The sequence below is a fragment of the Chenopodium quinoa genome, unplaced genomic scaffold (genome assembly GCF_001683475.1).
Source record: "Chenopodium quinoa cultivar QQ74 unplaced genomic scaffold, ASM168347v1, whole genome shotgun sequence".
Lineage (NCBI taxonomy): Eukaryota > Viridiplantae > Streptophyta > Magnoliopsida > Caryophyllales > Amaranthaceae > Chenopodium > Chenopodium quinoa.
In genome coordinates, this window is record NW_018744616.1 from 1,201,689 (window position 1) to 1,273,777 (window position 72,089).

A 72,089-nucleotide genomic window follows, 5' to 3' on the forward strand; every position below is an offset into this window, starting at 1 on the left:
GCAAGACTCCCTTAGACATGGTCAAAGTGTGTGTATTGGTGTGTGCGTTGAGTGTAAGTGACATGTTTGGACTCTTGTTTAAGACCATGGGACTTAGTGCCTAAACTCAATTAATGACTCAACCAAGTACTATTGACAACGAAAATTAACCGAATTAATTAGCAAACTGGTTAATTAGACACTAGGTGATGACTCGACCAATAATCCGAACTGTCGGCAAAACCACAGGACTGGCGTCGCACTGGTAGCGTAGTGCCAGACGACAGAGCTGTCGCCAGGCGCCACACTCCACAGAGTGGCGCTACAGTCCAGCTTTGGCGCCAAAGCTGGAGCTTCAATCTGGGACTGTTTTCGGTGTTATTAAAATATTAGACTTTATTGATCAAATTAATTAATTAATTAATTAGGAAAAGTTTTTCAAGTCATTAATTTATTTAATCTCAACACAAGTCAAACAAACAGTTAAGAAAACATAGAGTATATGCACAACAAATAGTGCACAATTAGTCAAGTAGGCACAATATGATGCAATGAGTTTGCAACCTAACCATGGATCTAGTTATCTAAAGTTCGAGATATGGTTTAGTCAAAGAGGGCCCATGGTTAATTTTCCGGATGCACCGTGCGGAAGCCTAACCGTGAAGGGTTGGCGCGAGTGGATGGGACACCGCGAGTTTTAGAAAAAACTCGCTTCCATGGTTTGGTGAATTCAACAATCTCGGATGTACCCTTTGTTGCTCAGAGCGTTCAATAAGGTAGATGGAGCATGAATTCCCAGAGGGTTATGTCCATATGTAGAACACATATGGGTTTCAGAAAAGTGAGAAAAAATTCAGTCAGGAAGTAGGATCGAGCAAACAATACGAAAAACTAGCCGAAATTAGAACGCATATTTCTGGCTCGGTATTGGAAGAATTTGGCGCCAGCAAATAGAAAATGGCGCCAGGTTTTAGCTATAGCGCCTGGCGCCAATGTTGGCGTCTGGCGCTACGGTTAGAATTCTGGCGCCAATGCTCTGGCCCCTGGCGCTAATTCCTACATGCCTCAACAGCTTTTTGTGCTCGATAAAATTTTCTAGTTTCGCGCGGTGTTATTTCGGTCCTAGTTGTGAAAGATATTTCTCAAATTTCCTACGTGTAAAATCCTATGTTTTTAACACATTACGGATGGCCTTTCCAATGAGATCTTTTTTATGCATATGACAATAATGATAATCAAAATTACGCGTATGAAATACTTAGAACGTTTCGAGTCTCATCCACTCATTCTAAATCATTTCGGAGGGTACTTCTCAATGTTGTCCGGAGGGCTAATTGATTCTAGCCTTTCCATTAGCCACATCTGTTAAAAAATTGCAATGCAAATAAATTATTATTACTATACAAAAATATATTTTTTGATTTATGTAATTAAAAATATTATTTTTCTAACTGTAATAAAATTGGAGAGCCGCGAAAAGGTGCTTTTGGGTTCCTTTTCAATTCATCAAGACTAATCATAGTCTCTCCAACTATTAATGGCATTGGATTTCTCCGTGATTCAATTTGTTCTACTACGGTGGTTATAATTGATTGACCCTCATTATTTTTACCACTACTAAGAAAAAATTGATTAAGAATGCAAAATAAGAAATCCCTTCTTCTATAAATATGAAAAGATTCTGAAAGAGGTTTATCAAAATAATGGCGTGCGAATTCTTTCAAATTAACTATGTTGCCATCTACTATTTTTGATAAATCCCTTTCTTTTAAATTGAAGAAGCGTTCAAAATCCTTTTAATAATATGCATCTATTCTAGGGATTACTATGAGGTCTATTGCAGGGAAACCTAAAATAGCACCAAATTCTTCCGGCAAAGGGCTAATTTCATCATACCCTATTCTAAAGTAATGAGTATCAACATTCCAATATTCTAGAGCGGTATGAATGAAATCTAATTCAAGATCTACCCCTTTAACACCATAAATTCCCCCCAAGTGAAACAAATCTAATTCTTCTTTCTCTGGCATTAAGAGACCGACACCATTCATGGGTGTATTGGGTAAAAGTTTTGGTGACTAGAGACATGATATTATTTTTCTAAGGCCAAGAATTATTTTATTTACTGAAATTATGAAAAGAATCGGCTGGGGCAGGGGGCTATTTATGCACGACTTAGGAGCAGTTTTAATCGGGGTAAAATACGGAGTCAGCGCTACTTGGCGCTAGACGCCGCGATTGGCGCCAGACGCCAAAGCTTGGCGCCACACGCTAAGTTTAGCGCCTGGTGCTACGCCCAATTGCGTGGCGCCAGCTGGCGCCAATTTGAGCGCCCATGAGCGCTTTCTAAAATTGCGTTTTTACCTTAATTCGAGTCTACTAATGACTTTACGGCTCCCTTATTTTTTCTAAACATCTTTTTATTCTTTTTAAAATTAATATAGCTATTATATTTATTATATTATTCTTTTTTGGATTTTATTTAGGTTTATTTCCAAGTTTTTTTATAAACCCAAGCTTTTATTTGACTTTTCCTTTTTTCATTTTTCTTTTTGGGGGAGAAAGTCGGATACCCTCCATCAATAATAAAAATGTTGGAATTTTTGCGTAAAATTACTTGTCACACTTTTCTTGCACACACAAACATGCACATAATAATAACAATAATAAAAAATGAAAAAGTAAAACATGATAAATAAAATAAACTCATAATAGTATGTATATACAAAATATGTCTAAAAAAATGAGTCTAAGGCAAAGTTATATACAAATTCAAAACAAAAAAAAATCACAGGAACAAACTACGGCGCCGGGGGGCGTACACCCATCATCTCGTAAAACAGCACCGTACGAGGAGTAACCTCTCCACCAGCTCCGGCTCCATCTCCAGTCTCCGCAGGAAGAGGAAAACTCAACGTGGGTCCACTCCACCTGAGATCAACCTGAGGCTGAGGCTGCAGAGGCTGCTGCAATGACGAGCCAACCTCGTACATCCCACCTCTAAAAGCCGAGGTAGCCTCTCCTTGGCCTACCGGTGCAGCATGAGCACCCTCATAAGAAGATCCCGAGCCCTCCGCCACATCAGCACAGGCAGCCTCAGAGCGACCGCCTCTACCCCCTAACGTAGTGCGCCGACGTCTCGAGCTAGACCTCGTTGGATCCCTCCGCACCTCAGGTCTCGTGCGGGTATGAGAAGCAATAGGCTGACCCTGCAAAAAGAATTAAATCAGAAACAAGACAAAATCGAAGCGGTAATGCAAAACATATAAAAGAAAGACTACCTCCTGGACGGCGTCGTCCCGACGGCAGGTAGCCGCATTCCTCATCCGGACGAGCTGGCTCCGGAAGGCATCTATACATCGTGTCATCGCCGAAACCACCTCGCGCGAAAATTGTCAAAGAAATAAGTCAGTAAACATGCATAATATATATGGACAAAAATTGTAAATAACTAAGCTTACCCGAGTTTGGTGGCGAGGAATCGACCGCTCTACGAAGCGCTCGTCCTTGGGAGCCGGAGGAATCATCTCCTCGATCAGCTCGTATGTCCCCTGGTAATGGATAGACATACGGGGTGGCACGAACTCAGCATCATCGTCCTGATAAAGCAAAACAAAGTCAGTAAAGCATTAATTGGGGGCTACTTAACGAAAGTAAAAGCTGAAAAATCTTACCCCCATACAGGGACTGGAGCTAACAACGACAGTAGCTCCTCCGCGTAGCATCGCCCGGGGATCGTGCAAAATCGCCAAAAGGTGCCAGCTCCCTCTGACATGCTCAACAACCTCGCGGCGTCGAACATGTGACGTGGTGGAGGAGTAGGAACGATGAAAACATCAGAGGAATGCTGTCTAGCAACCCTCTCTCCCAGGTATGCGATCGCTCCATAAGTCCCAGGAAATAACGACGCTCAGCAGAGTACTGTGCGGCTAACCCAGGGACTGCCAAGCCGACCTAAGGCCGGTACACCACCTTAGGCCCCTGCAAAGAGCATCAATCAGGCGAGAGTCTACCTAAAGTATCACAAAAAGGCAAATAAGAAAAAATCGTACCGCGATGATCCAGTCTCGAACATTGTAGTGGACATCCCCACACGGCGGCTGCCCCAAGAAGCACTCACTGGAAATCCGCGCGGCTGCCGCAGAGGGGAAGTACTCGTATAACCAGATCTACAAGGAGTTAAAATTATAAGCAAGTGCTAGCTAAAATGTAGAGCTAAACTTTATAGGGAATAATGTTTACCTCTACGTTTTCCAAAAGGCGGACAAAGCAACATTCGTCCCAAAGGACCGGTGTCGACACGAGTCCCTCAGCGCACGAATGAAGTCAGCGTAGGCCAAGCTAGCCCAGTCATAAGTTCTGATCCGGTGTAGATCGCGGACAGCAGGAAGGTAGTTAAGCAACGCCTACTACCCTTGTCAGGGGAGAACGTCCCTGACAACAAAATGAGCGCAAAGATGCGCACCCGCTGCTCTCGGGTGGTCACATCATCATCGAAAGCCGCTGCCAGAGTCGAGCGACGAATCCCCCTAGCACTGAACTGAGACGTCTCGACCTCAACTCGGGCCCGAATGGTAATCGGCCCCTACAGCTCCTCGACCTCGGGAGAAAAGACGTCAATTCCACTGTCAAACGAAAGTGGCACAGAGCTGAACTCCAATCATGTGATGAGACTGAAGTTAGTAGGAGTGTCCATCATCTCACCCCAGGGAAAGTGGAAAGTGTTGGTGCTGTCCCAGAAGAACTCCACCAGAGCACGCACTACGTGGTGACCCCCGCTCGAGGCAACCATCGCCTCGGAGGTCTCAAACAACGCAGCAAGTCCGCAAGACTCCCATAAGAGTCTCGTCTCAACGTCCCTGGCGATGTACATCTTGTACAGGTCGCTTATGCCATCACAGCCAAAACCGTGACAGCGCGTCCTCCCAATAGTGATGCCCCGTCGCACCCTCTAAGAAATGTGGTGGACGGGGGCAAAGAACAAGGCGGGGAGTCGGCCAAGCGAAGTGGACGGCGCGACGTCGTCCTCTACGGGCTCATGCTCCCGTCGAGTGTCTCGGGACCGTGAACCAGAGCCTCGTTGTCTAGCCATGCTATATTGTGCAGAATTATCATAAATTAAGGTTCTATAGTATCTGAGGTTTGCCTAGCCGCGTGATACTATGTTCGCAAAAAAAACAGAGTACGTAGTACTAAAACAGAGCACAAATTCAAATTGAGCATATACGGCATTTTTCAAGCAATAAAACAATTTCTTGCATTACTATAGTAATTATTGTGACAAATTGGACAAGAATTTCTAGCAAAAACATCAAGAATAAGTCACATTAATTTCACGACCTTAAGAGGTCTAACAATGGCAAATTGCTCATTTCTTCACCAAATTGAGTCAAACAAGTCTCAAATTACTCCCAAGGCAATATATAAACATAATCAAGCAATTTCATGGAATAAAATTTGATAAACAAAGTGAATTAAGCATTATAAATTTCAAATTTTCAAGAAATTCGTGAATAAACATGTCTAAAATTCATAAAAACTGATGTGAGTTTGAAGAAAACTTACATAGATCGGGAAAGTAGATGAAAAGACTTTAATTTGTAACAAATTTGACTGAATTCGGTTGAGAAACGAGCAAGAACGAAGCAAATGAAGTTTTCCGGTTTTTCGAGCAACTTACGCGACGAGCAAAAAGCAAAATGAAGAAGAAAGGGGTATTTAAGGAAAACCCCGTGCTGGCGCCAAGCGCTAGGCTTTGGCGTCAAAAATCAGGCTTGGCGCCTGGCGCTAAAGGCAATTGTGTGGCGCTGATGGTTTTTCAGCGGCGCCAGAACACTCAGCTTCTCAGTGAGGTTGTTCTAACTCCTTGCAACATATTTTGGGTTCCTTGGTACGCCAGTTAGCCCCTCTAAGCAATTTGACACGATTTTTAGTTATCGGCTTGATTGCACAAAGTGATCGACCTGATGAAAGATCGTCTCACTTAGCTTAAAGTGCCTAAGCATTGGCTCATTAACAAAAGGCACTGACATAGTGGTTCATTCACAAAAGGCACCGACATACAGGTTCAAAAGCAACAAAAGCGCCGACGTACAGGCATAGCGGAAGCAAAGTTCGAGCGAGCTTTTAAAGATCGACAAGCGGAGATCTTTGGTAATTTCCCTTGGAAAATTATCGCAACAAATGAGGATAGCTTCAAGAGAGAATATCTTCGACGGCATTCCTTAGATTGTGGAGAGTTGTCATAAACGACTGAAGGTAATTTCAAGCGAAGTTGTCTTCGACCATGTTCCCTTAGACGTGGAGGATGGTAATAATGTGGATGAAGATTGTTTCAAGCGAAGCAATCTTTGATAATATTCCCTTGGACGTGGAATATTATCAATGCTGAAGAAGATTGTTTCAAGCGAAATAATCTTCGATGGTATTCCCTTGGACGTGGAATATTATCAATGCGGAAGAAGATTGTTTCAAGCGAAACAATCTTCGATAGTACTCCCTTGGACTTGGAATATTATCATAGTCGGAGAGGATCGTTTCAAGCGAAGCAGTCTTCTATATTGGAAGCAGTTACAAGCGAAGCGGTTTTCAAGCGGGATGGCATTCTCTTGGCAGGAGGTCGTCAAGACAACAGTAAAGCAGCAGCAAATCGGTTACTTTCAGAGACGTGTGCTCGACGGTGCAAGATACGCGTTTCTTAACTCTTTTATCTGTTTGACTAACGCTAGTTTTCAGGTATTGGCATTACAAGAATGATTTAGGATCGCAGAAAATTCTGAATCATTCTCCGTCCCTATCGATACTTTGACTTTCGTTTTTGAAACTTGCGTTTCTCCAAACTCATTCAAAGTGGGGGCTTCTGTAGACACCCATTTGTGTCTCACCAAAAACCAAACCCAGTGATGAGTACCTTTCGCGTCAAATCTTAATCGAATGAATTGAAAGTGTGGAAAGTCTAGTGTTGCGGATAGTTTTAATTTCTTTTCTCTTCTCTTTGTTTTTGAAAACCTATTTTAAGAAAATAGTAAATCCAGTTTGGTTGGTCTATGATATGGGTACAATAATAGTGTAGTTGGATGGGGCTTGACAAGAGCTTTCCAGCGATATATTATAAGCCCAATTCCGATGAATATTGAGGAAGTTATGGCTAATTTACTAAACTGGGCCCGGATTGAGCCTTATATGCGGCCCAATGATCTAGGGGAGGGCCTAATATAGATTTATCATTCCTAATGCAATTAGGAATGGTTTTAATTTTCTAGATTTTTCTAGAAGGTTCTTTTCATTCTTAATTCAATTAGCATTGATAAATTGACTTTTGTTGACTTTTCAGAGTTTTAATTAAAATCAAAGAGCATTTTTGAGGGAGATACGATTTTATCCTCCTGTACGGAAATTTTTATCTGATTTTAGGAAAACGCGTGAATTTCCAGGTCAGCGCCAAACGCTAGCTGTAGTGCCTGGCGCTAGCCTTAGCGCCTGGCGCCAGGGTTAGCTTCTGGCGCCAATAGCCAGCGTTGGCGCCAACCTTGTTTAATGTGCGCCAGACTCTGTTTTGATATTTTTATCTTTTTGGCTGATTTTCTTTATAAATAACGTCGCAAAAACTCCGTTTTCATTCACCTACAATTAGTTTTAACGCATTCACAATTATCAATTCTCTCTCATTCTCTTTAATCATTCACCAACTCTCATCAAGATTTTCTTAACTAGCTTTTTATATACAAAAATTCCGCATTCGCAAGATCTAGAAACACCTAGCCATATTCGAAGTTGCCTTCGCCCTAGACGTGAAAGGTTTAATTTCTGAGGGTTTGGTCCCAAATCTCTTTTTCCATTATTTAATTTAATTATTTTGTTTATTATTTTCCTTGAAGTTACTAACGTGTGTATTTTGTTATTAGAAAGAGGTACGAGGCATCAAAGTAAGTGATTTAATGGTTTAGTTGATGTTATGATGTGAAATCATGCTTAGATTGTTATTATGATTCCTAGTATCATTTTTAGGGTAAATTTAATATCAAATATGATTAAAAGTATGATGCTTCCTATGTTCTTCCTAATGTTTATGATTATTAGTATCATGTTAGGGTTAAAGCTTTGATTTTTATTGCTTAGTGACATGCTAGGGTTTGTTATTAATCTTGTTAGTATCATGCCTAGGATCTTGCTATGCTTTAACATGATTATTATTATTAATATGATTGTTATTATGATGATTATTATTATGATTATTCTTTATGATTTATGATTATAATTGTTGTAATTATTGTGATGATGATTATTTTTAATTATGATTGTTATGATTATAATTTTATTATTTTGATTATTATTATGTTGCTTGATTATTCATTGTTATTGCTTGATCAAGCCTTTTATGCATGTTTAAAGGGAATTGGTACTTGTAATCACGCTTAATAAGATAATTAATAATCTTGTTTAGGGTTAATTTGATTATAATTCAAGTGATCGCCAATAATAGTTTTATTTGTGCATTAAATTCAACCAACATAGATAAACAGGTTTAGGATTAAACCTATTGATTGCATGTTAGTCAGAAAGCGCATTTGAATACGATCAGAATAAAGTAGAGGCCTATTATTAGGGCAGGTTCAATCTCTTTTAGGTTGGATTTGTACCTTCATCCCCGAACCCTTATTTGGTTCAAGACCTTATGGAGTTGATGATCTCTTGGATCGTTTAGGGGTGTAACCTTCACCCTGTGAACGGTTTACAAGTTCCTAAAACTTGTTGGCGACTCTTTTGCTCTATCTTCTTCCCTTTTGAACGCCACCATACTTTAGTGTATGATCACAGTGGGATTCAAGCTAGGGGGTTAACGCTTGAAATATTCCCTACAGTAGCCTCCTAAGAATACAGGATATCCCGAGCTAGCAACTCAGTTTTGTTAACATCATACTGCGCTCGGTCAAGATTGGAAGCGGCCCTAAGGTTGGCAGCTCTTACCTCCTTGGTCTTCTCATTGAAGGGTTTTTTGAGCCCATTCACTCGCAACATAGCCTGCATCCGGTCAGGGAAGTTGAGGTCTTTAGTAAAGCAGACAATCAAATCTAAACTCACAAGTTAGATTCAAAGTACTCACCTCAGCGAGAATAGCAAGTATGGCGTCTATGTTCATGCTATCAACCCCACAGATGGAGTCTCGTTGCTCAACGGTGATGTTCCAGATCATATCCTTGTCAATTTGCCGAAGATCCGGAACTTGGGGGGCTTATGCATAACAATAAATAATTGTGGGTGTTAGTATATACACATCCGGCACGAAAGATAATAAATAAGTTTGGGTGTTTGTATATACACATCCGGCACGAATGATAGTAAATAAATTCAGGTGTTAAGTATATACACATCCAGCATGAGCAAGTTAAAGCTTCAATAATTTTGATAAACCGCATGATAAGCTACACTTAACCAAAATATCAAAATCAAGATTCAAGTACCTGAGATGACAACCAGGTCCTGAACCTGTTTGCCGCGGCGCTTGTTAGGAGAGTCCGCCCCAACATCCGGTGAATCCTTCGACGCCTTGGATTCAGCCGCTTAATTAAGAGCGGAGAGAGCAGCCGATGACTTCCCGCCTGTGGAGGGATGAGATTCAGAGTTGCTAGCCGAAGGCTTGTGAGAAACAGTCTTCCGGGACCTCTTGGAGGGAGTCGGCCCTCATCATCAGCAATCCGCTTGGGGGGCTTCAGATTCACCCCAGGGAGGATTGGAGGCTTGAGCCCTCCTGTACAAAAATTCACTACTTAGTAAATGTGGTGTTTATTCCAAAAAAGATTGTCGGATGTATGAGACTTACATGCTCAAGTTGCTCTTTCTTGAAGATCTGGCTCTTCTTGTTAATCATCTGGCGGTATGCAGAGGCGGCGCCGCTTGGTTTCTTGTTGGGAGTAAGCTGAGACATTTCTTCTTCTGCAAAAGGCTGGATGGGTGGTTAGAAAGAAATATAGAAAAAAAAAAAAGATAAGTGAACAAATGCATCACATAACACTCATCCGGCCACCCACCTCTTCCCTTCTCTAAGCTAAGGCCACAGGCGGCCAAGTAGGTTGGGTCCATGAGCCATTCATAGTGGGGGGATGTAACTGTTAAAGGTGATCTCTTTCTCAGATCTCCCCTTCACAGTCTTGAGCTTCACCTTAAATAAATCGGGCTCTAGGATCTGGTCCCAGCCTTCTTTGGGAACAGGCGGGATGAGGGCCTTTTGGCCTAGAATATAAGGGTTTTGGTTCCAAGAGTTGAATTTTGCATTCCGGTTGGTATTTGGAGATGTGATTATGTAAAACCTATTTCTCCAGTCTTTCCACTTGGATTCCTTTCCAAGGGTCATCATATACCCTTTATTGCTTAGATAGTTCATGGAGGCAAACGCCTCAAAGCTTGGTTCAACGTTTTGCATCCTGCAAGCATCCACATACCCCATAATGTTCATCCAGGAATTGGGGGTGAGTTGCCATACCCCCAGGCGGTAGCCATCCAGGATCGCCTCAACGGCCGGATCCAATGGGAATCGCAGGCCCGCCTGTATCACTGCAGCATAGCAGCCAAAGGCGGAGTTTTTATAGCTCTAGTTAAGGGTCCAAACGACAGCATTCATCAAAGTTGGGACCTTGACCTCATAGCCGGCCCCCATCACATAAGAATCCCTAAATTCATCCAGACCCTTCTGCATAATTTTCTGGGTGGAGAGCGAGATGTGTGTGAAATATGGGGTGCATTCATCTTGAAGGGAGGAAGACGCCTCACCTTGACCTTTTTCAAGGGAGGCGAACCCCTTATCAGATTCATCAGACGGATCCTGCCTAGTTTCAGAGCCGCCTAAAGTAGAGCTAGTGTGGGAAGACCCCTAAACAGACTCAAACTCCCCATTAGCCTGATCATCCGGCATGCTCAGAATGTAGTCATCCGGAGTACTTGGGGTACCAGGCGAATCATAATACACTTCGCTCCTGGGCACCCTAATGGAGCCCTCACCATCTCCATCACTAGGACCTTGAGCTATCCTCTTAGTCCTGGCCATAGTGTCCTACACATACACAGAGACGATTGAATTGGGGAACGAATGCAGAATGGGGAAAATGACACCCACAGTCATAGATTCAATCGTCCTAGGTGACCGATTGGAAACTATCTAAGGTCGTGCCGTGTGTGTTTGTGAAACCATTTTATGAAAGTAATGAAAAAATAAACACAGACAGAAACTTAAAACTTTAAGGAGAAGAGGGTCAGGCGGTTACCTTGCGAAAGGTACTGTTGAATTGAGATGAGCTGATTGAAGCAGACGGACTGTAGTAAACAACAGAAAGCACTCTCTTCTTTGTAAAATTCTCTCAAAATTCTCTCAAATTCTTTGGGAACATTCAAAAAATGAGGGGTAAGTTTGTATTTATAGAGGGGTAATTTCGGGGGCTCCTCGGTAATTCCCTAGAGGGTGAACGGTAAAAGTTGTTTCTCCAATGAACGAGTGACAAGTGTCACAAACGCCACGTGGCACGCCACGTCACATCTGTGAGGGGAAAATGTTTTGGGTAAAATTACCCCGCCACGTGGCCCAATGAGAATTGGACACATGTCCAACCAGAATTGGTCCATATCAGACCACTAGCATGATGACACGTGGGCCCCCACTGTCAAGAGAAGGAATTGCGGCCTTCGGGCCCAAATCCCCAGAAAAGCCGTCATAAGGACATCCCACCAAATCTAGGTCACCTGACCTACGTAAGAGCACAATTCCCAATGACCCTATAAATTTCGAGAGATTCCCTCATTAAGGGAACACATTCAATCATTTATTACCTCACACCAACCTTTCTCTCACATCAGAGAAATTACCTAACCTCGGGATCTATAAAGATCTCACCTTTATCTTTTTCCGCACTTTTAACTCACTCCAACGCATTCTAACTTGATCGTCGGAGGCGGAACTCCAACCAACCGGAGTTTCCGTTGTTTTGCAGGTACAGATCGCGTCAGACCACTCTTCGAGTTGTAACTCTCCCGAGGGACTAAAAACACCCAAAACAAGTCTCGAATTTATTTCCTTGGATACTTTGATCTTCGCCTATTCTAAAATTTATTAAAGTGGGGGCTAACTGTAGAGGTTTACTTTTGGCCTCCTGTCCCAACCGGAAGTGATATAACGATAAATAAAACCATCTTTGTGTTGGATCAATGTGAAGAATGCTTATGGATAACTGATTAATACACAAGAATGCAAAACGACTAGCCTGACCTAAAACAAAATGAATTAAAGTCCAAATTAACTAGGCCTGATAATAATCAGGCTAAAACCCGAAGTTAAATCCCAATTTTGACAGACTTAAAGGCGCCTAGGTTAAAAATTAAAGTTGCGGCAGAAAAATCCGCGCGCATCTCAATGAGTCGTGCTGGTCTGGCGCGCGCAACGCAGAAGGTTGCGCGTGACACCCTACGCAGCCTCTAGTTATGCGCTCGCAGATTTTTTCGAATTTCATAAAAAACTAAATCGAATCTTACCATAATACCACGCGCAAGACATTCAGTTGTCCTGCCCATAGCAGTGCATCCAAATCACTTGCGCTGATTAGGCGCGCACAACTCATTTAGATGCGCGCAACACCTGCTCTGGAAGAACGCTAAAGACCCTAAATGCATCCGTTCCCTATAAAAATAGGGGCTTGATACGAGGCTCCAACATATAGAAATTAACCCTAAACACTGGCAAAAACTTTGTGAAATGTGTACTACAAACCCTCTTGTTCTAAACACTCGCCCCTCTCATTACTTGTTACTACGGTGGAGGTTTCGGGACAAAAAGGAGTCCATAAGTGTTTTAAACGAAGATCTAGCAAAGAGAAGTTGTAAATTCCGAGCACTTGAAGAATCACCTTTTCTTTTCTTGTTTAAATAACCTTTAATCAATTAATTAGAGTTGTTTGATCGCTTAAAATAAACTTTCAATTAATTAATTTTACCTAGTGTTCTTTTGTTAATTAATGATGAGGAATTGAATAATTAATTGTTGTTGGATCACCTAAGTGAAGGCGAATCTTGTTTATTTATTGTTCTTTTTACAATTCTTGATTAAATAAAGAATAACGACTTTTGCAATGTAATTCCTACGTGATTAATGCTTGTAAATAAAATTAACTAACTTAGTTTTAGGTATCACGTTGCATATATTGTTTGGTGATGAAATTGTGAAAAAGGAAGAGCTAGTAGAGGCTGCATTAGGGCTAGAATAGCAACTCCCCCTAAAGGGAACGCTATTTTAGTATCCTCGCTCCCGAACTCATTTTTGGTATACGTAGACTAATTTGGGCATGGGTAAACTTACGATTCGTGCTAAATATCACTTGAAATCTACTTGGGAGAAAGGCATGAACGAGGTTTATGGATTTTCCTAAAACTCATTGGCGACCCCTTACTAGTTTCTTACAAAAAAGCATAATGATAGGATCAACTCTAATTCAAGGTCCCCCAAACAGTCAGGAATTCAAATCCCAATACATCCTAACAAGTGTAAAGTCCTAAAATTTAAAGGGCCATGGGGATAGAGGAGAAGAATCCCCTACGATAGGCACACCCTCCTTACATCTTCAATATGATTGAATATAAGAAAGTGATTGAAAGTCTCCATAATCAAAATTTGATCAAATGACATTATTCTTCATCCATTTTATATGGAGTTAAATAGTTTGATATGTCTAATTTATATAGTATTTTACCCCCGTCCCTCGGTCATAATTAGTAGTGTTTTTGGCTCTTTAGAGCCACTTTTATTACTAATATGTTTCTTCTAGTGTTTTAGTAGTTTTAATTGACTTTGGTAGGGAATTTCACTTTTAGTGCATTTTCCCGGGATTTTATGGAGCAACTACGAGCATTGGAGATGCACGACCATTCTTTGTAGCCCAATGTCGGTTAGAGTCATCGAACCGATGATTAAAGGCTCGATATTTGAGATTCCGAGGCAATTGGACCGAGTATTCAAGACCCAAGGAGGATATTTGATTTGGGCCGGAGTCACGAGCCCAAACGAGGAGTCCATTGTGCCCAAGTGGCCTTGACCGGCCAAGAGAGCTCCCGCCCGAAGGCGCGCCCGACCGGGCGGGGCGGAGTAATGTTGCATGTGCTGACGCGTGATCTCGCGCCCGGCCGAGCGCGAGAAATGTAGACCTGAAGGAAAAAGGCGGGTCTGATCGGGTGGTGCCTCGCCCGATTGGGCGCGTGTCTTCTTTAGGAGTTTTAATCGTCCTTTAACTTTGTTTTAGTTTAGGATTCTCGCTTAGTATTTATATTTTTCCGTTAAGCGAGTTTAGGATCTCTTTTTACTCTTTCTTACTCTTCTCTAAGATTTTCTCTCTCTACTTAGCTTTATTTTCTCTCTCTACACTTTGTACCTTGTTCTTACTCAACTCTTAATTCCGATTACTTTGGTAACGATTTCTTTTCTCTTAATCTCAGTTATTTATTTTATTTCTTCAATCATGTCTTATTTTATTGCTTTGATTAGTTTAGATTTAATTATGCGTGAGTAGTTTTCTTTCTAGGGTTTATGGGGACCCATAAATAATATGAAGGGTAATTTATTGTATGTTAATTATCAATGCTAGATTAATTTCCTATTGATTGAATTAACGCTCTGTGACTAGATTAGGCCTGATCTTTTATGCATGAGTTGGACAATATTGATTCGAGATTCGAGAGATGAGAATTGATGTTTAGGTCTGGTTTCAATAGGCAGATTAATTTATAAATGGTTAAGTCGAGATTTGAGATATGAGATTAATACCGGTAGATTAATTCTGTGATTGCAATACGTAGTGAAAGCCCTTTATGATCTGGTTAATTAATGCATTGATGATTGACTATTATTGACTATTGATGTTGCATGATAATTTCTTGTTGAATTGTTTTAACGCTTTACAATTATGGCTTGTAAAAGTATAGCAATATTGAATTGATGAATCGAGCAGATGTTAATTTGATATTAAAGGCTATTTTCAATAAGAGCTTAGATCTAGTAAATTGCGAGAGCCTGTTAGATCTATGTTGATTAATAAATTGCGAGAGCCTGTTAATCATGTTATTTATGCAATGTTAATTGTTGATTGTTATGTTTTACCCTGAAATATTATTTATTGGTGAACATGTGCCATAGGTCTTTAATTCATTGATTTTTCTATATCCTTTCTTTTTCCCTACTTTTACTCTTCGTAGTTTAGTTTCCCTTTTTATAACAATAATTGGTTACTTTAATAATTTAGATTATAATAAAAAATTAGGAATAGAAAAACCAGTTTTCCTGTGGATTCGACCCTACTTCCCTATCTACTTTAGTTAAAGGACTTAGGTAATTACTTTTGATTAGGTGATACGACTTTACCCTGTCATAGTTGATTAAACTTTAATATGAATATTATTGAATAGACTTAGCCCAATCATGAAGCTTAAAGTAGTTAACCAAAGCACGATTTTGAACCTAAGATAAATGTTCTAAGTGGCTCAAAAGGGAAATGTTTAAGAATATATGATGATTGCATTAAGAAGTTATAGTCCAAGAAATGCAAGCAATTCAAGTTGCTAGTTTTAAAACCTAAACTACTTATATGCTAAAAGTTGTTATGAGTAACAAATATTTTCAATTTAATTGACTAATTCTAATCGATTAGAAACTACCTCATACAGTTGGAAGGTAAAAGACAGGAAATGTTCCAATTTAAGAAGTATATTATAAAAAACAAAAACAAAAACAAAAAAAATTAGCATATTACTGCTTCTTGGACATGCGATGTCATGTTTAGATCTCTCTCATTAAAAATGTGGTTGAACTAAATGAAGAAGTATGGCTAAGAGAAAAATAAATCTAAAAGTTTAAAAGCAAATGTTGCTACTTCACAAGTAGAATCTACAAGTTTAGAACCAAAAGTTGCAACCTTACAAGTAGAAGCTTACTTTCTCACCATACCTAGTTATTGGCTAGAATTAAATGAATGTTATTTATTCTTGCCATTATCAAAACATCAATCAAGGTTAGTAATGACTAAGCATTGAAGATTCAATAAACATGGAGTAAATGGTATTCTATGCATTATTGAGTCACGATATGTTATGAATAGCTAAATAGGTATAAATGTTATATATATATATATATATATATATATATATATATATATATATATATATATATATATATATACATATATATATATATATATACATATATATATATATATATATATATATGTGTGTGTGTGTGTGTGTATATATATATATGTGTATGTATATATATGTGTATGTATATATATATATGTGTATATATATATGTGTATATATATATATATATATGTATGTGTGTATATATATGTATGTGTGTATATATATGTGTGTGTGTATATAATGAGAACATATTCTAGAATAGGAACTAGGGACAAATCTGGACCGTCAGATGTAAGAAAAGAGGCACACGATTTGATGGCCCATATTTGTCCAGACAAATTAAGTGAGAATTGAATTCAACTACGATTTTCTTTCTCTTCGAAATTCGAAAACCGCCATTATCAACTGCCAAAACCTTCGAAAAATTGCCATAACCGTCAATTCAACTCCTCAATTTTGCTATATAATCAAAAATTAAGTTCTATAGTCTTAATTTTTCAATTTTCGAAACTTGGCGAAAATTGACGAATATTAGGTATTATATCATAACTTTGAATTCATACTATTTTGTTTATTTTTGTTGCAATTTTTTACTTATATTTGTGTTTTTTTCTTGATTATGTTAGAATTGAAGTAGCAGAACTTGAATCGAAGTAATTCGAAGTTCAATTTTAGTGTTTTTAGTTACGATTTCTTCATAATCAGGTGTTTTCGCATATTAGTTGATTTTTGTTCAAATTATGTTTAATTTAATTATCGTTTCTTTGCTAATTCGTTGTAATTTAGGCTAAAATCGACATGCATGAGAAAATTATTCGAAGTTTTACTAAAATTAATATTAGGTTTTTCATAAATTTTGGTATAAAACTTTAGATCTGTTTATATATACGAACTTAAGTAATTTCACTTCAGTTAATACTAATTTAGAATAATTTTGGTAATTTAGGAGTAATTTTTTAATGCATTATTGTTGCTATTGTACTTTTGCTCTGCTATTTGCTGTTGAAAATGTTGCTACGGAGTTTTAGAAATTTGCTAAAAGTAGATAGAAATTAACAAAAAGTAACTTAAATAGTTTATTTTGACTTTCTATAGTTTTGAGTACATAATTTTTTAAAAGTAGATAAAAATTTGCTAAAACTAAATAAAAATTGCCTAAAAGTATATGGATGTGCCTAAAAGTAGATAATATTTTTACAAGTAGATAGAAATTAACTAAAAGTAACTTTAAATTGATTAAATGTTACTGAATTACTATAAGATCTATACAAATTGTGGCTTATGTATAAATCAATAAACTGATGTGACTTTTGTATTATGGCTTGTGTATAACATATCAAATAAGATGATAATCCTTGCTCATTACATTACTTTAGACATTATCCTTGCTCATTTCATTTTTGTTTTGAATTGCAGACAGATTAAAATGACCAAAACTACAAAGAAAAAACCTCCAACACAACCAGATCAAGCAAAGGAAATTCCTGTGGCAAAAAAGGTTGCTGCAAGTAAAAAAGTTACTGCAACCAAGAAATATCCTGCAGCCAAAATGACTTCTGCAACTAAGAAAGTTCCTGCAAATACAAAGCAATCTCCAATTAAAGGTATATAATATTGAAATACAATAATTATTTGATAAAGTAAATAGAAAAACTTATAAAGTAAATCATTTATATGTATAAGTCTGTGTTACAAATTTAAAGATGCATACTATTACATAATGGAATATAAAAGTTAATGGTTAGTTTAGTAAAGTAAATAAAAAAGCTTATAAATTAAATATTTATGTTTTAAAATCTCTTTAACATGTCTATAGTATTGACAGGGTAGAGTCGTATCCCCTAATCAAAAGTAATTCCTAAATCCTCTAACTAATGTTGATAGGGGAGTAGGGTCGAATCCACAGAGAAACGAGTCTTTCTATTCCTAATTAATTAATATAATCTAGATTATGAAGTAACCAATATTTATATTTGAATAATAAACTAAACTACGGAGATCAAGAATAAGGAGAAAATAATATATAAAAGGATCTAGGGCATAGGTTCACCAATAAATAATATTCCAGGGTTGAATATAATAATCATTCATCACTGCATAATTAATCAGATTATAAAGGGTTTTCGCTACGTATTATAATCACACAATTAATAAACCGGTATTAAATCTCATCTTTCGAATCTCGACCTAACCATTTATAAATTAACCTGCCTATTGAAACTAGATCTAAACATTAATTCTCATCTGTCGAAACTCGAATCAATATTGTCAAACTCATGCATAAAAGTTCTGCGCAAATCTAGTCACAGAGCATTAAATCAATCAATAGGAAATTAATCTAGCATTAATAATCAACAACAATAAATTACCCCTTCATATTATTTATGGATCCCCATAAACCCTAGAAATAAAACTACTCACACATATTAAAAACTAAACTAATCAAAGCAATTAAATAATAGTTAAGAGCTAATAATAAATTATTAACAAACTAATACGAGAGTAATCAAATTAAACTGTGGGCAAACAAATCTCCAAAGTTGCGTAAATACTGGAAACCAAAAAAAACTAAAGTCAACTCCTAACAAAAACTATCCAAACCCACTTAAACTAAAACTAAAGAAAAAGCCTACGTGCCCCCCTAACAACCCACTTATTGGGTATTTATAATTCCCCACCAAACATCAACCGACATCAATCTGGTGGGCCTAAACAACGAAGCCCAGCCACTCAAAACATTAAACTTCAGGGTTTTAAACAGCGTGAACAAGCTCGCCCTATCGGGCCTTACACCGCCCGATCGGGCCCGGCCTGTTGGGCACCGAATTGGACTTCTCTTGTGGGAATTGGGCTTTGGAGTTGGAACTTGTTAACTTGAGCCCAAAGTACTTGTTAACTTGGTCCGTCATACTTATTTGAACTCATGGTAGTAACTTGGACCTTCGTATTTAATCGAGCCCTTAATCACCGAGCCAAATTCCTTTAACTCGGCCTTGAGCTTAAAATATTTGGTCATAAAATATGGTCCGACTCCAATGTCTTTGTAGTGGCTCAATAAGCTCGGGAATTATCATAATTCTGCAAATTTCTACAAAATAATATCAACTCTACAAAAACACTAGAAAACGTATATTAGTAATAAAAATAGCTCCGTAGAGCTCAAATTAGCACAAATATGACCGTGGGACGGGGAATAAAATATATATAAAATAGACTTATCAAGTATTAACTGATTGTGCAAACTAAATGTATTAGGTGCTAAGCTTCAAAGGATTTCAAAAAAGCAAATATTGATAAAGAGAAGGATTAAGGAATTGGAAGAACCAAAAGGTTCATAATAGTTTATTAAATTAAATTCATATGTTATGTATTAAATTTATATAGTAAATAATCTATTACACCAAGGTATTAATCTGTTATAAAGCAAATGGAGATTGTTATAAAGTAAATAGGAATTGTTATAAAGTAAATAGAAACTCTTATAAGGTAAATAGAAACTGTTATAAAGTAAACTATTATAAAGTATATGAAGACTGTTATAAAGTAAATAGAAATTCTTATAAAGTAAATAGAAATTCTTATAAAGTAAATAGAAACTGGTATAAAGTAAACTATTTACTATTATATGTCTATGATGTCTATTGGCAAGTTTAATAAAGTTAATAAAAATGCTTATAAAGTAAATAAAATGTTTTCAAAGTTATTTAACATGTTTTAACAAATTATAGGAACAAAAAAAAAGGATAAAATCTGAAGTGAAAGATAGCAATTATGAACCAGAAGAAGACCAAAATGAGGATTCTGATGGATCATCAAAAGAAGACAGAAAAAAGGAAAAAGGTCATTTAAAGAAAAAAATGAAGGTTGGCAATTCTGACCGATGTACATGAAATTATTGATGTTAATGATGATGATGATGGTAATCTGGAAATCAAGAAAACACACTGCAGACCCAATGCAGTTGTTGATTTGATCAAGGATTTTAGTGAGCAACAAAAAAGAGATGTCATAAGTATTGGTTTTGGAGAGCTGCTTGAACTAAAGTTAATAAGAATTTGAACAAAGATGCTTCCATGGCTTTGTCACCATTTCATTGAAAGCATCTGCATGTTCAAGATTGACATGCTGAAGGAATTTTCAGTTAGTTCCTATGATATTGAATATATATTCTTGCTTCCACATGTAACTGAGAACAACGTCAGTTTTCAGTTAAGGAAGCAACCTTTATCTAACTTGTTGGTTCAAAAAGAATGGAAGAAGAAGCTAGGAATTCCAGAAGATGATGAGATAATTGTGAATAATTTGGAGAACAAATTTAAGACTCTGAAGGAAGGAGGGGAGGATTTTAAAAGTTTCTTTGTGATGTATGTTTGCATCACATTCTTGGCTCCTGTTGCAAACAAATTAAGTGATAGATTACAAGTAACCTAGATTGGTGTGGTTATGTGATGAATAACCTGTGCAAAGCAGTGGGAAGCTTTAAGAACTACAAAAACAAGGAATCAAGATCAGGAATTAGTGGATGTGTCCTGATTCTTCAACTTGTTTACTTTCATCATCTAGCATTCAGAGGGCATCCTGAACCTACAACACTGCCATTGATCCAACATTGGTCAGATGAGAAAGTCAAAAAAAGAATTGCAAATGAGGCAAAGGCATCTTTTGGTCAAGGAGAACTCTAAAAAGATGACTATCTAATTTGTAGAAGAAAAAAAAACCAATCATTCTTGGGAGATGTAATTGAGAATGCTTATAGAAACTTTGCTGATAGAAAGAGAAGATTGGTGTCATTCAACCTACCAGAAAGGTGTCATGACAGATAATGATATACATGAAGCTGTAAAAGATGTGAGTAATTTTTTTATAATTTACAATGATTTCTTGTATTTACTTTATAATGAAATGTGTTTACTTGTATCTCATATTTGTTTACTTTTATTATATTGAATTGCTCTACTTCTAGTAGTAATAATAAATAGTAAATGTTAAAAATAAAGTAAAATGTAGACTTAAAAGTAAACAAATTAACTTAAAAAGTAAAAAGTATTTATGTTAAAAAAAAATGTAGTAATAAATTGTTGTTATTTATTTTGAAGGAAATTGAAGAAGAACTGTATTTTTTGACTAGAGATTCTTAACTCTTTGCAATGATACATGCTGAACGTATAGCTACTGTTTCGGGTTTTTCTGATGTCCTGCGGGAGAGTTACAATTCCGAGACTGGAACCGGACGCCTGTACCTGCAAAATAACGGAGACTCCTGGGAGCTCCGCCTCCAACGGTCAAGTTAGTACTTGATTAAGGAGTAATTAATGCGGAAATTAAAGTGATTGGGTCTCTCTAGGTGAGAGTGATTAATGTAGGTAATCTGCTTTGTTAGCGAGATCAGCCGGTTATTACTGTGTGTAATTAATGTGTTTTTTCTGTCCTCCTCCTTAATGAGGATTAAGGGAGGTATTTATAACCTTGGGAAACGTGCCCATCCTAGGTTTAGGTTAACCTAGGGCTGATTGGGCTTCCCTCGGAGTTGGGCCTGGGTGGCCGGTTTCTCCATTAGGCATGGAGTATGCCACATGTCATGACATAACAGGTCCAAGGTGGACGAATAAGCGCGTGCCACGTGGCAAGCCCTGACAGTTCCAACTGGGGGACACTTGGCAGGACCTGATTGGCCCACGTGGTGCATTCTGATTGGTGGGAGCAAAATCCCCTAATCATTTGCCCCTCACAGGTGGCACGTGACTGGTCACGTGTTATCTGTGACAGGTGTCGCACTGTAACAAGCGACGAATGGCCGAGAGATTTTCCCGCCCAAATTTTGAATTTTGAAAGTGACCCTTCGCCTTCTCACTTCGCCTATATAAGGGAGAGTTGTCTTGAGTCATTTTTACACTTTGAGAACTTTTTGAGAACATTCGGACCCCTGAACTTGCTCTGACATTTCGGACTTTTTCTGCCTACCGCCTGTTCTGACAAGCCGACTGCACAGGATTTTCAGAACTTCATCAACCGTCACTCGTTCAGGTAACTGTCAGTTCTCTTACTCTTAATTTTCTTTTTATTTTTTGAAATGGCACCACGGAAGCACACGACACGACCTAGGTTAGTGATCAGCCGGTCACCGGGGACGGCTGAATCTAGGACTAGGAGTGCCGCCTGCCCTTTTCCGGACCCATCTTTGCCCTTTATACAAAGTCCGACTGTATCTGTGTCTATGCAGAGCAGGATGGCCAGAACGAAAAAGACTGCTAGGATCTCCAATTCAGACGGCTCCTCCCACAGGGTGCCGCTTAGTGAAACATCTGACCAGGCGCCAGATGTGGAAGTGAAACAAGGCGGCCTGAATGCCGGCAATTCTGTGGGGGGAGTCATAGTGACCCCTTCCCATTTAACAGTTAACAAATCTGCTCCTTTTCAAAGAGAGGAGGCGGGCCCCTCCGGGAGAGGGGAGGAGTCGTCCTCCTCGGACTCGTCAGAGGACGATTCCGAGTCAAGCTCTTCTGGTCATGCTTCTTTGGGCACAGAAGAGAAAAACAGCCGCCTGCAAGAGGCGAGACTTTCTCACGCAGTTGAGAAGGGGACAATTGGGCGGAGCCTTCCGCCTCTTACCGAGAGCTAAATACCCCCTACTACTGCACGGTACCTCGGGGCCGGATCACAGCCATGCAAGAGAAAGTGGAGAGCTTTATTGCAAACCACACCATGGGCCCTGACTATCTAGTGTTTGTGCCGGATCCAGAAGACACAGTCGTCTGGCCGGCTGGTTCCAGTTATGATAACGGCTGCTTTGGCTGCTACGAGGCGGCCATCAAGGCAGGGCTGCTCTTCCCATTACATCCGGCTGTTCAGTGGATTTTGGATGGGTATGAGTTGGGGTTATGGCAGTTAGCCCCAAACTCCTGGGTCAACGTACTCGGCTATGTGGCCGGGTGCGAACTGCACGGGGTGGAGCCGAGCTTCGAGGCTTTCGCCCATATGAACTATCTCAGCCGAACCCCTAAGACAGGCGGTACCGGCTGGTATCAATTGACAAGCCACAGGGGCTACCTCATGACAAGAGGTAAAGCAAACAAGTGGAAGGACTGGCGGAGCACCTTCCTCATCATTGAGAGTTCAGACATTGAGCTGAACAAGCGCTTCAATAGGTGGAACAGGAATCCGCCTCTTCTTGCAGGCGGCCGTAGCATGCCGCCTGTTCCCCCCAAGGCTAAGAAAGAGATCCTTGATAAAGGACTCTTTAAAGTAGAGTCGAGGGTCGACTCTACTTCAGGGGTACGAGAGCAAGTACCCCTGCACTGCGTCCCGAGCTTCAAGTGGCTCTATGACGAGTACTTTTTGGCCGCCTGTGGCCTCAGCAGTCGGTGCTCAAGAGGTAGTCGGCCTGTTGAATACTCTGTTGTTCCATACATTTCTTGTTATGACTTTTATTAACTTTGTTGTTTGTTTTTGCAGCTGACGCCATGAGAAAAATCACAGCCTCCAAGACTGCGGCGGCCATGTTGCGGGCCTCTATCATGCAACAAGCTTCAACCGACTCCCCCAAGAAGGGGGAACCCTTGGTGAGCTCCGAACCTTTCACCCTCTTTTTGGAGTGTTCATGCATATACTGATTTTTTTCTTCTTTTTTAGACGGGTGCTCCAAGAGCTTCATCTTCCCAATAGCCGGACCCCAAGGCCCGGAAGACGACTGTTGGGAGCTCTCCTGGTTCTGCCAGGAAACAGGTGGCGGCTGAGAAACAGCCGGCCACTTCTTCTAAAACTCCAACTGGGCCGCCTAGAGGTATGAAGTTGTCCTTATAAATTTTAGACTTGCTCCCTTTTTTTACTAAGTCTAATCCGTTTGTTTATGCATGATGCAGCCGGCCCTCAGGAGCCTGACTTGATAGAGATGGCCAAGTCTATGATCAGGGCAGTTCCTCCAGCTGAAAGGGAGGCGGTCAGGGGTGTCGGCACCCTTGACCTTGACGGGATTGCAGGGGTCCTTGCTGAGGTATACTTGGCATATTTTTGAGTATTTGAATTTCTGGACGCCTGTTTTCTTTTTGTTTGGAAACTGACGCCTGTTTCTTTGTACTTAGGCCCTGCTCCGAGTGAACGGCCTTCGCAAGCCGCTTGATCGGAAGAACAAAGAGGTAAAGGCTGCAAAAGCTATGGCCGCCTCTGACTGTGATAAGGCAATGTTTCAAATTGCCCAAAATGAAGTTCTGACCATTGATATTCTTTATTATCAGGCGCAGGCTACAGCCGCTGTTCGGGCTCAGTTAGAGGCGGCCCAGAAGAAGAATGACGAGCTGGAGGCGACCATCACAAATCTCAAGGCCGAGCTGAAACCTCTTCGCCTAAAAATGTACTCTTACGAAGCCATGGAGAAATCCTTGGCCAGCGTAAAGGAACGACTGGTGACCCAAGAGAAGGGTCTTACCCAAGAGCTCTCGGAAAAGGCCGAGCAAGAGAAGAAAGAGCTGGTCCGGGAGATGATAGAAGACTCCGCTCAAATCCAGCGCATGACCTGGGGCCGCCTCTTCCCCAATGCCGACTTTGCCTCTTGGGAAAGAACGTACCGCCAGTGTTCGGATACATATAATCAAGAGATCCTGGCGGCTGCTGAGGAAGAGGCGTTGGAGGAAGCGTTGGAGGAGGAGGAGCCGGTAGTGGCGCTTGTGCCGCTTGGGGGTAAGGCATCAAAAAAGGATGCAGCTGAAGCCGAGTCAAGCAAGAAGAGTGTTGACCAGGCGGCAACTGCTAATATTGAAGATCTGCCCCCTTCTTAAGCTTTATGTATTCTTACCACGGCCTGCGTGCCGTTTGTTTTGTATTTACCCGGCCAGGGGGCCGGGGCTTTGGATATTTTGCTGGTCTTTAATGACCGGCTTATTTTTAATGAATTTTTGTTTTGCCTCAAATTTGTCTAAGTATTCCATATTCTAATATCCAATTGTTCACTAGACCGACTGTTTTGCATGGCCGATAGTTGCAGACAGGTACGGATAGTTAGTCACGCCGCCTATGCCCCTGGACGACTGGTTGTCTGTTTCCAGGATAGACGATCAGTCGGCCATTTATCCAATTGGTATTCGAACTATTTTAAAGACTGGATCCTTTTTAGGCAGGCGGTCTGACCAAGTACACATGAGTGTTACCTAGTCGCCAAGGAGCTGAGTAGTAGAGATAACAAGCGGCGGGTACCGGTTGATTCCCTTTATTCGCCAACGTTGGCTTTTAACTCATAATTTGTTAACCTAGCAGGAGTAGTGGTTGAGAGCCCCTGTTTGCTAAAAACAGGCGGACGACTCATACCTTTTAGGCTCCATACTAAGTTTGAGTGAGTGACTGTAAGTTAACATAGGAGTTACTTAGTCTCCGTCACACTCTAGATTGAGAAGTAGAGGTACCAGGCGGCGGAGGCCGGCTAATCCCCTTGATTCGCCAATGTTTGTTGGCTATTAACTCAATAGGTTACCTAGTAGGAATAGGGGTTTGAGTGCCCATGTTTGCCAAAAAACAGGCGGTCTACTCAAACCTTTTAGGTTCCATACCAAATATGAGGGAGTGACTATGAGTTAACATTGGAGTTACTCAGTCGCCGTCACTCTTGCTTGAGAAGTAGAGGTACCAGGCGGCGGAGGCCGGCTAGACCCCTTGATTCGCCAATGTTTTTTGTTGGCTATTAACTCAAGAGGTACCCCCTGCATTTATCCCAAGTAATACAGGCGGTCATCTGACTCAGATGTCAACTGCTACCACTGGTTTGGTTAGTGATAGAGTTATCCTTGTCTCAAAAACGGCTACGTGGTTGCCCTTGGGGGCAGTCGTATAGGTGCCGTGTAATTAGTTTATAGAACAATGTTCCACCCAAAAGGGAGCTTCTCTCTGCGACAAATTTCATCCGGAGGGATGCCGCCGGACGCCTGCTATGATGTTGGGACAGGTCGTATTAGTTTTGTAGATTTGATCAGTTGGCTTGGCGCCTGGTCTGATCATTCGGCCTGTGGCCTTGGTAAGTTCTAGGTGAACGTAGGTGCTAAGTAAAAGGAGGGTAGCCGCCTGTTAGGCACAGGGTCGGCCAGGCCCTAATCTTTTTAGCTAAGTATTAGGGGGGTGGCTATGTGTTTGGAACTAGTCGGCCATCTTCTTATGGAGAGTAGCCGACTATATGTCCAGACGACATGCCCCTATTGTGAGTAAAATACTCAAATGGAGAGTAGCCGACTGTAAAGGTACAGACGACATGCCCCTCTGAAGATAGAGTGAAAAACTCAATGGAGAGTAGCCGACTGTAAAGGTACAGACGGCATGCCCCTCTGAAAATAGAGTAAAATACTCAATGGAGAGTAGCCAACTGTAAAGGTACAGACGGCATGCTCCTCTTAAGTAATAAAAATTAAACATGGAGAGTAGCCGACTATTTGTTAGTAGGCGTGCCCCTCTTAGTACAAAATTGAATAGTAAGTGCAAACTTTTATTAAGTAGCTCTTGACTATTTACATCATTCAAAAGAAATATTTCTTAAGATTATCTACATTCCAAGTTCGAGGCAACGGTTGTCCGTCTGGTGTTTCCAGACGGTAGGTACCGTCCCTCACTTTCTCATAGATTCGGTAGGGTCCTTCCCAGTTGGGAGTTAGTTTGCCAGACTCATTAGCCCTACCAACTGCTTCCATTTTTCTAAGTACAAAGTCCCCTACTTTGAGTGGACGCCTGTGTACTTTTTTGTTGTATGATCTAGTCATTCTCAGGCGATAGATTTCATGGCGCAAGACAACATTGCCCCTCTTTTCAGGAAGTGAGTCTAATGCCAGGCGCATGGCTTCCCAGTTTGCCTCTTCGTCATATAGCATTACTCGAAGAGTCGGCTCGTAGTGTTCTATTGAAAGAACAGCTTCCGCACCGTAAGTTAGGAGGAATGGAGTTTCTCCAGTCGCCCCTTTTTCAGTCGTCCTAATGGCCCAGAGAACATGTGGTAGTTCATCCGCCCATAGGCCGCCTGCTCGTTCAATCTTTTTCTTGAGACCGTCAGAGATGATTTTATTAAAGGCTTCTACCTGGCTGTTTGCTTGTGGACGGCCGACAGATGCAAAGTAGTTTGCAATTCCTTGGTCACCCAACCAGCTTTTGAGAACAGGCGTCTCAAATTGGGGACCATTATCAAAAACCATAGACATGGGAACCCCGAACCGAGTGATGACATTTTTCCAGATGAATGAAATTACATCCTTCGTCTTGATTCCCTTTACAGCCTCCGCCTCTACCCATTTAGTGAAGTAGTCGACGGCAACAAGTATGTACCTCCTTCCGCCTGTAGCAGGCGTATATGGACCTAGAATGTCCATGCCCCACTTAGCAAACGGTAGTGGGCTGTGAATGGTAGTGAGGTCAGTAGCCGGACGGTGAATTAGTTTGCCAAACCTTTGGCACTTATCACATTTTTTTCACCATCTCCATTGCATCTGCTTCCAAAGTAGGCCAAAAATAGCCCTGCCGCCTTGCTCTTTGAGCAAGCGTCCTACCGCCTATATGAGAAGCACAGTAACCAGAGTGAAGATCGTCTAGTATCTCTCGTCCCCTTTCTGGAGTAACACACTTTAAGAAGGGTTGAAGGTACCCCCTTTTGTGAAGTTCTCCTTTTATCATTTCAAAACAGGTGGCTCATTTTTTCAATGCTGCCGCCTGTTGAGGATCATGCGGCAGTGTACCGTTTGTCAGATATGCCCTGATTGAATCCATCCAGGTTGAGCTTCTGTCTAAGATTCCAATAGAGTTTTCCTCGATGCTTCTCTTCTCCATTACTTCCCAAAAAACAGTTCGAGGAGTATCAGAGGAGGCGGATGATGCTAATTTTGACAGTGCATCCGCCTGGTTGTTTTCTGATCTCGGCACTTGGATCAGATGGAAATCCTCAAGGGAGCCGACTGCTTGTCGGACCGCCTGTAAGTACTTGATCATGGCCGGATGGGTAGCTTCGTATTCGCCATTGTACTGACTCACTATCAATTGTGAATCGGAACAGGCGTCTATTTTTCTTGCCCCTGCCGCCTTGCACATGCGGATCCCGGCTAGTAAAGCTTCGTATTCTGCCTCATTGTTTGAAGCCTGAAAACTGAAGCGTAGAGCATACTCGTACCTGTCGCCCTTTGGCGACTGACATATGACGCCTGCTCCACAACCATTTGAAGTAGAGCTTCCGTCCACATATACCTTCCATACTTGGTCTGGAACTTGAGAGTCAGGAGGACGAGTCATCTCTACAATAAAGTCAGCGAAGGCTTGCCCCTTCACTGCTTTTCTAGGCTCGAAAGTAACTTCGAGGCTCTGTATTTCTATGGCCCATTTGATCATTCGGCCTGACGACTCCATGATGGTAAGTGGCCGCTTGATAGGTTGGTCTGTATACACGACGACTGCATGTGCCAAAAAGTAGGGCTTCAATTTTTTAACAGCCATGAAGAGTGCAAGACCAAATTTCTCCACTAGGGGATACCTCAACTCGGCATTTTTCAGTACGTGACTGACAAAGTAGACCGGGAGCTGACAGCCGTCTCTTTCAGCAAGGAGAACAGCGCTTAACGCATGATCAGAGACGGCCAGGTACATGTAGAGTACTTCTTTGGGCAAAGGGCTGACCAGCCTCGGCAAGGAATGCAAGTGAACTTTCAATTTCTGGAAGGCGGCCTGAGCATCCGTCCCCCATTCAAACCTTGCCTTTTTCTTAATTGCCTGGAAAAAGTATAGGCATTTGTCGCCTGATCGGCTTAGAAATCTTCCCAAGGCCGCCAGACAACCTGTTAACTTCTGAACCTCTCGGACGGTACGAGGCGACTGCATGTCAATAACCGCCTGCACCTTCTCAGGGTTCGCCTCTATTCCTCTCTGATTGATAAGGAATCCGAGAAATTTCCCAGACTCAACTCCAAATACACATTTCTTGGGATTGAGCATGACATGGTGCCGCCTGAGTGTGGCGAAAGTTTCTCGGAGGTCCGACAGATGATCTTTCTGAAGTTTAGTCTTGACAATCATATCATCAATGTATGCCTCGACATTTCTCCCAATCTGATCAAAGAACACAGTGTTTATCATTCGCTGGAAGGTAGCCGGGGCATTCTTAAGACCAAACGGCATGACCGTGTAACAGTATAACCCCTGATCAGTGACGAAGGCCGTATTCTCCTGATCTTTCTTCCATAAAGGAATTTGATGGAAACCAAAGTAGGCGTCCATAAAGCTCATCAAAGCATGGCCGGCTGTTGAGTCGACCAGATTATCAATTTCAGGCAGAGGGTAACTGTCTTTGGGGCACGCCTTGTTTAAGTAAAGGTGCCATTCGGCTTTTTAACAAGCACCACATTTGCAACCCAGTCTGGGAAGTAACATTGCCGAATGAACCCTGCATCAAGTAATTTTTTAACTTCGGCGGCTGCCGCCTGACTTCTTTCTTCGCCATGGTTCCGCTTCTTTTGCCGTACCGGCTTCTTTTTCGGATCCACGGCCAGTTTATGTACCGCCAGATCAGGACTAATGCCTGGCATTTCATGGACTTCGAATGCAAAGATGTCCTTGTATTCTTTCAATAATTTGTGAAAGTCGTCACCAAGGTCTCTCAGAGCAGTCGTCCCAACTTTGACTGTTCGGTCAGGACGTGCGTCGTCTAAGATCAGGTCCGTATGCTCACCAGCCGGCTGAGGACGGAACTCATCCGACCGCTCCTCTGCCAATGATTGCTATTTTCTCTCTTTTCTTGCGGCCTCTGTCTAGGATGCCTTTCTTTTCTTGCCGCCTGCTTCTTGAACAGGCGCACTCTCCTTGACATTGTCAAGGTCTGTTTTTTCACCGCTTGACCCAGTGGCCATAACAGTGGGCTTGATATCCGAGAGATAGCACTCTCGGGCCATCCTCTGATCTCCCCTTAGGGAGCCGACTGTTCCATTATCCCTCTCAAACTTGAGCAACATAAGAGATGGGATTATAACAGCCTTGGAATTATTCAGGGTTGGTCGACCCAGAATCATGTTGTAGACCGAGAGTTCTTCTACTACCAAGAACCGGACTACCATGTGTCGACCTTCCCCTTTTTCACCCAGGCGGAGGGGTAAATCCACTCGTCCCAGTGGGTGGACGACTCCTCCTCCAAACCCTACTAAAGGATGGGAGGCCGGATGTATGCAATCAGTCTGATATTTTAGTTTCGACAGACATTTGCTACTAATGAGATCTGAGGATCTTCCGGTATCTATGAGGATTCGGCCAACTCTCTGGTTGGCCACTTTACATTCAATGACGATAGGGTCGTCATGCGGCCCTCTTACCCCTCCTAGATCTTCTTCAGTGATGACAATCTCAGGAAATGAATATTTGGACGGCCGTTCTTGGTGAACGGAATTTACATCTAACCGCCTGATATTGTCTTTGTTGCCCCTAATAGTGGGGCCGCCTCCTGAGAAGCCGCCTGCAATGGTGTAGACGACTGCATCATCTGTATCGGAGCTGTCGGCCTGTTGATTCTTTTTGGCCGACTGTTTTTTTGAGGAAGTGTTCCCCGTAGATTTCTTGACATAAGTGGCAAGATCACCTTGCTCAGCCAGGCGGTCCAGATACCGCATGAGACTGATGCAGTCATTGGTGTGATGACCAACATCATCATGATAAGCACAGAATTTATCTTGGTTCCGGTTGTTTGCAGAACCCTTCATGGGGACCGGCTTCTCAATTGAGATCCGTCCCGTGATTTCTTTTAGGATAAACTGGTTATCCTTGTTAAACGCATACTTTGGGGAGTATGGTTTGAATTCTTTTTTCTTTTTCTGGGTCGGCTGTTTAGAGGAATCAGCCGCCCAGACCTCTTTTCTTTTCTCATCTTTGTTTGACGACTGTTTCTGTCGTCCCTCTCTTTTGTCGAACCTTTTCCCGTCCGACTGTTTTACCGTACAAAGATCAGTCGCCTGTATATAGGCTTCTACTTCAATCAAGGCCTCTTGAAGAGTCGCCACCCTCTTTCGAACCAAATCAAATTTGAAGGTAGACCCGTCTTTAAGACCTCTGAAAAAGTCAGTATAGGCTACCTCATCCGGTAACCCTTGAATCTGTATTCTCATCAGGTTAAACCGCCTGATGTAAGAACGAAGCCCCTCCTTCTCGCCCTGCTGAATTGTTCCCAAATCAAGGGTCGTTTTCTTCGCAGGGATGTTCATGGCGAAGTTGGAGGTGAACAAGTAAGCAAGCGTCCTGAAGCTATTTACACAACCAGTCGGCAGGTTGCCGAACCATTGTTGTGCGATTCCTTTGAGAGTCGCTGGGAAACACTTGCACCAAGTGGGATCATCCAACCCTTGAAGGTACATCAGGTTGGTGAACGCCATCAGATGGTCTTCTGGGTTAGTAGTGCCGTCATAGGCGCCTACTAGTACATTTTTCACTTTGACCGGCTGAGCGGCTTCAGTAATTTCCTTGGAGAAGGCCGACGGCTGTTCACCAAGTCTAAGCAACCGTAGCTGCCAGTCCATAGGTTGGACGTTTTTTGCTGCAGGTCCACCAAACGGAGGTGGCTGCAAAAAATACTGTTGTTGCGGCACAAATGGTAAGTTTGGTACCGCCTGGTCGCTATGAAAGCCGGACTGACGGGAGGTGCCGCCTGACTGACTCTCATGAAACGACTGAGTATGCCTCATCGAGGCATTTCACAGACTATCTTGAAAGTTTGAAGTAGAGGCCGACTCTGACAATCGGTCACTCTTCTTCTGCTCTAGCAGTAGCCGAGCGTCTGTGAATGTTTTCTTCGACCCGTCCGCCTGAATATGACGAACAGGTTTCCTATTTCCTGTAGGATAACGGAATTTTGTGAAATCAAGGGCAGGTGGCTCCCGCTTCCAAGATTTAGGATGAGGAGTCGCCTCTCGCCCTTGAACTGGCTTCCTCTTCAGTGAAGTGGAGGGTTTCTTAGCCGACTGCTCCTTGACTTGAGTAGGCGGCTTCTTGTTGATCAACTCTTGAATCTCTCCCTTGAAGTCCCTCATGAAGGTCATGAGTTCGTTCCTTGTGATGGGAGCAGACCCATCAGTCGGCTGTTGCCGAACAGGCGGTGCGCCTGCTGGCTCGCTTCCTGTTTGAAGATGTTCTCGTTCCCTCCTTTCGGTATGACGGGTACGTCGGGCCCTTAGGGTCCCGTCTGAAGCTATGTGAGCTTCAACTTCAAATTCACTCTCGGTATCATGGTCCGAATGGACTTGAGGGTCGTCTAGGGGACGCCTCTCTTCAGGAGTCGGTACAGACTTGGATGCCATCTCAGAAGTACTCTCCCCACAGACGGCGCCAAATGTTTCGGGTTTTTCTGATGTCCTGCGGGAGAGTTACAATTCCGAGACTGGAACCGGACGCCTGTACCTGCAAAATAACGGAGACTCCTGGGAGCTCCGCCTCCAACGGTCAAGTTAGTACTTGATTAAGGAGTAATTAATGCGGAAATTAAAGTGATTGGGTCTCTCTAGGTGAGAGTGATTAATGTAGGTAATCTGCTTTGTTAGCGAGATCAGCCGGTTATTACTGTGTGTAATTAATGTGTTTTTTCTGTCCTCCTCCTTAATGAGGATTAAGGGAGGTATTTATAACCTTGGGAAACGTGCCCATCCTAGGTTTAGGTTAACCTAGGGCTGATTGGGCTTCCCTCGGAAGTTGGGCCTGGGTGGCCGGTTTCTCCATTAGGCATGGAGTATGCCACATGTCATGACATAACAGGTCCAAGGTGGACGAATAAGCGCGTGCCACGTGGCAAGCCCTGACAGTTCCAACTGGGGGACACTTGGCAGGACCTGGTTGGCCCACGTGGCGCATTCTGATTGGTGGGAGCAAAATCCCCTAATCAGCTACCTTAGGGGAGAAGATGAAGCAACAACAAATGAATGTGTCTTCATCAAATTCTAAACAGGTTTCTGAAACACAAAGGCTAATGGAAGATCCTAAAGTATAAAGGGCTATGGAATAAATAGTCAGGCTTTATGATGATTTAAGAGATGTATCTAGTGTGTTTCTGTCAACATGGGAGGAGCAACATAAAAATTCTGAAACATATCCTAAAACTAATCAAGAAGATGATGCAGTTGACCCTAAAACTGTCAATTTGAATGATGATGAAGATTTGAAAATAGAGGATTTGGATGATAAAAAAAAAGAGGAAGATGAAAAAAAGAGGAGATTGACAACAAAGAGCATGATGAGGAAGAAGAAGAGGATGAGGAAGAAGAGGAGGAGGGGAAAGAAAAGGAGAAAAAGAAGGATGAGGAAGAAGAGGAGGAGGAGGAAGAAGAGGAGGAGGAGGGGGAAGAAAAGGAAAAAAAGAAGGATTAGGAAAAACATAGGGAGGTTCCACATGTTGAAGACAATTGGGAGCCTGGGAATTGGCATGGATATATTGAATCTGATGATGATGATAGCTACTTCAACAAGCTATACAGAAATGGAGAAATGTATGAAGAATCACTACTAGAAAACAAGCAAATTACGACGGACTTGTTCCGACGGACCCGAATTTCCGTCGCAAAAAGTGAAATTTCCGACGGATTTCAGACGAATATAAATTCCGTCGGAAATTTTAATTTCCGACGGAATTTTTCGTCGTAATTTACAATTTTCGACGGAATTATAGTCCGTCGGAAAGTTCCGACGGAATTTTTCGTCGGAATTTACAATTTCCGACGGAATTATAGTCCGTCGGAAAATTACGACGGAATTTTCCGTCGTAATTTACAATTTTCGACGGAATTTTCCGTCGGAAAATAATTAAAAAAATTATACTTAAATTCCCAAACCCTAAAGCAGCCCCTTCCCCCTTTGTTATTTCCGCCTCTCTTTCTCTCTCTAAGTTTTTGCTCTCTCCTTCTCTCTCTCCCCTCCTTCGTTCCCCCTTTCTCAGTCCTCTGTTATCCTTCTTCTCCTTCGTTCTCCCCTCTTCTCTTCTCCTTCGTTCTCCCCTCTTCTCTTCTCCTTCTCTTTCCTTTCTTCTTCTCTTCACCGCCCTTTCTCTCTCCTTCGTTTCTTTTCTCTTCACCTACATCAAACAACGATAACAACAACGAGATTCGCAACAACACACCACCACCAACCGACAACAACAACCGCAACAACACACCACCACCAACATCAATCGCGCGCAACAGATTCGCAACACCAACAATCGGGCTGCATCAATATCAAACCCAACAACCACCGTCTTTTTTGGTAGATCTTGTTTTAATTTAGGATAGATTCGTAGATCTAGTTAATTTTATATGTTATTGTAATGATAAATTGTAAATTTAAATAGATAATTGTATACTTATATAGTTGATTTAATTTTTGTTGATTAAACATCGTTTTATTTTATGAAATTTTGATTAAATATATAGATCTACTGGTTTTGTGTGTTATTTCTTGCTTTAGTTGTGTAATTTTTTTTTTTTGGGTTAATTTACGGTTTTTGGGGGTATTTTATGGTTTTTGGGGCTAATTTTTTGTTGTGGTGGTGTCGGTGGTGGTGTATGGTGGTGGGATAGGGTCGGTGGTGGTGTGTGGTGGTGTGGGTTGTGGTTGGGTCCGGATGGGGGGAAGACTGGTGGTGTTGGGTGGTGGTGTGTGGTTGTGGTTGGGTCCGGATGGGGGGAAGACTGGTGGTGTGGGGTGGTGGTGTGTGGTTGTGGTTGGGTCTGGATGGGGGGGACTGGTGGTGTGGGGTGGTGGGTGGCTGTTTTTTTTTTGTTTTTTTGAAACATTTTTACGACGGAATTTCCGTCGAAAATTTCCGGCGGATTATATTCCGTCGGAATTTTCCGACGGATTTTCACTGGCCTGAAAATCCCTGCCGACAGATGAAATTCTGTCGGAATAGTGTTTCCGACGGAAATTTCGTCGGAAAAGCTGGTTTTCCTACAATATGTATTCCGACGACCCGTTACGACGGAAATTTCGTCGGAAACCCCATTTCCGACGGAATTTAGGGTGTTTCCGACGAAAAAATTCCGTCGTTATTTGCATGTTTTCTAGTAGTGGATTTTGGGAAAATTCAGTTGAAACCTTGTATGCTTTTCATTGATAAGGGTAATTTGAAAGACACATTGAAGGACTATGCTATTCAAGAGGGGTTTTCCATCCTTGAATGTTGTGTTTGCAGACAATAGGAGGTATACAGTCACCTGCTATGCTGAATGTTATGGCTGGAGATTACATGCAAGCAAGCTCCTAGATGGCAGAACATGGGCTAGCTATAAAGAAGATATGGCCTGATATGCACACATGTAGGGGTTTGGAGACATACAACCCAATGTGCATTGTAAAGTAGGTTGCATATAAAGTGATGAAGGAAATCAAGGCTAATCCAGATATCTTTGGGAAAGCTTTGAATGAGCTATTATTTCAAAGGTATGACATATACATGAAGCAAGCTTCTTTATACAGATTGAAGAGGTATGTGAGAGATGTCTTGTTTGGAGGGCATGATGAGTCTTACACTCACTTACCAACATATGCAGAGGTGATCAAGAGTACTAACCCAGAATTAGCAGCATTTGTAGCATGGTATTTGAGTGAGAGCATCCCAAGAGTAAACTTATTTAGCAGCATGTTCATTTCTTTTGCTGGGCAGTGGAAGGGTCTCTAAAGTAGTTGTAGGCCACTAATTAGTGTTGATGGGGCACATTTGAAGGGAAACTATAGGGTTATGTTGCTTTCTGTTGTTGCAATTGACCCAAACAATGAAATTTTCCCAGTTGCTTATGCTGTAGTCAGTGCTAAAGATAAGGAAAGCTAGTCATACTTCTTTTGGCACCTGTACAACCTTGTTCAACACTTAGAAAGAAAAGATTATATTGGACTATAATATCTAATAGATAAAAGGTACTTATTTTTCAAATTATATTAAACGGTTGCAAACAGACTTAGACTTTGAATAACTAGTTTGAAATTGTTCTTGCATGGTGTTGACATAGCTTTGAAGCAAGTTTGGCCTGCAGCTAGGAGAAGGTATTGATGTAGACACCTTAGTAGAAATTTCAAAACGCTCTTCCTAGGACCATTAATGTATATCCTGTTCTGGAGGGCCTGTAATGCAACCAACAAATTCAGCCTCAGAAAAGCCATGGAGAAGCTTCAAAAGGAGGGAGGTGAAGAGGTGATGAAGTGGTTTGCTAACATTGGTGATCAGTCTAGATGGAGCAAACACAAGTTTGATCCAAATGTTTGTAATGACTCAAACACATCAAACTTTGTGGAGAGTTTTAACTCAACTCTTGGGGTTGATAGGTGCAGACCTGTCTTAACTCTGCTAGAAGGTATAATCCAAAACCTTTGATTCATTTTTACTTATATATGCTAATATATGCTAAATTATTGATCTTGTTTCTTATCATAGAAATTAGAAGGGTGTGTATGGTCAGGATGTCAACTAGGCATGAGAAATCAAAGTCTTGGAATAATGATGATGTGTGTCCTAAGATAGCTAAGAATTGAAGATGAAGGACATCAAGAAGGCAACCACCACTTTCAAAGCATACCCATCCTGTCCAAAAGAATATAAGGTACATGAGGGCAAATCTTAGTTCCCATTGAGCTTGAACAGCAAGATATGCTCTTGTGGTGCTTGGTAGCTATCTGGGATACCTTCAAGGCATGCCATCAGGGTAATGGTCCATGAAAATGTTGATCCATACAACTACATCAGCTCTTGGTATTCTGTGAAAACATACAAGCAACTCTACAACCACCACATAAATCCAGTGCCTAATATGAGTCAGTGACCAAGCATGGATGCATTCCCTCACATCGACCCTCCAAAAATGAAAAGAGGGATTGGTAGGCCCAGTAAGAATAGAAGAAGGGGAGGAACAACCTGGGAAAAGATCAAGGACAGTCAAGTGTAGCTACAGTGGATCTTTTGGTCATAATTCTAGGACATGTAAGGGCGGTCCCACCAACAAAGAGGCTGCACAACAGATGGAAACATTGCTTGATGCTTTACAAATGCAGAGTCAGCCCCCTCTCAGCCAGTCACAGTCCCAAACTTAGATGCATAGCTTGATGCTTGGTGGTTCACAACAGTCCCAAACTTAGTGTATTCATGCTGGATGCTTCCAAATGCTCAGTTTTTTGTGTATTGATACTTTGGGTTGGTTTTTGTCTATAGTACCTTTTGACAATCAATTTTAATTTCATCTTTTTTAATTATGCTTTTCACAATGAATTTGGTACTATAAGCTTTGGACATATGCAATGAATGGCAAATGTAGATTATTTTGTGTAGTATTTGTGTATTAAGTAATGCATTTGGATTTGCTGAACATTTTCTTGTAAAAGCTTTTATTGATATTAAGTTCAGCAATATTGAAGTAAAAAGTCAGCAATGACTTAGCTATTTTTGATATTCATTAAGCAAAATACAATAGGATTACATTATTTTAGAGCTACCACTAATAGCACCAAATACATAACAATGGCAATTTTGACCATCAAATTAACAAAGTCAACAAATTCATCTGTTTTGTGCATAAACTCATTAAATTCTCTCCTCATAAGTTGAACACTTGTAGCTTTAGCTGTATTAGACACTCTACCTGCTATGTCACTAACCATCTGATCTTCCTTCACCCAGATGAAGATTTCACACACTCTGCACTTGTAGTAGGGTCTTTCAGGGTTTGAAACATAGCTTGAGAATCTGATATCAGCAGATCTTCAAGGGTCATAGTTGCAATTAACTGCTTTGAACCACAAACCCCTCCCATTTCTATTGCTAGAGGAACCCATGCCAGAAGAAGACATTGATAAGCAAAAAAAAAAAAAAAAAAAACAGAAAAGGAAGAGGGAATTTCGACAAAAAGAGGAAAAGAGTGAAGAGGGAAAATCAGAAGGGAGGGAAACTATATATACAGTAAGAGGGGGTGGGTGAGGTAGAGTTAATAAAGGAGGGAAAGTTAAGAGGGAAAAAAGGGAGGGAATTTTTTAAGTTTAAAAAATCAAATTAAACAAAACTTAACGCTTGTTTAACGCTAAGTGTATGGTTGATAATCGTGTGAAAAGTTGGGTGTACCGCTGATAAACAAAAGTTAAGTTGGTGTACCATTGATAAAAGTTCGAACCTTGGGTGTATCATTAATAATTTCCCTAAAATATATAATTTATATATACTAATATATAATACGAATACAGAGTATTATATTTGTCACGTGTCAATCATGGCCCCACTAATGGATTACATCCAAAAATCCGTTATGAGATGGTGAAATCAAATTTTTGATATATATATATATATATATATATATATATATATATATATATATATATATATATATATATATATATATATATATATATATATATATATATATATATATATATATATTTTGGTGTTATTGTAGGAAATTATAGGTACTAATTGCGGAATAAACATGAATCACATTCATAAAGCACCTAACCAAGGATCTCATGCATAACACATAAAGAAGTAAGAATTATACCTTTAAAGCGTGATTCCACGTGTGATTGAGCAAGAACAAGGGAGATAAAGAACCCCTAGCATGATTCCTCTACTTGGTCCACGGGCACGGATTAAGACCTCCACTAATGCTAGTTAGTTGCAATTGAACCCTTCAATTGACCTTCTACGGAGAAGAACGAACAACGAACTAATCACAAACCACCACGAACCACCACACGTGCCACTAGGGGTGGCCGGCCTTGAGTCTAGGGGGGGGGGAAGAGAGTGCCGTGAGTTTGAGGGGAGATTAGGGCTTTTGGGATTTGGTTGCTTAGATTCACAATTCACTGTAAGTTAATTGTGACTTAATTTATCAACCCTAGGCATGAGTGTTATTTATAGATCTCATCTCTAAATAAGAGTCTATGACAAAGCCCAAATCCTAATTCCAATCAAACTACATTAGCCCAATCCTTTTCATGATTAGTTAATTGCTCATGAGGCCCATTAATGGGTCTCTAACTTGCTTAACTCAATACCCTTGTGTGTAACCTCATATGATCCATTCTAGCGAGCTTTGGACTATTTGACCAGTCCAAAGATCATCGCTCATAATCTAGCAACAGATGATGACGACCCAAGAGAATGAACTTATTATCTCCATAATAGTGATCCTTCATGTATCTAGTAATTGCACTTGTCGAAGACACAATCCCTTCAGTTATAGGCAAAGGTTTTGTTGTTGTTGTTGTTGTTGTGTGTTAAAATCAATTTTTTTTTTTTTGTTATTTTCTAAAAAATTCTTTTTAATACAATTTTTTTCTTTTTATTGTTAGATTTAATGAAATAACCGTGTATGACACGAGACCTAATCTAGTTTTAATTATTTTATTATTTTTTTAAATACATTATTCTCTTGTCTAACTATCCTAATTTAGGGTATGTTCACATTTATTTAACTGAATTGGAATGAACTGAACTCATTAGAGTTGAAGTGCACTTAGTTGAAATGAATATTTTGTGACATATGAAAATTAGGAACTGAATTGAAGTGAAATGAAATTAAGCTGAAGTGAACGGACTCTTATTAGAGTCGAGTCATAAGAGCCCTCTTTTTAATTTTGTTTCAACCTTCAATATTTATTCCCGTATTCTGTTTAAGCAATTAAGCATCAAGTCATTTTGATCTTAGCTAGAGTTTTGTGCTACCTACGGATCACAACACATGTCTCTTTGAAATACAACTCGAATAAGCAAGTCAGTTCAACAATGGCGGAGCTTCCTGAAGAACTATGGCGGAAAATTCTGGAAATGGGAGTGAAACCTTCAAACAAACACAACAACAATGGTTTCACCTTCAAAGAGTTGTGCTGCACCGCAATCACCTGCAAACGCCTTCATCGATTATCCAACGAACCCTCACTTTGGTCCTCTTTGCTCTCCTCCGACTTCCCTCTTCGCCTCACCACCAACAACAACAACAACAATTCATCTTCTTCAATTTCCCCCAAATCACTCTACAAATCTTGGTCTCTGCCTCAAAATCTAGGGTTTTCAATTGAATTGTTTGGAATTTTCAAATCTATGGTTTAGAATTCAATTGATTATTGAATTGTGAAAATTTTAGGTATGAGAAAGATAAGGCGAAAAGAGTTGCTGCTCATAAGCGAGCTGTGCTTAGAATTGAGAGTCGGATTACTGAGAATTCTAGAAGGATCGAGGAATTGCGAACTCGTTTGGTTGAAGAAAGTAATAGAATGAAGGCGGTTGCTTTCGAGTTGTCGAATCTGCGTAGAGTCAGGTAATGATCAATTTCTTGTTTTGTTATTTGATTGAAATTGTTGAATCAAATTAGAAACAGTATTAACCAATTAAGCGAAATGTGGCAACAAAAAATATGTAGTATTAAGTAGATTTTGTATTCAATTGTGTATTAGAGCAGGTGAGAAAGGGCTATGGAATGAAGAATTGTGCAAATGCTGTGATTCGATGTTTATCGATTTCTTTAGTAGTTCTTCATTTTTCCTACTTGCATCGTTTGTTGTGATTAATTACATGTTTAATTTTTTGATTGAAATAATTGAATCAAATTAAAAACAATATTAGCTAATTAATCGAACTGTGGCAACGAAATATCTGTAGTATTAAATAGATTTTGTAGTCAATTGTGAATTAGAGCAAGTGAGAAAGGGCGAGGAATTGTGCAAACCGAGTTTTCGGTAGTGCTGTGATTCGATGTTTATCGATTTCTTTAGCAGTTCTTCATTTTTCCTGGACTTGCATCGTTTGTTGTGATTAATTATGGGCAATTGATTGACTGTATTGGGTTGCTTGGCGTTTTCTAGGCAAGCTTCGGTAGCTTTGAATGTGTGGCAGCCGGAGGTTGTTCGGGGAAGACAGAAGGAAATAGTGGAGCAATGTGCTGTTCCGGTTGATTTGCGTATCAATGCACTTGAGATGGAATTGAAGCTTTGTAAGCAGCATCTTATTGTGCATGAGAAGAATTATGTAAGAGTTGATCTTTTGTTGCATCAAAAGCATGAGTTGTTTTTGTTAATGAAAGGCTTTAAAGTGGTTGCCATGAACTTGTTTTTGTTTGTTATTAGAGAGATGAAAAGCGAAGGCTTGAGGTAGCAAAGGAACAGCTAAGTTTAATGAGGTATCATCCCTTGCAAAATGTTTCGGTAGACGAGAGGAGAGTTGGTGAACCTAGTGCTAAGAGGAAGAAGTTGAAAACACACATCTCAGGTTAGAGTTGTATACGAGTATTGTGTTTTGTCACTTTCTATTTATTTCTGATGATTCTTTTGATGATCAACTTTGTGCTTTCATTTCTGCCATCATATAATGCAAATCTAGCTTAAGATTTTATTTCTGCTGCGACTTATTTTTTTTTTTGGGTCTTTCCGTATGAGCAGCTGCCTCTGTGGCAGATATCAATTAATCTCTCATATATCCCTTATCCTCGTGTGTGAGTACTTTTGTGTATGCTTTCAGTATTAGATAGGCCATATAAATCTAAATTAACCTTTCTCATTTCACTTTTTTCCAGCTAGTATCTCTTACCAGGTAAAATTTGCCTTGTTGTAGATGACTCAAAAGCTCAGCTTCTTTGAATGTACTCCTTCCCCGAGAATATCAAAAATCTTAAATACTGTTAATGGTCATCAAAGTTCAACACATCAAATGGTAGCAAAAGGAAACTCACATTTGATTCAACTTTTAAAAAGATATTGAATTGTTTAGGAGGTATTGCTGTAGAGGGTGTTAGTATCGGGTGTTCAGCTGGAAACTTCCATTCATTGAGTTAAGGTCATTTCTCCCCTATTCCTTAGCCCGCACTCTTTCTTGACACAACTGTAATTGCTGCACTCTAAAATGTTGGCTTTGCCTCTAAAACTAAAAAAGAATCTTAAAATATATAAATCACGCCCTATGTTGGATGGATGAATCGTATCAGCTTGGCTTGGTGTGAGGCATAGTGAGAAGAAAGTGAGAGAATACTCAATACTGGTGATTTCGAATTGAGAGTATGGATTTATGTCACAAATAACCACCGAAAAGTAGATTCATAATCATCTTCTTAATTTGCTGTTTTTTTTTCCTGAATTGAAAGTTTGAAACACCTTTTGTACAGAGTAGCAGTTGATCTGGATAACATGTGAGGAAAGACCTCTGCTTTGATATTTTTCTTTAAGTTATTTTGTTATAGGGTTTAGAAATAACCTAATGTGAATTTCTCGCCAAATAAAAATATGCGTTGTCCGTTTTTTAGTCACAAAGTTGGAGCACGCTTGCAAATGCACATTCTATAACTCAAATATCTTAAGTTGTGTTGTAAACATTATAAAATGTTGATGTTATGAAAGTGTATTTCGAGACAAATCTATCAAGATCCCACATGACTATAGTTTTTCTAACATATAAATCACAAAAGATGATTAAAGGAGTGTGAATAAATAGTGTAAAATTTCAAACTTTACGATTGAAAAAAATATAAAGGAGGAAGTATATATTTTTCCGGTGTTGACCTTCTTTCTCCTTAAGTATTAAAAGGGAAGAATCTGCAAGGAGTCAGCCCAATCAACAGTCCAGGCCCCTGATCTCTTATGCTTGAAGGAAGCCCAAGGCTGGTGCAGCAGCAACTTGAAGGATGAGCTGGAATTCTATAATGAAGTCTATTAGAGATTCTGGGCAATTAAGTAATTTGAGAATTAGTTTGTTATTCTCTCTTAGCTGGAAGGCAGTTTGTTAGAATCATGTAACAAATAGAGAAGTTGTAAGTGGGAAGAATTATGCAAAAATTTGTGAGAAGTAAACACTGTGAGAGAATCCTTCCTCTCGAAAGAAGTAGTGGTATTGTTGGTTGAATCATCAATACAATCTATCAATGGGGCTAATTGATTTTCTGTTTAGATTAATCTGATTCCTAGCAGAATCTAAACAAATTCAACAAAATTATGTCTTTCCTTACGTATAAATCACAATACATAGGTCAAGGGAGAGTATGAATATTTTAAGTCAAGATGGTGCGCTACAAGGGAAAGAAAGGCAGTGTTAATGTTTCATTGAATTCATTTAGGCCCCTTTTGGTAGGGTGTAAAACGTCTTTAGATGAAAATAATTTTTCATGGAAAACCTTTTACATTGAAAAATTCATGTTTATGAAGGTTTTTCGTTGTTTGGTTGCATGTAAAATGATTTTCCATTTTAAGCATTTTTCATTGTTTAGTTGAACTGAAAATCATTTACTTCAATTGTGAGGGAAAATGTTTTCCCTCCACTTGTGATGGAAAATGTTTTCCTTCTAAATTGGGGGAAAAATGTTTTCCTTCTAAATTGGGGGGAAAATGTATTTCCACCCCAAATTTTACATTTTAATGTTTTACACCAAACCAAACAATGTAAAATGGGAAAACACTTTTCAGTGAAAATGTTTTACGCCCTACCAAATGGAGCCTTAGTCCAGCCCTATAAATTAATATCCTTTAACTTAACATTTATCACATAAAACACATTTGATATTATGCCCCTGGTAAGTGATAATTATGGTCTGCCTGTACACATGGTGGAGTGATAGCTGCTATTATTGAAGAGAATGACGATACTATACCTCCCAGGACTACACATTCCAGGAAAACGTTTTTTGTTCTTGAAGGTTATGTTTCTTTGTCTTATGAACCAATAACTATAATGCTTGATACTTTGATTTTAGGGGTTGAAATCAAATGGATAGTCTACCTTCGTCTTATGAGTTACTTGTTACAATTTAGTTATCTTAGCCATTATTTTATCTGTTGCATTTAGAAGCTACCTGGTTTTTAGTTGACAAGGACCATATAGTTGGTTTCCAAGTTGTTTAATTAGACTTTGGGCTTTTAGGTCCTATTTATTTTTGGGGTTTGTTATCCTACTACTACTCGGAGACATAAGGTAAGCTGTAAGGCTATATAGACTAAGCTCATGGCTATGTTTATGGTAGACCTTTTTGAAAAATAAATTTGTGTTACTTTCATTGAAGCCTATCTAGTGCTCAAGATATCAATACTAGAACCCAAAGTTGATTGCGATTCCATCTAAGTTTACCTAGGCGATTGCAAGTCCATCTAAGTTTACCTAGACTTTGTATGTTAATGCAAGAGTGTTGCAGAAACGTTGCTGGTCGGTCCCTGAGATTCAGAACGATGCTTTATACAAACTTCTGTTTGTAGTCTTGATTATTTCTGTAGGAAATAACTCTTAAATAATCTTTCCCCCTCCAACAAACATGTTTTGATATTTTAAGACTCTCATAAAGTTCATATTTTCATCATGGAAACTGGAGACTTAGACTTTCAATAGAACTTGGTGGAAACCTTTTTCTTTTATTGTTTCTATGTTATCTAAACATTTGGGTAATTGTATTTCTACGTTTTCCTGTTTCTGTTTTCATGCAGCATATCAAACATGCACAAAAGATAAGGAAGTGAACACTGTTAACTTGTGTTGCATTTTTTCATTTTCTAGCAGATGATGAACACAATTGGAAGTTGTAAGGGGTTGATTCAGGATGGTACCACAAACTTGTTATAGGTCCGTTCGTTAGGTGGTCGATTGATCCATAATGGGTTTATTTATGCATTGCGGGGTGCAATGCATATACGTAGGGTCTTTGGAAGTAACTGGAGCTTAGCTTCGAATTGGTCCTGTTGAAGCATATTTCTACCCAACAGTATTTTCTGGAGCAATAAGGCCTGTACCCAAGCATAAAGTGAATCTAGAAAGTCACTACAACCATTGCTTGTTTGTGATATGTGGACATGCAGGTTAGCAAATTTATACCTGATTAATGATAAAGATGCCAACTGCAAAATTCCCATTATACTAGTCGTGTTTGTAGGCTACACTTCGGCATACACATCCCCAATATGTCCCCGGTACGGGAAAGTGCTTTACTTCGATGTACCTGTGCATCACAGTAATTTGTTGTAAGATTTGTGTTGATAACTTTTATCTCCCAACAATAAATACTTGTAAATTTTACTCATCCATGATTTATCAGATTATTATTATAAATACAACTTTCAATCTGTGAAACTTTTGTATTTATGAGTACGGATTTTTGTAACTTGGACAGGTTGAGGAAGTGCATTATCATTTACGTATTACTCCCTCGTCTTTATGGTTATTGTTATTATCAACAAAAGAGTTCTAGAGAATTGAGTTGAATTCGGTGCAATTAGCCAATGATTGTAAGGACTCCTCTGTAGGCTACCAAGGTGACAGGTTTTATCCTTGAGATAGCCCCGGCCTTTCATGCAGTAGCTGAAAGTTTTTTTTTTTTTTTTTTTTTTTTTTTTTTTTTTTTTTTTTTTTTTTTTTTTTTTGACAACAGCCAGTAGCTGAAAGTCTGTAGATAGCATTCTCTGGTGCTGCAATCAGATTGTGCATCTATGAGAAGCAGAGGCGGTCCTCCAGGTCCTCCATGTAAACAACTAAGCTCAAAAATGATGAAATATCAGAGGCAGCTTATAAGTCTTACAGCAACTAGGCTACTAATACTGGCGTCGAAAGATGTTAAGTTTCCATATGCCATTCCAGATCTTTCATGGCAGTTGAGCTATTGTTAAGAGATGATTTTTAGTGGATGCAGATTCAGGAAAGCAGATTGATGTTGGAGCTTATATATTTTCACCATTAGGCAGATTATGTTCATGAAAACTTGTACATACTTTGTGCAATTTCTTCTTTGAATAAATTTGAAGCAGAAAGACCATCAATAAATCTGTCACGAGGACTCAAGCGTGTCGCGGCACTTGGTACGAGCTAATGATTTAAAAGGAGTGGAAAGACGAAAATAGGAAGGAATTGAAGAAAGACTGCAATAATGATGAGTTTTTAATAGTGAATCAGCTTGAAATTGGGGGAAAAAATGGAGGGAACAAAATAGAAGTGTTGATATTTTGTGGAAATTGGCAACTTCTTGTAAGCCTTGTATTAAAGAAAATTGGGCATTATGAAGTTAACTGAAATTATATGCTCATATAATGCATCAAGGTTAACTCTTACACAGTTATTTTAATAATCGTAATCCAACCACAAATAATCTTGTATTCTAAATATCCACAAAAATTCAGTGTAAATTTTTTACACAACTCATATGAAGTAGATTTTCCATTAACTATATTTTTCTCACACGCTCACCCTATATCATATTAAAAATTATTGAATATTCATGTTCAAATTAACAGAAATTATTTAGCACAAAGAGAGTACATATTATAAGTTATCATGCTTCGTTTAAATGTTTTCTACAAAATTTTTCCTTCGTTTATATCAAACGTTTATATAACTTCACCCTATTCAATTAACTATTAACCTTATCCATTCCTTTTAAATTCTTTTTATTTCTTTCATTCGAAATCTTAGCTTTAATATGGAGAGAGATGTTTTTTTATTAATAAAAAATCTTTGATAAACATAAGAAGCTTCCAAATTGTGTAACTGGGTTATTTTGAACAATGACCCATGTACATGTATGTGAATTACATTAGTTTGGTTAAACTTATGCGACAGTTCTCAGACTTGTATACAAGAACTATAATTAAATCATGTACGTACTATACATCATTTTTCTTTAATTTTACAAATCTACAACAAAAATAAAATTGTCATACAATGATGCAAGTTTGTCACAAATACTTATAATTTCCTAAAAGAATGAAAATAATCTTAAGCTAAGTTTACAGATGGTGCAAAACAAAGCTAGATTTTTTTTTTCTTTTTTTTTTAATAAATAAATAAATAAAAATTGACTGCCAGTGAGAAAAAGCAAGATGAAACAGAATAAAAATAAATCAAGTTTAATACAAAATACAAAAAAATATGGACCATAAATTCACTTATAATAATGCAGCTACCACATGAATTCAATTAAAGTAGTAGCATAGGTTTAATTAAGTTTTAAAACTGAGGTTAGATTTCCTCTATAAATACTGGTCCTAACATTCATTATATGTCTCTTGCCCACATGCATCATACCTTTTCTTAGCTTAGCTTGTTCTATTCTCTTACCTTTCTTCTCATCTATTGCCCATACTTTTGTTATTTACTTTTCTTTAATTACTCCAAATTCATTAAAAATGGATTCAAATACAAACAATTCTCATGAAAATAATGAGGTAAGGAAAGGTCCTTGGACCATGGAAGAAGACTTAATTCTCATTAATTATATTGCTAATCATGGTGAAGGTGTTTGGAATTCCTTAGCTCGATCTGCTGGTACGTTTTTTTTTTCTTCGATTGTTATGTATTATCGATGTTATGATTTTTAACCTATGGTTATTATTTTGAATTTGCCTTAAGAAGCTTAATTAAATTAGGCCTTATACGTACTTGAAAAACTTTGTTACGTACTGATATAGTTTTGTACGTGTAATTTCATATTAGGCCTTAAACGTACGGGAAAAAGTTGTCGACTTCGTTGGTTGAATTACCTAAGGCCGGATGTTCGTCGTGGTAATATAACTGCTGAAGAGGAGCTATTGATCATGGAGTTGCATGCTAAATGGGGTAACAGGTACACTACTTCGTTCATGCATGCATATTAATTCATTATATTTTTTTTTTCCTTTGGTTTTATGGCTAAGTTGACTACCTAAATACACCTTGTTCTTAAGGGAACCTCATATCAAGTGCTAGAGCTAAGAAACTTACGTGCATTATAGGCACGGGAATACTACTATTATTTTTAATTAATTTTTTTTATTAAATTATAATGATTATTATTATTTTTTTATTATTGTTATTGACTCCTTTATAGCTTAATTAAATAATTAAACATATATATGTAGTAGGGTAGTATAATCAACTATTTAATCGTATTAGCATTCTTTTTGTGGTCTATAACAACTTCCAAAGAGCAATATACATTACATATTTATTAATTTAGTCATTCAGATTAATTCATAGTTCCCTTTAGGAAAATCTTGAGATGTATAAATATATTTAAAGATTGAATTTAAATCTTTTATGAACTATGATTTTCTCTACAAATATAATTAAGCATATACGTGTAGCTTGGATGATTAAGACTATGGATTAACCTAGTAATTTTATTTGTATTTTAAAAGCTAAATCGTGTATTCGTTTGTTAAGTTACAATTGATGTGATCAACGTGTAACATGTGCTATTTCCCATTGAGGGGATCACATGCATGTGATGTAACATGTGCTTTCCTAAGTAAAGTAACATCACGAAAACAAAAATGAAAAAATAACATGTGATTCTTAAGATGATAATGGCTATTAATATTTCTTCAACATTTTTTTTACCTTTATCAAAAGATTACATATTCTATAGTCCTTTCAAACATTTTTTTTTCTACTTAAATATCATAGAATCTAAAATAGACAAGTTAAATAAGAAACAATTAAAGTAAATATTAAATATGTGAATACAGGTAACAAAAAATGTTTGAGATGATGTTAATATGGTGTATTTAGTTAAGCAGTCATAACAAGATCAATTTAGCATTTTGAATATCTAATATTTTTGTATTAGATGTTAGATATATGCTCTTTTTACTACGAGTATGTAATCATTACCAATTATCTATTACTCTATTAAAATAAAAAATGTTTTCCTCTCTAATCTTCAATATAATCTAATATGGAATACAATAGATCTAAAAACAACACCATCCCAACAATGAACAATAATCAATTCAAATTAAATATTAAAGGTCGGGTTTGAGGTACATATTTGGATGACTTCTCAACATATATTTGATTCTTTCTTTTTCTAATTTATCATTCTAAACGCTCCATCATGAAGTACTTCCGCGTATATTTCTTGCCTATCATTCCTACACAGGGGCGGACCCACCTTTAGTCATAGTGGGTCCGGTGACACAGTATTTTTTTTTTTAAAATAAAATATCAAAGAGACCCCTTATTATAGATAGGCGATCTCTTTGATGCTGCTATTGGTAACAACAAACAACATCAAAGAGACCTCTTATTAAGGTAGGCGATCTATTTAATGCTGATATTGCTACTTAAATATTAAAGAGACCTGTTATTTATATAAGAGGTCTCTTTGATGCCTATTGCATTTCGCAATTCTTTTGCGCTACTTTTTTTTTTCATTAAATAGACCAGTTATATTTAATAACTGGTCTCTTAAGTTATCTCACTTTTTTTTGTATAATTTTTTAATAATTTTTTTTCCCTTTTTATATCTTATATTTGTACAACCGATTTTAATATTTCCCCATAAAGCTTATCAATTAACTAAAAAATCATAAAGTTGATTCAATATAATAATTTTATTGTACCATTTGTTTATAACATGTTATTTGTAGTATTTTTGACTTGTAAAATTGAATTCTTAAGTACTGTATTTGGTTGTGGTATGTATTTTTGTGTCCTATTTTTGGATTGAAATCAATTTGGTGATATATATATATATACATAAATATAATTTTTGGATTGAAATTAATTATGAACAAGACATGGAAAAAAAAAAATTGTACTTTCACAAATGATCAATAATTGATGGTGACACGCTATCTCGGAAATCTTGGATCCGCCACTGTTCCTACACAAGGCCATGCATCAATAATGATGCTATAATTTTTTTTTTCTTTTTGCCTAGAAATAGACTATTGCACTCATGTTGGTCTTGGCATCTTTGTCATGCATGTTTTTAGTGGCTACATCGTACACTGTAATTATATTTTCCTTTATTTCTTTTTCCTTTTTCATCTAGAGTATTTGACTTTCTTCTATCAATGCTTACACAAATATGGATTCCCTCACTTTTTTCTCGAGTAGATACTATGTACAAGTAAAACTCATCAAGTCATTCACAAGAAATCAAAATTAAACTCAAAAGATGATAATAACATCAATTTTTTTTTTATAAAAATAGAACTAATATACTTTTCAGAGAGCGAATAATAATACTAATAAGTATACTCCACCCCATTACAATTATTATTGTTAATATTATTTGTTAGAGAAATAATGTACATATATAGCCCTTACGAGTAAATATAATGACTTGAAATGAATCGTTATAACTTAAATTAGTTAAATTTAACATTCAGATCGTGAAAGTGGATCGTTAAAGTGGTTTATAGATGAATTATTCATGTAACACAAATTAGAAAAATTATAAAAGTTTGGTTTATAATGGTAAGTGTTACATATTATTATTGTCATTGTCTGGTCGTTATTGTTAGTCTTTGTTTAATCACATTAAGGATAATCTCAATCTAAGAACAAAACAAGAAAACTTTTGATTTTATTACGGAGTACAAGTTGTGAAAGTGATTAACTCTAATAATCCGTAGAATTTAGTGACATAGATTTTATTACAAGTTGCAGTAACCAAGTACAAGTGACAGCTTTTTGTGTCATAAATACATTTGCATCAAGTACGGCTGTTAAAATGACGGCAAAATAAACCATTGGAATAGAAACATGCTAATGAAACTTTACTATAAAAAGAAATACAATAAAAGAAAAATACTTCGTTCTCGGTTGTCTTTGATGTAGAAATCTGCCATAATGTTTTAGTATAGCTCTTTTTGTTGCGTCTTTTTCTTCTATTCTTGATATTGACTTAAACTATACTTCGTATGTCTTTATCCCCTCTTTTTGTGGTCTATATATAAGAATAAATAAAAATACAATAAGTTTTGTGTAGATCAGGTGTACATTAATTATTGTAAAATGGCAGTTTGAATGTAATTTTAACTATTTTTATAATAACTTTCACCACTTAAAGGGTAACATGTAATTTCTCATTAATTTGAATTTTATCTTAATGTGTAATTTCTTATAGATACGTAATTACATACTATAAAGACTAATATGATTAATTTAAGGAAAAATTGATGGGAATAATTCCACCTTTGGAGCGTCAGAGATTAATAATCCTATCTTTGGGATTCTTTTTAATAATCTCACCTTTATACCCAATTTGCTGAAAATAGTTCCAACCGGTCATGTAACCTGTTATAACAAGTTACACGACACGTGGCAGCCTGTGATTGGTAAAAAAAAAAAAAATCAAATAAATTAAATTTTTTAAAAAAATTAGATTTTTGTAAAATAATAATAATAATAATAATAATAATAATAATAATAATAATAACCAAACCCACTAATTCAAGGCTTTAGCCACCATCCCCGCCCCTGCCCCGCGTCTCCGACCACCCATCCCTCAGACACGACGACGGCGACAGCGCTGGTGACAGCGCCAGACCCTCCCCCTCCCCTGAACCACATGAATCACCAACGTAACCCCCTCGTTCACCCACAATTCCACGAAACCCAGGCTCATTTAAACCCCCCTCCCTCACCGTCGCGATTCCGGCCGCCAAACCACCACCATGCCTCCCTTCTCTTCACCTCGCCCCTTCCTCGTCCCGATTCCAACCTTTTTCTTCTGGGTCTGGTTTGGTGGGATTCGATTTTTCGAAATCCCACCGACGCGGTGGTTTCTTGCTGACGGTGGTTTCAGGGCTAAATTGGGCGGTGTTTTCGGTCTGTTTGGGTGGTCTCCCCTTCCTCCGTACCGATCTCGGCCTCCCTCCCTTTTCCCCGGCTTTGATTCAGTCCGATTGGTGGGTTTTCGATTATTGAAGGTGGTTTGTGTTTGGTGGGTTTTTGATTTTTTAAGGTGGTAATGGGGTTGGGTTGGCTGGGGTGGATTGATGGACGGTGGTTTCGGGTGCGGCTAATGGTGGCGGTGGTTTTGGGTCTGGGTGGTGGGGTGGTGGTTCTGATGTCTGGGTTTGGTTGGTGGTGGGGATGGTGGTGGCTGTGGTGTAGCTTAGGTGGTCTCTTTTTTTTTTTTTTAGTTTTTACTTTTTTTTTTTATTATTTTTATTTTTTAAATTTTGGACAAATCAAATTGTGACACGTGTAAAAAACTAAATTTTGGACAAATCAAATTGTGACACGTGTAAAAAACTTAATAAAAAAAAATTTACCTCTTCAACCGGTTACTGGTCACCCGGGATCATTTTGAGCGGATTGATATCAAAGGTGGGATTATTAAAAAGAATCCCAAAGGTGGGATTATTAATCTCCGACGCTCAAAAGGTGGGATTATTCCCATCAATTTTTCCTTAATTTAATACATTATAAGTTTTTTGTAAGATAAAATTTAGGTTTTTTTATTTTTACCACAAGAAAAAACCCGAAATTGTTTTTTACCACCAAACTTTTAAAAGTTTTATTTTACCACTAACTAAAAACATTTGTTTTTCACAATCTGCTGTCAAAACAACCATTAAATCAAACGAAATTAAAAAAATTCTTCAACTTTCGTGTAAAAACATGTTCTTTAATGTTTTTGGGGTCAATTTGGCCCTTTAATTCGATTTGAGGTCAGAATTGACTAAAAATTATCATAAATAACTCATTTTGCCTACAAAAAATGCATTGGTTTGCATGACCTACACAAAACGAGATATTTTCTATAATTTTAATCCAATTCTGACCTCAAATCAAATCTAAAGGGCCAAAATGACCCCCTAAAACTCTAAAGAATATGTTTTTGGCATGAATATCGAATAATTTTTTGAAAAATCGTTAAATTTAACGGTTCCTTTGACGACTAGTGGTGAAATTGAAAAACCTTAAAAGTTTTTCTTGGTGATAAAAGTCAAATTAACCTAAAATTTTATTATTAGAAAAATTATAACTTTTGTAATATAAACGGTAACTTTAAATACTTTTAACAAAACTTTATCCCTATTTACAATAAATTAACCTAAACTCGCCTTTTTGGAGAATTTACGGAAAAAATAAAAAAAATAAAAATTTGTATCAGACTGTCAACCAACCACATCATGTGACCATTTTTGTTCACTCAATTCATGACCATACGAGCACTCCCTCTTCTTTTGGTTCAACAACTTGTTTTTCCATTGGTGTAAGTCCTCATCCAGGTTGGCCCAGATTGATCGGTTGCCTTGGTTTCCATTATTCAATAATGTCTAATATATGAAGTAGTCACATAATCTGCTAATGTTGTGATTGAATGACCGCGTAAAACAACTTATGATTTTAGGGACAGTTTTGAGATGGCCACAATAAAATTGTGGCCATTGTATTAAATCAAATCATGAGTGTTTATTTTTATTGACTAATGTGGATCTTTGATATGATTTACTTTTATTTTATATTTAAAAAAAATAAAAAAAAAATTCACATTCTTATTAGTTTCTTTGCAGTTTCTTCTTTAATTACTTCTCGATCTTTGTTAGTGATCCATGTATACTGATTATATATAACAATTGGCTCCAAGTCCAACCATGCATATAGAGTTGCTTGAATTCAAGATTGGTTTTTTATTTTTTATTTTTAATTTTTTTTAATTTTTTTTTTAATTATTACAAATTTACAGGTACTTGATGCATGCGGCAATATTGAAAAGATATACTTTGGTCTTTAAAATTCTTTACCTGCAAATGTAGACAACTGGTTTGGAAAAGAACAATGAAGATTAAATTAATTATTTGTATCCACTTCAAAACAAAGAAAACAATGAAGAAAGATTGAAGAGAAGTAAAGGGAAAAAAAAATATATAAGTAAACAAAGAAAAAATTGAAAAAGAACGTGATAGTTTTTTTTTTTTTTTTTTTTTTTTTTTTTTTTTTTTTTTTAAAAAAAAATTTTTTTTTTATAAATAAAATAAAAAGTAAACTATATCAACGGTTTGCATTAGTCAATAAAAATAAACGGTTGTGATTTGATTTAACACAATGACCACAATTGTGGTCACTCAAAAGTCATCCATGATTTCAGATGTTTACTCTAAGAGTCTAAAATAGCAAATTGGATTTATCTTAGCTTCAAGTTTTTATTTTTCTCTTAAATTTTTTTTTCTATATAAAAGAGAAGAAAAAAAAAAAACATGTCATATGAGTGATTGAGGTAACGGGACAACTCGTTTCCATTGCATTGAACATTCATTGAAATATCCCATCCTCAATCTTTTACGGAGTAGAAAATTTACACCATTAACCAAAAGTGGTACAACAATAAAAGGCAGAAATGAGGAAAAATAATTCTTCAAAATTTAAACTATTTATTATTTTAATTTTCTCGCGTCCATTTCCTTTAGTTCCGAGATCGTAATTTCCCCGTTGGAATAACATCCACACAAACATATCTACATGGACTACATCCATTTTCATCATTACGTGTAGCTTAGTTTCACTCTATGGCGACGGCTTAGCTGGACAGCGCGTGTGCAAGCCAATAGTCATTGAATGATTGATGGTTTTTGTAGAGTAAGTTGAAACTTTGGTCAATGCATCATGCGTGTGAGAATTGAAACTTGCTTATTGACGACGGCATGGTCATAACATAGAGTCATGGTATGTTGGCTACAAAAGATGTATGTAGTGATGGTATTAGTCTCCTCGACAACGATTTGTGTGAAGTATACATTGTTATGACTCGATGGTTACATTGAATTTACTATCACCGATTGGTATTAAGATGAAACCTAGGTTACTCGTTTGACCTTGTTGAATAATCACCTCCACTTTTTCCTAGTGTAGTTTTTTTGTGTAAAGGCTACCAACATACATTGCATAAAATCTTTGAGTTGATGCATGCATTCTAGTTTAAAATGTATGGAAGAAAACGTTGCACAAATGCACACTTGAAAACAGCTGATGCCTAACCTATATGCCGTCCTAATGTACTATAGTAGTGCACATGTACCGGTCAATCGCGGGGGGCGTGGAACGTCTCCAGCCTCATAGTTTTATTATCAACACGCTTCGCTAGTCATCGATCGCTAGGCAGCTACACAATTTCCATGCAGATTCCTTTATAACCAAGTTTACTAACACCAAGTTATTACTAATTATACGTTTGTTCCTTCTTTGGAAAAAGCTTGATGAGATTCATTTATTCCTTGTTCCAAAAGAGGAAATAGTTACATTTAGTTTTTAGGCATTTTAACTAGACTAGTTGATGTACTCTTATTATATTTGTGGTTCTAGATTAACCTTCGTGGATACAACTTTTTTTTTTTTTTGTAGGGAATGTTTGAAATATCCGAATATGACTAATATAATGTTTTAATGATATGTAGTTCATAATTGACATATTTTTCTTAAGTAATAAATTATACGAAGTAATACTCTATTTTTGCTATAAAATAGCTATAGTATTATAAACTCTCTCTCTCTCTCTTTTTTTTTTTTTTTTTTTTTTTTTTTTTTTTTTTCAACTTTTTATTTTCATTTATGTCATTTTCATTTTTATTTTATAGTTTCTTTTATGTTGGATTAAATTACATTATTAGTTATTATTAACCTTCATGGATACCATGGTTTTAGGCGTGTCCTAGTGTCCTACGCAAGTCTGTATACAGCTTATTAGTTATTATTATCATTACGACTTTTATTCGTTGTTACTATTGATTATTACAAGATGTATGTTAGTATTGATTATATAATGGATTATGTAGGTGGTCGAAGATAGCAAAACATCTACCAGGAAGAACAGACAACGAAATAAAAAACTATTGGAGAACAAGGATTCAGAAACATCTAAAGCAAGCAGAAAGCAGCACTAGTACAACATCAAGACATGAAATGAGCCCTTCCGACAACCACGAGCAAGCGTGTGTGAGCCAGATATCAAATGCTTCGGCATCTACACCTCTAAACTATGGCACATCGTCGAATCAACACAATACACCCTATCTACCATCCATGTCACCATCGTCGTACCCTCATATAGATCATCATGCCATGGAGGCTACAAGTTACAACATTGTAGCGCCTCAAATGCATCCTGTGACAACTGAGAATTTTTGGGTTTCTCCGGATGAAGATCTTTGGGCAATGCAATTATTTAACAGCTATAATTAAGTATGGCACGCGAATTAATTTAAAATATTGATTACATATGTGTTCCATAAACTTATGTTACGTTATTTTTTATATACAAAGTATGTATTAGAATTAATTACCATGTATTAGTAATATAATTCGGGTTCTTGATTATTATTTTGTATCTATTTGATCTCATCTACCTATACATAAATCAATTTACTGGCATAGTTTATTAAGTTGTTCTTGTAATATTATTGGAAGAAGAAACTATCTTGTACAAGTAAAATGTATAACCATATCATCAATTGTTACGTGCATTGGATTTTTGGTACCTTATAATAATACTTCCATTTGTGAAATACTTGTTAGATGCTCATGATCTCAACATTGTGAAATGTTTTATCAATTATATCCTTTAAATAGCAGTGTTTTTATTTTATTTTTATTATTAGCTACGAGACTTAATTTTCTAATAATAGTTTAATGTAATTTATGATTGAATTGATGACAGACTTTAAATTAATAATTTTCTAATACGTAATTAAAGATATAATTGTTGTCAAAGTTAATCGTGATTTTTTTTTATTTTTTATTTTTTTTAAAAACGGAAGTTAATCGTGGGTTAGATACATACTAGATTAGATAAATATATATGCTACAACAAGTAATACAAATTAAAAAACTAACACATACGAATAAATGATTTGTATTCCGAATGGAAGGAATATCTCTTTTACCAATCCCTTTCGTAACTTCCTTGAGGCCCCCACTTTGTTGGAACCAATATATCTTCCTAATTAGTTCTTTCACTTTGTACCAAGCAAAATTGGTGGAGATGGTGAGAAAGTCACAATCACAATTCACAAGTTCTATCCTGACCGTATCATCTACTTGTGTGGTTGTGCCTAGGGTGAGAATTCTCGTACTTTTTTTGCCACCTACTCTAAAGTGTTGATCTTTGTAGCTGGAATAATCCATCACCACATTAAGAGACGCTGGTTCAGTAGGGTCAAAAGGAAAAAAATAAAGGCACTCCTAAGGAAAAATCTACGCACATTCTAACTCTCAAATCTAATCTCATATGAGCTCCTTCATTGATTGGTTTTTGTTCAATTTTAAGTAAGAAGATCCTCCAAGAACGAAAAGGCTGGTTAGCAATTATATCCATTCACTATGGAAAGAGATCTATCCCCATTTTTGTCTAAAAACCTCAATCACATAAAGGCTGGTTTTATTTGGCAAAAGTAACCATCAGAATATTTGTTAAACTCCATCCGCCCCATCACACGAGATTCCGTTGGGTTGAAGTATGTATGCAACATGTGCCCTCCTTATACCCACTACGAAATATTCCAATGGAGTTGATAAATCTGATCCCGTAATGTTTGTATCATGCTAGTTCTTGATATACCGTTAAAGTATCATCGTAACCAAAAGTTTAACTTGATGGTTGAATTCCATAAATATGTTTTATACTCAATCAAAAAATGAATTGCACGTAATAATAAAGTGAGGAATTGTGTAGATCCAATACTAATTTTTTACTATAAGGCAATCATCATCAAGTTAAGACATATCTATTTCGAATCAAATTATCAAGTAAAAACAAGGTAATTACCTTAAACAAAAGTAAAGACAAGAAAAGTTGACGAAAAGACATGATAGCTATACTTAGTTAATGACGAGTTTAAGTCATGTGAAAGGAGTTTATTGTTTGGTAGATGTAACATCTAATTATGTCTTGTCATTGTTTCACTAATCACCCATATATAAATCTATGATTTAGATAATGTTTGATTAGTCTAATCTTATATTTTTAGTATTTTGATAAGGTGATCACACTTATGCACTTAGTGCTTATTATAACTTATTAAGTTATAAGTTAAGTTTGATTACTTTTCGGAGCAATCAAGGTTGGTAAATTATTATCTTGTTGTACTTAATTAGCTAATTTTTCTTACTAATTATAGTACTTTTCTTCTGACTTTATGTTTATTGTTTAACATCAAAAGATTGTAATATGATCAATCTGTCTGTCGTACTAATCGAATATCGATACCGAAATTGGAAAATGATAGCACAAGTGGTTAATAGCGAAGGTGGTCACTACTCAGTAATAGTGATGTTGTATACATTTATTATATAAACAATAATTATATGTACCAAACTATGTTAATACTAGGTATAAACAATGATTAAGTAGCGTTCAATCCTCACCATAAGAACTTAGGATGGGTTTCAACATATTTTGCTCTCTAACTCTGACTGAATTGAGACGCAAAGACACATAGGATTTTGTCTGATATGTCTCAATGTGTATATTTTTAAAAATATTAATTTCGTACCAATTTTTTTTTATTATATTGGCTATTTCACCAAATGTGACTAAGTACTTTCAAAATTCACCAAATGTCATCAAGGTTTTTACAATTCACCAATTGCCATCGAGCTTTTAAAAAATTCACCAAATGCCACTAATGACTAACAGCCGTTAACTTCGTTAGTCATTAAGATTAAATCTTGACACGTGTCATAATATGATTGATTTATTTTAATTATTTATTTCAATTAATAAAAATAATTTTTTTTTCTTCATTTTCGTGGCAAAAATTGCTGAGGTGAAGTTTTGGGGGTCATTTTGAAACTTTATGGGAACAAATTAAGCTCGAAATTGACAAAAAATAACGTAAATGCTCTGTTTTGTGTGTTGAAAAATATTTCGATTAGCGTGTCGTTATTTTTTAACCATCAAAATTGATCGGGTAAGGTTTTGGGGGTCATTTGACCCTTTATGGCCTTATGGGTACAAATTAGGCTCAGAATTGACAAAAAAAAAAAAACGTAAATGCTCCGTTTTATGTGTTGAAAAATATTTTGATTAGTGTGTCGTTATTTTTTAACTATCAAAATTGATCGGGTAAGGTTTTGGGGGTCATTTTGATTCTTTAAGGAATAAATTAAGCTCAAAATTGATTAAAAAATAACATATATGCCCTGTTTTGTATGTCAATATTGTAATATTTTTCGGAAAAAAATGCAAAACTGGGAATTTACGTTTTTTTTTTTTGCCAATTTCGAGTATAAAGGGTCAAAATGACTCCCAAAACCTTACCCGAATAATATTCGTCATGAAAATCGAAAAAGTATTATTTTTATTAATTCAAATAAATAATTATTGTGTATTAATTTTAAAAAATAATGACATTTGTTGAAATAATTTTTCAAAGTAATGACATTTGGTGAAATAAAAATTGCATTAACGGAAAACTAACGTCCATATATCTTTTGCCCTAAGTCCATACATAGTCGTTGATGTGTTAACAAAAGTAATAAAAGAAATGTGTTCATGAACTAAAAAAGAAAAAAAAAAGTATGTCTTTTGCACTCACTTTATGGGTTGCACACCATTGAAAGCTATATCTTGATTGAAAGTCTAATTCCCCTATTAGTACTCTGAGAATTTATATATTCTTACTTAATGGAAAATTTGTCAATGACTACCCAGAAAAAAGGCATTTTGTAAATTATTACCCCTAAAAAAAATTGTTAATTACTACCCGTAAAATAGATTAATTCAAGTGACTGCTACCCTTTTTCCTAATCAAGCAATTTAAGCTCTTAATGATATTATTATCCGGCTAATTAGTAATTAGTTGTTTCTAAACCTTAATTAACTAAATAAACCCTAGAACCACCCCGGCCACCCTTCACCCACTATCGAACCTACCTCCTCCAATTCCCACCATGACAACACCCCTTCTCTGTCCCACCCTAAACCACTATCCGCCAACCCTTAAACCACCTCCCTTTCACGATACCCCCCTCCCCACCCGCGGCGGCCATGAGCCCCTTCCCCTCACAGGAAAACCTTGCTCAACCTTCCCTAGTCTGCTTCCACCCCCATTCCCCCCTAATCACCACCCTAAAGCCCTGAAATTGAAACCATAGAGTTTCAATTTATGGCTTTAGGATTTTTATTTTGGAACTTTAGGGTGGTGATTAGGGGGGGAAGGGGGTGGAGGAGGCTTAGGGAGGGCCTAGTAAGGTTCTCTAGCGAGGTCGAGGGGGATTTTTTGAGGGTGGGAGGGATGTTTGGGTGTTTAGAGGTGGTGCAATAGGTGGTTTAGAGGTAGGGTGGATGCCAGGGGGGTAGGATGCTTACCAACTCGTCGGCAAGGGGATGATGGGATAAGGGGATACCGGAGATGGTGGGGATGGGGTAAGGGGGCTGTCAGAGGCGATGCAGTGGTTGTTTAGAGGTGGTGTTAGAGTTTATTTAATTAATCACAGCTCAAATATAACTAATTATAATTTTGCTGGACAATGATGTCATTAAGAGCTTAAATCACCAAATTAGGGGCTTGTTTTGGGTATAAAAATACCCTTTCTACGTGGCCTAATAAAAAAGGGACATGTGTCCTCCCAGGATAGGTTCAACATGGACCACTCACCAGTTGACACGTGGCATCCCATTCAGCAAGGTGAATGGCGGCCTATAGGGCCAATTCCCGAGAAAGTCGCAATACAGTGCAGCCCATCAAATCTAGGTCAGAGTGACCTAAGAGAGGGAGCATATTTCAATGAACCTATAAATAGGGAGATTTTCCTCCTTTTCAAGGACATACTCATTTATTACATTCCTTGAATTCTCTCACATCAAAGAAAAACACCTGATTTCGAAATCCGAGAAGATCTCACTTTAACCTTTTTCGCACCTTTTTACATTTTTCGATCGGTTCTAACTTGATTGTCGGAGGTGAAACTCCAACTAACCAACCTGAGTCTCTGTGGTTTTGCATGTATTGGCGTTAAGAATTCAGTCTTGGTGATGTAACTCTCCCGAGGGACTAGAAAACCCCATAAACATTTGGCGCCGTTTGTGGGGAAAGTGCCTCTAAGATGCTTTCATAACACTCTGTACCACCTCCTGATCCCATACAGCCGCGATTGATGGGGAAGTCTATTCGGACTATGAGATTGACAATGACTTTGAGCTCAAAATGCATGCGGCCTCTCATGGGTCACTCAGAACAAGACGCATTCGTACTAAGGAAACCTTGGAGCGGGGAAGTGGCCAAGCAGGTCCAAGCAAGTCGTCTGGACAGCAGTCTAGACAACCCCAGACGGCAAAAGGACAAACTCCCATCACAAGATATGAACTCATGAAATTCATGACTAGTTTCGAAAGGGGGATTAAGGACCTGATCAACAAAAGGACGTCTAGCTTCAGCAAGGGTTTGTCAGCCAAAAAATATTCTCATGCTGAGAGGAACAAATCCTTTCAGGACCGACAGCCTACTCCACACCCGTGTACTAGGTAGAAGGCCTTGACCTTGATTAATTGGACTAAAGTCTGTTTGCCCGGAATAGGCCACAAGAAGGTCATCCGGCAATTCAGTCGGATGGTAGCAAAAAATCATTCTTTGATGCTCGACATATAATCGAGCAAAAGAGAAACCAACAATTGTCTAACTAGGCTTCCACGTTAAGCTTCCTAGATAGTTTCAAGAATACCTCGGCGAGGTATTCTCATTTTGCTCATGAGAGCCAGTCAATCGACAAGTCCGTCCATACCGGCCCTCAAATGATAGGCTTAGCTTCGTATTTGCCTCTAATGTCATACATGTCATATGGCCAACCATACATGCAGCCGACCATCTTTAGAGGACATGCGACATTCAAAGTCTAACCTTTGGAATGGGAGCTTTGTCTGCTGAAACTTTGTGAACATCCCTCTACGTTCACCAAGGAGAAATCTGAGGCGGCACCACCTGCCAAGGTTAAGAATATCATGGTGGGTACCTATGACGGTACCACCAGCCTAGAAGACCACCTCATGGCTTATACAAACCTCATGTACCTACATGGGTTGGATGATGCCAATTGGTGCAGGTGCTTCCCAGCTACATTGAAGGGTATCGCCCAACAATGATTTAACAATTTGCCGGCCAGATGTATTGACAGCTTCAAGAGGCTTGCCTTCTTATTTGCTTTAAAATTCTCGATGAACATCCCTACAAAGAAAACAAGTTTCGACTAGAGCACCTTGCGGCAGGAAGATAGAGAAGGGCTTTGCTCACATGTTAGGTGGTTCAATCCGGTGAGAATCAACTTCAAGAACGTTTGACGATGTAGCATACACAGACTTCTTCAAGGGTCTGAGAGATGGGTCAACTTTTAAGTTTGACCTTGTCAGAAAGAGAGTTTTCACTCTCCTAGAGATGCTGATAGAGGCGAAAGTCTATATATAGGCAACCAAGCTCTATTTGACCAACAATCAGTTAGAATCCAAGAAATTTGAAAAAAAAGGAGATTCGGAAATCTTAGTCAGCTCACAAAGCTGAAGAGAGTAAGAAGAGAAAAGAAATATAGGCGGTTGACGACTCTGATCAGCCGTCTTAGAAGAAAAAGAAAGAGTTTAAACCGTACGACCCTAAGTACGATTTTAACAAGGACTTCTACTCCATCCTCATGGAGATCAAAGACCGAGTGACCATTGAGAAGCCCACTGCTATGAAAGATTCTGCCAAAATCGGAACAAAAACAAGTATTGCCACTTCCATGAAGATATTGGTCATGACACCAACGACTAATATAGCCTCAAGTGGTTGTTGGACCGTTTGGCTTATCAGGGGGTGTTAAATTCATACATCCTCAAGTCCAAGGTTACCCTGAAGACACATCCAGGACAGTCGTCCAAAAAGACTGCCCAGCCTACTAGTAGTTCAGACATTAATAAAGAGTCGATCTACACAATAGCAAGCGGATTTGCTGGAGGGGGCCCTACCATCCGGGGCACAAAGGACTATCTGAGGACAATGGATGTCAACTTAGTTGATGAGGGTCAAGCGTGTACCAGCGCATTCCCTGAGGTCACCATTTCTGAAAAGGACCGGGGAGAAATTTACCGGTCGCATGATGACCTAATCGTCATCGAATGCAAGGTTGCCAACTAACTGGTTTGTCGGATCCTGATAAATACAAGTAGCTTGTTTGACATCATCATCTACAAGTGCTTGTCAAAGTTGAAGTATAATCCTGACAACATGCACAAAGTCACTCACCCCTTAGTTGGTTTTGGGGGAGGAGTCGTGCACCCAGTCGGTCGGATTGATTTACCCATTCGGTTGGGACAGAAGGGAAAAGGACGCCACATGGTTGTTCTATTCTTGGTCATCAAAGAGCTGACCGCCTACAACCTTATCTTGGGCTGTCTGACTCTGAACGAATCCAAGGTCGTCATTATCCCATCCCTTATGCTACTGACGTTCGAAAGGGATGACAGTTTTGTTGGCTCCTTGAATGGGGATCAAAAGACGACTAGGGAGTGCTATCTCTCAGACGTCAATCCCACGGCAGCCGTAGCCGGCCAAGGACAGGAGCCAGCCCCACCAGAAGCCAAAAAGAAAAAAAAAAGCTGATCAGCTAGTGTGGTGAAGAAAAAAAAGCAATAGCAATCACCAACTAGGGAATGGTCAGATGAGTCCCCAGATGGCTGGTAAACACGTTGATATTGCTCCAAACGACAGCCATTCGGAGTGTACTCTTAAGGTGGGGATGGTTGCCTTTGCAAAGTTGGGTGGTGTAGACTTGCACAATCTGCTGAAAGAATTTAAAAACATCTTTGCCTTTGAAGTGGAAGAGAAGTAAGGCATCATCTCAGATCCTAAAAGAAGCCGGTTAAGCAAAAGAAAAGAAATTACGGCGAGGAGAGAAGTCAGGCGACAGCTGCTGAGGTTAAAAAGCTGTTAGATGCTAGGTTTATTTGTCCATGTAACTTCCCTGATTGGGTTGCGAGCGTTATTCTTGCGAAGAAGCCAAATGGTACCTGGTGCATGTGTGTTGATTACACTGACTTGAACAAGGAATGTCCAAAGGACAGTTACCTGCTTCCCACGATCGACAGTTTAGTTGACTCTACAGCCGGGCATGCTTTGATAAGTTTCAAGGACGTCTACTTCGGATTTCATCAAATTCCTCTATGAAAAAAAGATCAAGAAAAGACATCATTTGTCACTGATCAAAGGTTATTTTATATACTGTGATGCCATTTGGCTTAAAAATACGTTTGCTAATTTCCAACAGATGATTAATACAGTCTTCATTAATTAATTTGGGAGGAATGTCGAGGCGTACATTGATGATATGATAGTTAAATCCAAGCTAAAGACGAATCATCGTACTGACCTCCGAGAAACCTTACCATAATCAGGTAGCACAAGGTCATGCTCAATCCCAAGAAGTGTGTGAAGGAATTATGTCTTCGATAAGTGAAATTACTAGATATATCAAGGATCACTATTATGGAGATAATAAGTTCATTCTTTTGGGTCGTCATTGTCTATTGCTAGATTATGATAAATGATCTTTGGGCTAGTCAAATAGTCCAAAGCCCAATAGATTGGATCCTATAAGGTCACACAACAAGGGCATTGGGTTAAACAAATTAGGGGTCCATTTATTCGGCCTCATGAGGACATGACATACCATGAATAGAGTTGGTTAGAGTAGTTGGATTAGAGTTAGGTATTTGGGTTTGAGATGGACTCTTATTTAGAGATATGATCTATAAATAAGATCCATGCCTAGGGTTACATAAAGTCACAATTCACAAGTCAGTAGATTGTGAAACAAGCAACCAATTCCCAAAAACCCTAAGTTCTCTAGGTGGCTCGTGGTGTTCATGGTGGTGGTTCTTGGTTGGTTCGTTCCTCTCCTCTCCGTAGAAGTTTGATTGAAAGGTTCAATTACGACTAACTAGCATTATTGGAGGTTTAATCTGTGCCCGTGGACCAAGTAGAGGAATCACGTTTGAGGTTCTTTATCTTCCATTGTTCTTGCTCGATCGCACGTGGAATCACGCTTCAAAGGTACAATTACTTGTTCATTATGTGTTATGCAATGATCTTGGTTATTAGATTCTTATGAATATGATTCATGAAATTCCTCTTAGAGTATCTAAATCCCTACAGTGGTCAGTTAGCCTATGCATGTACATACATTGAATATTAATTCTTTGATAGCCACAATTTTAATTCATTTAGGAGGGAGAATAATTTAATTATGGGTCAGTTATTATTTTAAATGTGATTTAACATATGGAATCATTAAAAGTTGTTTAATTTGCTCAAGAATTACCCTAAAAGATCCAAAAATTACCCTAATATGTTCGAAAATTTGAATCCCCCATACCCTAATTCGAAAATTTTCGAAAGCCTAAACCCTAAATTGTGAATTTTTGTTTTGGTTTTGATTTAATTCGATTCCTATGTGATTTATGATTTTAATCTATTTAATTTGATGTTAAATTATAAATTTTTCATGATCAAATTATTTAATTTAAGAGTTAAATTAAATTAGGGATTAGCTTCATGAAGAACCCTAATTTCAAGATTGAATATGATTTAATTTTGAAATTTATTGGACCACATTAAAATTAATTTAATTTTAACAAAATACATTGTTTTAATTTAATTAAATTAAAAAGGGTTTTATGTGCGGCAGTCGCGGCTGGGTGGCGCAGCCACGGCGGCTGCCGCTGCAAGTGGTTCGGAGGGAGGGTGGGGTGGGCAGCAGCTTGGGTCAGGGGTGCAGCAACATCAACGTCGTGTAACAGTTGCGCGACACTCCTGTTGTTGCTGTGCGTCGCTGATGTGCAACATACACCAGCCGATGTACGACCATAGTGGCTGACTTTGGCTTGCCACACCAGGGTGGCTGTCACACTACTTTTAATTTTTATTTATTTATATTTTAATAAAAATCATCTTTCAAAATTAAAATTAGAAGGGATAAGTTTTGATTTTGAAAAGATAATTACCAAAATAAAATAGATTAATTTGTTAAGTTGGAATAATTATTGAGCAAAAGATTCTATGTGGATAATAGTTGATCAAATAATGAGATTATCCCATAATTATTTTTGGATAATAATTGATTTAAAATTTTTTGACTGGCTAGTAATTAGGATAGAATCTCCTAAGTTTGATAGGATAATCTTTGAGGATAAATATGATTTATCTTTTAAGATTAAAATAAAAATTGATTTTATCTCATGCCTAATTTAAAATATACGATATTTTATTGATAGTCATGAATAATATATTATATTATCTAATTGCAATAATTAAAATATGAGATATTTAGATGCCATGTTTCCTTAATTGTGAATATTCGATGTTGTAGTTTAGGAAAGCATGATGAGTAATTTATTATATTACACTTTATAATATATGATGTTATTTGTTGCTATATAATGACTAGTATGGCTCAGTACATTACTTAATACGATCTGCGCATCATGATGTATTTTTGTAATCTTAGTACAGTATACGAACCCATAAAGTATTTTTGTAATTTTATTTCATTTTATTTAATTAGTAGATGGAATATAATAAAATTACTGGTTGCAGTTAATCCAAGAAGCCCATGAAGTGAAAGCCCAAAAAACGAGTGGATGCATGAGATCCATGATGGTTCAAGTGGGAGCATTTACTTTATTAGTTTTCTTAGGATTAGGGGTCATGTTATGTCTTGTTTATGCATTTAGTTTATTATTTATGTTAGATTTTATTTATGTTGATTGATGATGCACTAGTGTAATACCCAAATATTTTATGATTTCATATAATATATTTTATAGAAAAAAAAAATATATTTTTATTTATTAAATAACTTTCCTAATCTCACTTTTTTTTTAATTTAGAGTTCGGAAAGTTTAAAAACCCTATTTAATATCAAGTAGGACTCTTGTCACTTTGAGACTAAAAAAAAAAAGACTCACATCCATTTTCTAATTGCCGATACATTATTATATGCGGCTATCCATCTATCAAAGCCAAATTTGTTCCTTTCTTATTAGCTTTTATTCATTCTCTACTATCCATCACCTTAATTATTGCTTTAGATGATGATTTGCATGGTGTGATCAGTAGAAAGGACGCATGGTCATTGTAACTCCATCTATTTCTTGCCTTGACTACATGTATGTAGTTCGATTGTAATATGTCGAAGGTAATCACACGCAAATTTGGAGATGTTTGTAATTTATTTTGTATTATTATGTGTGATATGATTTATTATTTTTATTTTGTATTATTATTATTATGTGTAAAATTTATAATTTGTAATTCGTGTGATCAAGTTATATATATATGTATATATGTATATATATATATATATATATATATATATATATATATATATATATATATATATATATATATATATATGATTGATTATTGGTATTATATGGTTTGATTGAATATGAGTATTGTATTAATTTTATTGTTTATGATTGATTATGTTATATTCTAGGTATCTATTGTTGTTTCCATAGGGAGTATTGTTTTATCGAGGTTTTAGGGTTGTTAATGCAAAGTATTATTTTTGTGTTGAGAATTAATTAATTTTGGGTGTTAGTATTATTACCCTAAGAGTTGAGATATTTATGAATCGAATTGTTATGTTATTTGGGAACATGTGCCAATATTGAGATACTATTTATTATCAAGTTTATTATTAGATCGATGTATGAGATCAAAAAGGTTGAGATTATTATTTTGTTCTTGGTTTGAGGCTTGGCGTTATATATCTTAGCCCTTGGCATGTTGGTAAGAGGATGATAATCGTGAGTTAAGAATGAGATACAATCTTTATTTATATTTTTATATGGTCCCCTACAATGGGAATTGACCCGTATGTGGTCTGGTTTAAGGTGTTTTCTGGTTATTGAGAGTATTCAAGTTTTTATACTTGTTGGTTTATTTATTCGAATTACCCATGTCCAAGGCTAGGTATAGAACAACGAACATGACACACTTATGGGTTATATGAGTTGATTGAGTAAAGGTTTGTATTATTATTCGAGGTTTAATTGATAAAAGTTATTTTTCAAAGTACAATGTGTAATGTAGTTTCGAACTACATTGTTTAATTAAGCTAGTATTGTCAATTATTCAATTATACTCTATATTCTGATATGTGGTGATTACTCAGCTTTTGCTGACGTGTGTGTTATTTTGTTGTGCTACTTGTGTTTGCGGCCATGTCTTTTTCTTATGGGTGCCCTGCGACGATCTATTTTGGAATTTGTCCTTAATGGTGAGCAGTCGAGGTTGTTTAAGCAGGTTAATCAAGTGATTGTAGCTAAAGGAGCTCAAGTGTTTCGATTAGTTTGTTATAACGAGTTTATAAAGTTGTACAAATAGCTCACTTAGATTTCTTAGGTTGTAATTATTGGGATTTTGTAAGCCTTAACACTTGACAGGTTGTAGAGTGTGGCGGTGATACCTCCGATTTAGGTGTATGCTTCCGCAATTTTATTTAAAGGTTGTTTATTTTTCCTTTAATTTTTGTTTATTATTGGTTAGTAAATCGGGGGTGTTACAACTAGAGTTCACTAAATAATCACAACATAATAAATCTAGGTCCTAGTAATATTGAGGTTGCTTTTCCAATTAGATACCCAACAATCCTTCGATCATAAGTGATGGGTCGGCCTCAGCAAAGTGTCACTTGTTATCTTGGGTATTTTGGGGTAGATTACGTTCTACATATTTAATTGGTTATGCTGAACAAGGTTACCTAAAGCGTTTAGAACCTTGAAGCAAAGGGTAATAATTAAACTTGTGATGGTTAATTATTTAACCCAGAGTTGCAGAAATTGCAATCAGTAAAGAGTTTACTCACCTTGAAAATGCAATGCTTGATGATAGAGCCTCAGTCCAGTCAACTATTGCACAAATAACGGATCTTGGAATCATTTAATTCAATTTGGATCAATTAATATTGAATAAAATGTTTTAAAGTTACCAATTTAATTCGCTTATGGTACTTTAAATTTTATTAAACATAATTGAATTTTGCGTTTACTTACAAGTAACATGTTATAATTTTATTATTATATGTAATAATAAATTTGAGAAACTAAAAAGGTTAAAAGATAATCCATAAACCTATATTCCAATTTTGCTAAGATAGTTCTAAAAGGCAAGTTTTAAAAACCCATGTCAAATGTCTAAGGTTGGTTTTATTCAAAATGTTTGAGTAAAATGCCAAAACATCTTCATTTTGAAAAGTGTTTCAAGGGATATAATGAGATAGGAGGTACAAACCTTCTAAAAGACAAGTATAGAAGTCCAATAAAATCTCTTATCCTTCATACGATTAAATATAAGGAAATGATTGGAAATTTCTATGATCAAACGTTGATCAAATGACATTATTCTTCATCCATTTCATATAGATTTGGATAGTTGATTAAATTCTAGTATGAATAATGATTGAATAGACTTAGCAAAATCATGAAAAGTGCTTAAAGTAGTTAACCAAAACATCATTTTGAACCTAAGAGAAATGTTCTAAGTGGCTCAAATGGGAAAGGTTAGGTATATATGAGGATTGCATTAAGAGGTTATAGGCCAATAAATGCAAACAAGTTGATTCTTCTCAAACCTAGAACTACTTACATGCTAAAAGTTGTTATGAACAACAAATGTTTCGAATTAAATGGACCAATTCCAACTGATTAGAAACTACCTCATATAATTGAAAGGTAAATGAATGGAAATGTTCCAATTTAAGAAGTATACTATAGAAATTGATTTAGAATATTGCTACTTTTTGGACATACAATGTCTTGTTTAGTTCACTCATTAAACAATGTGGTTGAACTAAGGAAGAATTTATGGCTAAGTGAGAAATAAATCTACGTGTTTAGAAGCAAATGTTGCTACTTCACAAGTAGAATCTACATGTCTGGAAGCAAAAGTTGCAACTTTACAAGTAGAACTTATATTTCCCTTTACTTAGTAACTGCCTAGAATTAAATAAATATTATTTATTCTTGCCATTATCGAAATACTAATCAATGTCAGTAATGACTAAGCATTGAAGATTCAAAAATATGGAGTAAATGTTATTCTATACTTCATTGAGTCAAAATGTGTTTGAATAGCTAAATAGGTTTAAAGTTCTATATGATAGAAATAATTAAACATTTCTACATATAAATTTTCTCTAATATGTCAATTAATTCGAATGAGAATGAACATTGCATGCGGAAGATCCAAAGGGATGGACTTTCAATATCACTAGATTATGAATCTATCGATATATGTAATTATCACTCTAATTTGAAAATTTGACAAAGCCACCATTTAGAGAAATGATGAAGTGAACTCAAGGTATAACATATATCGATGTAATAAAACCAAAGGTTCAAAGGCTAGAGACGAACAATGAAACTTCATTTGTGATACAATCCTTTGCGCTTAGTTGAAGCGTAAATGTGAAAGTTTTGAAAAGTTCAAAAGTCCAATATGAAGTTCAGTATCAACCTAACAAGATAATGATTACATTACAATATGATTGTAATTGTGAAAATCTAAGTCAAGACATGTACTTGGCAACACATCCAATTTATTGCGATATGATCGTGACAATGAGAATATAAACCAAGACCTTGATAAACATCCAAGAGTTGTGAAATCGTTTTACAACAAACTATAACAAAAAACCTTATGAAGTGTTAATAAGGATCTATCAATCTATATGAGATATATTTTGATAATGGATGAAAATTATCTATCTTCCAACCATTATTAAGGAGATACACTTTTAAGATGAGCTACGAAACTAAATAAAACTACATACGTCAAATAAAAAATGTAGCAAGGCTTCATATGTGATACGGATAATAAAAGTTATTATAAAGTCTTTCTACAAAGCAAGGAATAATAGATTTATTAAATTGTTTAATGCACATTTGATTCCTATATAGAGCACGGGGTACTATTACACAGTTCATACTTAGCATAAAATGTTTGTTGCTCAAGTAAGTGCCCTTATGGAAGACATGTCATTTCCAAAAGGTCAAGTGGGAGTAGTGTAAATCTTGAAAGATTTCGAGAAAAGCAAAAAAAAAAAAACATGGTTCAAACCATGGTTGGTTCACCCTATGCAAGTGGGAGTATAAGAATTTCAAAAAGTTCAAGAACCTTGAAAGAGTTCAAGAAAAGTGAATTCGAAAATCTTGAAGAAATTTGAGAAATAATCGAATAAAAGCAACAATATAAGCATGACTCACCTCATGTTACAAATGACAATGCGTGGTCTCATTGAGTGTAATGAGAATAATAACCATGTGTCTAAGGTAGTACATCACAAGTGCACATCCTCTATTGTCGTTTCTCATCGAAACTACACAAATTAAAGTTGTTGTATAAGTTTCAATGGTTGCATCAAAAACCTACTATGATGACTAGAAGATGTAAAACTTAGCCAAAGAAATATGATTTCATATTGACTAATAGTTTCAAAATATTGATTTTGGAACACATAATTATGCAAGTAATAAAGATGATTTTACAAGTTATAACTCCAAAGTGGTTTAACAACCATGACATCTGAAATAGATTCTAAGTCTGTAAGCAAGTGTATAACACTTGATTAATTTTCCTAATTGGGTGAGACCCATTATAAGCAAAACAGACAAGGAAGAAAGTGTTTTCTAACCAAAGCAAAGAATAGGTAAAGGATTCAACTAATTCATAGTATGACTATGACTATGATTACGATGAAATCTTTATGTTAGTCATGTTACAAAGATCTATTAAAGATATTTTAGTGATTTCTACCTTATGAGATTTGGTAGATGGATTTAAAAACACTTTCTTGATATTGTTCATGGAATAAGATTTGTATATGATACAATCAAAATATTTTGAGAATCCGGTAATCCTAGGGATGCATAAAAGATCCTTTAATGGATTTAGTGTTCTTAATTTTGTGAGTTAATCAAATTGTGTGATGTTCATGTAAAAATAATGAAAAGGTCTTATGTACAATATGTTTAGTGGGAGCTATGAAGTCTTCTTGGTCTAGTAAAGAAAGCAATTATTCATTGTTTGAAGGGTTAAGTGATGGCTAATGCATTTTGTATGAAAAACCTTGAAGAGAATGATGAGTAAAGTTGGGATTCAAGATCTGTAGAGATAGGTCTCGAAGGGTGTTTTGAGCTTGGTTAAGAAACTTATATTGATTATATTTTTATAAGGTTCAACACTATATTGAAAGGAGTTTCAATCCCATATAACATGGCATGTTGCCTAAAGATTCAATACTTTGAGAAAGGTTGATGAAATTAAGGTTATGAGAGATG

The 72,089-nt window shown here is 37.5% G+C and overlaps 2 protein-coding genes across 7 annotated transcripts; both read left to right on the top strand.

The window, feature by feature from the left end:
* The first annotated feature begins 39,711 nt into the window (after nt 1-39,711).
* Nucleotides 39,712-45,402, top strand: LOC110700028 (F-box protein SKIP24-like). Of its 6 annotated transcripts, XR_002507075.1 has the most exons (7): nt 39,713-40,098; nt 40,197-40,370; nt 40,915-41,077; nt 41,176-41,317; nt 44,576-44,874; nt 44,949-45,036; nt 45,186-45,402. XR_002507075.1 is itself a non-coding variant. In XM_021877519.1 (5 exons), the coding sequence occupies exons 1-5, from the start codon at nt 39,839-39,841 to the stop codon at nt 44,580-44,582; spliced, it is 816 nt and encodes a 271-aa protein (XP_021733211.1). In that variant the 5' UTR covers nt 39,712-39,838; the 3' UTR covers nt 44,583-44,591. The 6 variants fall into 6 exon arrangements, 3 of the variants coding, with proteins under 3 accessions (XP_021733211.1, XP_021733212.1, XP_021733213.1); XR_002507073.1 differs by having other exon boundaries at nt 44,576-45,036; XR_002507074.1 differs by having other exon boundaries at nt 44,949-45,402.
* A 1,493-nt stretch (nt 45,403-46,895) lies between these two features.
* Nucleotides 46,896-56,270, top strand: LOC110700029 (myb-related protein 305-like). Its single transcript, XM_021877522.1, has 3 exons — nt 46,896-47,329; nt 47,498-47,627; nt 55,558-56,270. The coding sequence occupies exons 1-3, from the start codon at nt 47,191-47,193 to the stop codon at nt 55,961-55,963; spliced, it is 675 nt and encodes a 224-aa protein (XP_021733214.1). The 5' UTR covers nt 46,896-47,190; the 3' UTR covers nt 55,964-56,270.
* Nucleotides 56,271-72,089: the final 15,819 nt, after the last annotated feature.

What these genes read in the sequence shown, in the direction of transcription:
- LOC110700028 (XM_021877519.1), top strand. Translation starts at nt 39,839, where the DNA reads ATGGCGGAGCTTCCTGAAGAACTATGGCGGAAAATTCTGGAAATGGGA. An exon ending in TCGAATCTGCGTAGAGTCAG is followed by an intron (nt 40,371 to 40,914) that starts GTAATGATCAAT and finishes GGCGTTTTCTAG; the next exon opens with GCAAGCTTCGGTAGCTTTGA. An exon ending in GTTGAAAACACACATCTCAG is followed by an intron (nt 41,318 to 44,505) that starts GTTAGAGTTGTA and finishes GTTTTCATGCAG; the next exon opens with CATATCAAACATGCACAAAA.
- LOC110700029 (XM_021877522.1), top strand. Translation starts at nt 47,191, where the DNA reads ATGGATTCAAATACAAACAATTCTCATGAAAATAATGAGGTAAGGAAA. An exon ending in TTCCTTAGCTCGATCTGCTG is followed by an intron (nt 47,330 to 47,497) that starts GTACGTTTTTTT and finishes ATTTCATATTAG; the next exon opens with GCCTTAAACGTACGGGAAAA. An exon ending in CATGCTAAATGGGGTAACAG is followed by an intron (nt 47,628 to 55,557) that starts GTACACTACTTC and finishes TGGATTATGTAG; the next exon opens with GTGGTCGAAGATAGCAAAAC.